Below are 53,469 nucleotides of genomic sequence, written 5' to 3' on the forward strand. Positions count from 1 at the left end.
GTTTAGTAATTGAAATACTCGTTAAACGAAAAATTTTTACAAATAAATTTGCTAGGCTTCTGGTTTTAATATAAAATTGATTACACTTACTCTTTTGGTTAAATTTCTTTGTGTTTTTTGGGTTTAAAATTTCTTGGTAAAATATTAGATTTGGAAGGATATTTTGAGAAATTGTTTAGTAAACTTGGTGAATTTAGCCAAGCCCCATCACCAATGTCAAAACTATCCTAATGATGGAGCTTTTTTTTTTGTGTCTTTTTTCATTTTTTACTTTTTTGCTACTTATTTTGTTACTTTTTAGTTTAAACTTTTATTTCAATATTAAAGTTAGTATTAAATTTAATTATTTTTATATTAGTTTTAATTAGTATAAATTGCATAAAATTATGAAAACTTTTTGTTGTTTTATGTGATTTTTTTTATTGTGATTTTTTGTGTTTGTAATTTTGTTTTGTAGTTTATGTTCATCATTACCTTCATACCCAGGCCAGATAAAACCAGGAATATTCTTCAACTTTTTCATGTTTTCCTTCATGTAGACCAACATTTCAGTGTTACCAATGCTGAGACTAGTTCTTCATTCTGATACATTTCCAGTTGTAGAAAATACTCGCTCTGAAGTGACTAATGATGCTGGGATGCGCAAGAACTTTCTTGCTACCCTGCTTAAAAGTACAAATATAAAAAAAGCCTGTTTAAAAGTACAAATACATTTTTACGCTTGGTTTTCTAATATTGAGGATATCTGAGCTCTCGGGAACAGTTTCTTCTTCACAACATAAAGCAACTTCACACTTTACCTCTGCAAAAGGACAGTTTTTTTCAATCTGTTTGGTAGGATTGAAGGAAGTTGAGGCATCCTCATTAGCAGTGTCATTAAGGGGATCCGTCGGTAATGAAAACCTAGGACTATTAGTAGAGCTTCCCAATGTGTTGCATCAGAATTATTACATTTTTTAAAATAAATCTCATCAATCATTTTTTTTTAAGAAATGAGAAATTGGAAACAAAATTTTGTAATAATTTTTAATCAACTTAAAAGGTAAAACTTCTAATGTTACAACTTTTTTAAACTTTAATCAAAATTACAAACGAAACTTCAAAATGTTTTTCATTCAACGCTAAAACATGTGGAAAAGTCTCTTTAAAAGTTGCATTTAATCAAAGTTTTTATCATCTTTAATTTTTATCAAGTTTGAGAACTCTTAATTTTTTTAACAAATATCTATTCAGTCAAATTTATAATAGTAATTCTATATAAAATTCTAACAGCCACTTAACTTACCTCTTTAGATTTTCTTAAAATTAACATTATTGATTTTTCGCGAATAAGACTTAAAATTAAAATTTTAACTCTTCTTAGTCTTCCACTTGTTCCAAAGTGAAGGCTTTTCAAACATCAAGCTAAAATGGCCTCGTGTATGTTTTGTTATTGCTTTTTACACAAATAAATAAACTTTTAGAGAGTCAGGGTTTGTGTTATGAGGTATTCTTACAAATTGAGTTAAAAAAATGAAGTATTGGGTCTCAATGAAGCAAGCTTAAAAACAGTAATTTTTTAAACAGTTCGGAGCATTTCTTGCCTAAAAGGATCTACTTTTTACATATGTTTGGATTCCATGAAATAAAAAAAAGTTGTTTGAAAGCATGAAAGAAGTTGTAAAAGTGAAGTGGTTTGGGAATTTTTTGATCAACTTTGTCAACAAAATCAATTTTTAGATGAATCTGTATTGTTCAGTAATAAGTACAAAAAGAAATTTGTGGTAGGTAAAATGGTTCTTTTCTCAGTTGTGTTACTACTATAAAAGGCCGGTTCTGGCGCATTGATACTTTCCTATACTTAAGCTACTACTAGAAAAGGAGAGTTCTGGCTCATTTTGCTTTTCGCTCTCCGTTTTGATTTTTTTGTGAATTGAGGGGTGTGAAAATGTTTTTGGTGTGTGAGTGTTTGTAAAATGTTTTTTCATGAGAAAAGGATCCATGAAAAAATTAATGGGTGTAAAGGTATTGAAATCGTTCGCGAAGTTATGCGTAATAATAGGCTTGACCGAGGAGAAGGTAAAAGCTTCCGGATTGTCCGACTTGAGCGTCGCCGGAGTTGAGAGTGACGACGAGTCTTCTGCCGGCAGCGACGCTGGGCATGGAGTCTGCCTCTCCGAAATTTCTGTAAAAGGAAATGGTGGTGGTGGATCCGATGGATGAAGTGGATTGATACAACAGCCCCGTCGATTTGTTGTTGAACGAGGTGATGTTTGATCCGTTCCACGACGACAAGTAAAAATCTTCCAATCCTGAAGAGGAGAAGATGCATGTGCTGTCACCGTCGTAACCGGGAAAGTAGGTGTAATTGTTGGTGTTGTATGGAGTCCAAGGAGTGAGAACGGTTCCGTTTCCGGGAGGGAAATTTCCGTCGTACATTCGGACTCGTGATTCCCACCAGTTTCCAGAAGCGCCGATGATGTGAAATCTCATGTATTTGAGAAAGACTCCGTTTCCTTTCCCGTTGGTGTTCATCAAAACGTATTCGCTGCCATACGTTGTGTTCAAATATCGAAACGATTTGCAGTAAAGTTTGAAAAGAGGAATGGAGGCAGGAATGGAGGCAGGAATGGAAGCAAGAGTGGAAATGAACGGTTGAATCCAATACGTGATGGCTGTGGCATTTCTGTTGACCAGTTGAATGGAGACGTCGTTTCTGAAAGGCATGTCCAACGTGAAATATCCTCCCAAGGAAGTGGTGTTAAACACGTTGCATCCCTGCAAAGAGTTGGTGTAAAAAGCTCCTCCCAATGGTGAAAAAAGCAAATCGGTGGCGAGACCAGTTGCGTCCACTCCGATTCCTTCCGTGGTTTCTGCATAATTTCCCACATTGATTTCTCCGTCAGTAAAGATTCGAATAAAAACTTGACCGGGAATATTTGTTCCAGAGGTGCTGTATAAAGCCAGCCACAGCCTTCTCAACACTCCAGATTTTCCGGAAAACGCAAACACTGGCGAAGTGGTTAATGCTGCAACGGTCTGTGACTTGAACCCCAAACTGGTGAAGCTCGAGCTTGGAACAACGCTGGTCAAACTCGATTTTTGCAACAACAAGTCGACGTAGCTTTTTGTCGCTCCGTCTTGTGCGCTTGATGGGTCGAGCACATTGATCAATTTGTGAGAATTCAAATCCAAGTCTGCCGTTCCGATCACCGTGCCACCGCCTGACGCATGCGTGTCGACGTAATTTTTGGTGGCTGAATCCGAAGCTGATGTAGGCTCAGACAAATTGGTCAGTTTATGAGCTGTCATGTTGATGTCGACGTAAGAAATATTATTGTAAGAGACTTTGGTGTCCACATACCCTTTTGTCGCTGCGTCTTTTAAATTGGTTGGATCGCTCACATTAATCAACTTGTGAGAGTTCATGTCAATGATTCCCGTGATAGTGCTCGTTCCATCTGTTTTGACGCACATGCTTGAGCTGACGTCGACGTAATTTTTTGTCGCAGCGTCATGAAGAGCTGTTGGTTCGTTCAAATTGATCGCCTTGTGAAAATTCAAATCCAAGTCTGCAGTGCCAATGACTGTTCCTCCTCCTCCACCGGCATGCGTGTCGACATAATTCTTGGTGGCGGCATCGTGTGAGTTGGTTGGTTCTGCCAAATTGATGATTTTGTTCGAATTGAAATCCAAATCTGCAGTGATGGTGCTGGATCCATCAGTTTTGATGTAAACGTTGCTGGCTGAGTCTGTTGCAAGATTGTCGAGATAAACGCTGAACTCGTTTCTGTTGAATTTGTCAATCATTTTTTAAAAGGGCGAAAAATTTTTTTAAATTGCGATCAGATCCTTTGGATCTCTGGAAAATCTTTGATTTTTTACCACAAGGTGTTGACAACGTCTTGAAAGCTGTTTCCCTCTTCGCATTTTTTCAAGACGTAAAGACACAAGTGACCGCAATAAGACGTGTTTCCAAATTGAACCCTTTCGCTGTTGTAAAAGACAGGGCTTTTCAGATATTGAACCAATTCAACGAGAGGGGGTTGAGCGTAAGAGTCAAAGCTGAACTTTTCGTCTCCGTCTTTGAACCAACACACCCAATGAAACCCTCCGGTGCTCGAATCCCCCGTGTTGATGATCCCGCATTCTTTTTCTCTCGGTTTTTTCGGCAATATGTCTCTGACAAAAACTCCCCGGAAGCTTTTTATTTTCAGTTTTTTTGCTGCTTCCATCAATTGAAAGTCGGACAAAGCCTTGTTCGGCAAAACAATTCCTTCGACATCGATCATTTTTAGTTTGTTCATTTTTTTTCCTCATTTTTGTCTTTTGGTCTCATCGATTATTCCTCTGCACTCTGAGATCAACCTTTTTGACTTACCTGAAATTTCTTTGTTTTCTTCGATTATCTTTCTGCACTCTGCGATCAACCTTTTTGCCTCTGTCTTTGGTTCTGGTTCTTCCTCTGCATCGTGTTCTTCCTCTGCCTCGTGTTCTTCCTCGGGTTCTTCCTCGGGTTCTTCCTCTGTCTCTGCCGATTTTTTCAATTTGTAGTGACCATAAGCCAACGTGTGAATTCCATCATCCAAAATGATTCTTTTGTCATCGTCGGAGCTGAGAGAGGTTTTGTTGATCTCCTCCGTGTAAACGTCATGCAAATGGGATCGGATGACATTCATTTTGTTAATCTTTTCTTTTTTGGTTTCGAGACACTTTTTGTAATCGTCGTGTGTGATGTATTTTTCGACGACATATGTTTTCACCCCTTTGCATTTTTTGCATTTTTTTTCTTGTTTTTCTTGATGTATTTTGTAAGAGTAAAGTTTTGACCGGAGGCCGACAAACTCTTCAATCTGTTTTCCTCCGGTTTCGTCTTTGAACATCCCAATAACCTTTTTGTTTAAACCGAATTTGAACCCGACGCTTTGAATGGCTGGATGGCTTTTGCTGAAATCACTCGTGTCGAATTTTTTTTTCACATCGTCGGCAATGTCCCTGTAAAAATCGTCCGTTTTTATTTCATAAACCAGCGAGTCAGTGTCTGTCATCAACAGCTTTGCGTCACCAGGATATTTTTTTTTGATGAAATCATAATGTAACTCGAACATCAAGGTTTTGTTCAAATCGAGGATGCTCATTCCCAAGTAAACAGGTTTGTTGTAAAGAATTGATGTCCTTTTCATGTGAACGGCAATCAAGTTTTCGTCGAAAATCGTGTGCCGGTCGTAATTTGGTTTGGCCGACAATTTTATTGCCTTTTCCTTTTCTGTTACCAGTCTCACGTCCACTCTTTTTTCAATGTTCTCCATGGTTTTTCCAAACACCGAATTGTTCATCAGCTTGAAAAACTCCTTCTCAAATTCGCTGGTTGCTTTTGTTCTCAATTCTGTGTTGAGGTCAATGTAAGGTTTCAACCAATCCCGTTGCTCAAATTTTATTCCTCGATGCACCTTTGAAATTTTCATTCCCAATCGTTCATACAATGTCAGGTTTTCACAGTGAAGGACATATTTTTTTTTGTCGTTTAAATTGGGAACGAGCTTATCCACTTTTCCGATTTTCATTCTCTCGGGGGCCAACGGATAATCGTTGTGTTCATCGTGAAGGCTTTCCGGATAATCCAAATCAACCTCCAAAACGCACGGAACCGTTCTCCAATCGGACAGTTCGTCTTCTGTCATCCATTCGAATCCTCCAACGCGAAGAGGTTTGCACATGGCCCATCCATACAGGTTGTTGGCGTCCAAGTATTGAATGAATTTTGATGGTTGGCTTGGATCGAACGAGTCGCCCATGTATTTGTTGTTCGATTTTCCATGTCGATTGGAGATCATGCTGATCCCTCCGCGGGTTCCTTTTTGGATCATTCGAAGCATGTCGGGGTCGCTCAACAACTCCAATTTTATTTTTGTCAGTTTCAAACAAGCGTCCCATGCCAACCCGGGAGATGTGAAATACCAAGCGGGATCGAGCCTGTAATGTTTCATGCAAACGTCCCTAAAATTTTCGAAGACGTCGGCCAGAATCAAAACGTCCGACACGTTGTACGAATCGTGATAATCTCTGAACGTTTCGCATTGAAACACGTTCCAAACCGTTTGCGCATGCGCGTAATCTTCGTCGCTTATTTCATTGTGGTTGAGTTCTGAGAAAAACGCTTCTTTTGGAGGCAATTGCGTTTCTTGAAATTTTTCGAATCCATCAACCCAACCGTAAGGGTAAACGCCTTTTTTTCGAAGCAAATCGAATTTTTCTCCTTCAAAATATTTTGAGAGGTTTTTGAACTCTTCCGGCTTTAAATTTTTCGACAAAGTGTACAAACTGGAGGCCATGAATTTAAAACTGTCGATGAACCTCAATTCAATTTTTTTTTCTTTGGGTTTTCCGTTTTTCCCAGTGTACTCTCCCACTTTGATTTTTTTCGAGAAGCTGATGTATTTTTCCTCGTTGCATGGGATGCAGGTTATTTCTCCTCCCAATTTTTTGATAAACAAATGGCTGTCGTAACCTGACAGATTGTGAAAAACGACAGGAATGAATTTTGGGACTTTGCATTTTAAATTGCATTCGTTGTGTGCCGCTCCCCGATATTTTCCAGTAAAATGACAGTGATCGCGCACCTTTTCTGCATCGAGAATTTTTTCTTCGCAAATGTGACAAACCGTCGCTGATTTGAAATCATTTTCATCCTCCTTTGTGAAGACCATATTTTTTTTCAAGTTTTTTCCGAAAATTTCTTTTATTTCTTTTTCCAAACTTTCGACAAAAAATTGAGCCACGTCTTGGTTTTCGTTTGACGATTCGGAAATGGATGGTTCACCATCATAAACGGTTTCGTCAAAACATTTGATGTGAAAGGCAAAGGAGCTCGGAATGTGACTTTGAAACTTTTTGGTGTAAGACTGGTCTGGGTTTTGTTCACACGAGTCCATCGGTTTGACAAAGCTTTCAAAATCCGCGTAAACGATGAATGGAACCCTCATCGACCTTTCCATGTGTCCAAATTTCATGAACGAATTTTCTGGAGGAAGATCCATTCGTGTCGCGCTGTGCTCTCTGCAATAGGTCGAATGTTTTGAAAGATCCTCCTCGCTTTTCATCCCCTGCAAGCAATTTCTGCAAAAATATTTTCTCCCGTTTCTGTTGGATGCTTGTGATGAAATGAGTCGACTCAGATTTTTGATCAGACAATAATGATTTGTTTTTTCGTCTGAAACAAGAAGCAAATCGATTTCATTTTTTCTGTTCAAGCATTTCGATATTCGCAAAGGGTGAATGGATTTTTTTTCATAACCGAAAACGTTGACGCTGATGTCTGGATTGTTTTTTTCGAATTTTTTGATTTGATCGAGTTTGACGGGAAATTCAATCCCTTCCCAATTTATTTTTTTTGATTTTTCGATCAAGTCTTTGTCAATCCTTTCTCCGTTTTTTTCTTTCATGTTCAACGCCCTGGTGACGCTCCACTTGAAGCATTCATTGTCTTCGTTCACCATGTTGATGATTGCTTTTTTGCTCGACAGAAAATCGTCGAGAGGGATGTACGACCGACCACCGATGGGTCTGTAGTCAATTAAATTGATGTCCATTTTCAAGATGGCGGACACTGTGCAATTCGATCCCATTTTTTTGTATTTTTCCATGTTTTCCAGGATCTCATCTTTTGCTTTTTCATAAAACTCTCCCAAATCCGTCGACTCCAAAATGATTCCCGCTTTTGACAAAAAAGGAACGATTCGATGCTCCTCCTCTCCAGTTGTAAGGCTGACGCTCTCCATATCGATTGTCAAAACGAGGCTCGCTTTTTTGTTTTTATTCTCTTGAAGAATCTTGATCGCTCCGTCTTTCGCCAAATTCAAAAAGGCAGAAGCATCCTTTTGGTTTCCTTTGACCTGATGCGAGAATTGTTTGGCAACACGACTCAGCGCGTGATCGGTCAATTGAAAATCAATTGGTGGGTGTGCGAACACGAGCGATTTGAGAGACGTGATTCTTTTTTTCAACTCTCTTTTTGTATTTTTCAATCTTTTTTTCACCATCTCTAGAACGTATGGATCAACAAACTCAAGCAAGCTGTTGAAACTGTTGACAACCGCATTTTTCACAGCTGTCGAAAAACTTGAAAAAACTCCAGGAACCATCACAGGAGACGAATCTGGAACAGGAGCGTCAAGCATATATTGTGATGACGGCTTTGGAGGAAGAGCTGGTTTTTGAGGAAGAGCTGGTTTCGGAGCGATGACAGGCTTTTGAACAGTTTGATGCGGAGCAATCGCAGGACGTGGAGCAATCGCAGGACGCGTAGCAGGAACAGGGCTTTGAGCAATCGAACGAGGAGTAGTCTTCACATCTGCCGTTCGTCTACGAGGATGACCAATGACAGGTCTTGTTGTTTTTATGGCTTCAACGAGTTGTTCCCTCGTCATTTTTGAAAATCCTTTTATCGCTCTGTCTCGAGCTTGATTTTTCAATGCTGCCATCGAAACTTTTTTTTCTTTGGCGATTTTGCTTTCCATTTTTTTATTCTCAAGAAAACTTTTTAGCTCAAATTCAATTTTTTCGGTCTTGCTGATTTTTTTGGTTTTTCCGATTTTTTCGGACTCGCCAATTTTTCGCATTTTGTTTTCCATTTTTATTACATAAAGAAATTTTTTTTTTCAAAATCAATTTTTTCAATTCTTTTTTCCGAGAATTGAAAAATTTTTTTTTCATTTTTTGGACTTGGAGTTTTTTTTTCATTTTTTCGGACTTGGATTTTTTTTTCTGTTTTCGAGTTTTTCAGAATTGAAGATCTCAATCTTGATTCCATTATCCACTTTTCCATCTCGACGCTCCAAATATCCCCAGCCATGTCCAGTCTTTTTCATCGCTTCGTAAAGTGATCCGTATTCAACCACCTCACCTGTTTCGACGTTGGTCGTTTTCACTGACACAGGTTTTTTTCGAATCGAACCAAGCCTCTCGTATTTTGGGTCGATCGGTTTTTTCACATTTTCCGTTTTCACATTTTCTTTTTTCGGTCGACCCACATGTCTGCATTCTTTTGCACCTTCCAAAAGCGAATCTTTGCTTACGAGATTGCTCTCAACCGCAATCATCATCAGCTCTTCCATAGGATTAACAGACTCATATTGCTTTGCCGCCTCGTTCAAAATCATGCTTGGGTTTGGCGTTCCTGTCTTGGCGTAAACTTTTTCAATCGCTTTTTTTCCTTTGTCGATGGCAACGTCTCTGGCGGTGGATATGGCCGAAGAGGCTAATTCTTTTCCGGCAGATCTGGCGGCTGTGATCGCTTCTCTTCCAATTTCGCTTGCTGCTGCTTTCCTCAATAAATGAAGAGACGACTTTGATGCGTTTGAAGCGATCATTCTCCTCAAAAAATTTTTAAACGTGTCAACGATCCCTCCTCCTCCGATAACGTTCTTTTTTAAATATCTTCTGTTGTTCACAATGAGCTTTTTTTTTTAAAGAAATTTTTTTTTTCGTGTTTCACGACGAAATGTATTTTTGGATCGATCGATATTCCTCTTTGTTAATTTCCCCCTGCCTCAAAAGCTCATCACAAATGGCAACAGCTTCGTTTCTCGATGCGATATTTCCAGCATGACCCTTCTCTCTCCATTGCATGCGTTTCAACCAGTATTTTTTCATAATTTTTCAAGTCCTCGTCTGTCACCTTTGTCATATCAGGTCTCGATCTTGTGATCAACTCCCAAAAACCTAAAGTCCCCTCAAACTTTTGACCATCAATAACGACGTCGTTTTCATCGATGGTGATTTCTTTGTTCCCAATAAACATTTTTCCTCGTTCTTTTGCGTGAATTCCAAAAACTCTGTCTGCAGAAAATTTTTTGGCGGCGTATTTTGACAAATATTCCAATGCTGTGTTTCCAACATTCATTTTTCCAAACGTTTTTTCAGCACTATTCGAACTTTCAAAAGACCTCTCGCTTTCTGGAAAAGTCAAAGCCAGCGGACTTTTGTCAAACTCTTTGTATGCGATGCTTTTCATCTCGTTTTTCACTTTTTCGTTGCTCTCGATCAACGGTTGAAAAAACTTGGACAGATCAGTCTGATAATTCGCATCTGAAACGTTCCGGTTGATGCTCTCATTGAAAAGCTTCTCCCTGTTGGCCATGTAATTTTTCACAATCTCATCTCTCTTTTTCGGATCTTGAATTTTGAAGAATTCCATTTTTGAAATGCGCAGAAAAAAACTTAAACACAGACGAGTTTGCGTTTGCGTTCATTTTCCCTTTTTGAAAATGTTGTTAAACGCTTGAATGGCTTCTTCTCTTCCTTTTTGGATCAACGTCTCTTTGGTCAATTCGTCAATGCTGCTTTTTGCTTTTGTTCGGATTTCTTCGGCCATGACCTTAAATTTTTGAAGCTCGCTGAGAACCAATTCGTATTCAGAATCGCTCACAAAACCGTCCATGAGCGATTTTGAAATGTGATCGCCAATCGTGTTCAATTTTGACTCGGAAAGAACCTTTAATTTTTCGTGCTTGTCAGCCTTCAACATCATTTTTTTGTTTTGTTGGTTTCCGAAAATGGACAGTGCACCCATTCCAACCGCAATCCCCTCGCACGCAATCGAAACTGGAGTGGCAACGACGGTTGACCAAAGGGCAATCCCTGTAATCCCCAAAGCAATGCACACCGTTTGCAACCCATCGTTAGCGAAACAAATAATTTTCGACACTCGATGGTACTTTTTGCTCAAAGCCATTCTCTTCACTTTTTCATCCTCCATTTCTTTTTGGATCTCGCTTATTTTTTGAAGCCGGTAAACATGACCTCCATCCGTCGGAGCTGTTGGAAGAGTCGGATAAATTTTTTCAGTGTTTTTGATTATCTCCATCTTTTTAACAAAGACGGATTTTTTTTTTAAATTCGAATCGATGTCATTTATTTTGCAAAGCATTTCGCCTTTTTTGACAATGACGTCATTGCCGCTGTTGTTGGTTATGTCCAAAATGACGTCATCCACAGACTCAGAAAAAATGACATCGTTTTTGTAAAAGTTCAATCGGATGCTGATTTTGTTCATCAGAGTGACGACAGCAATCCCTTTTTCAAATTGCAGTCCAACGGACAACGATATCGGAGTTTGAGAAAGAGCAACAAATTTAATGTCTTTCTGAGCAAAAATTTCATGGTGACCGTTTATGTTGAAACAGTTTGGGTGAACCAACTCTTTTTTTGCCACGACAATATTTTGCGATGTCTTTTTTTGCGCATTTTTCATCGTCTCGACCAAATTTTCGAGCTCTTTGATCCTTTCCACCAAATTTTCCAAATTTTTGGTCCGGTCCGACTCTTTGAATTTTTCCAACTCTTTGATCCTGACATCCATGTGCTCCAAATACATTTTCGAGATGTCCAAGTTCGAGTCAACAGGCTTCTCTGCTGAGGCGGCATTCTTGTACATCTTGTGAGGGGCATGCATTTTTAATATGAAATGAAAATGTTTTAACTCATTTTTTTTTCTTTTTTTTTTCGTGTTTTCACATCTCTTCGTCAGATTCCATTTTTTCGTGTTTTCACATCTCTTCGTCAGACTCCATTTCCCCCAAATCCAAATCATCACCCATGATGCTTTGAACAGAAGTCACGTTTTTTGCGATGACCACTTCGGGAATCCTAACCTGAATGGACTCGATCTGTGCTCCCACAAAAACACCTTCGATTCTCAAAGAGGCAACAGCAAAACACTTTTGTCGAACATATTCCAAAGGACTCACTTTAACCAGCTTTTTGTTCTCCTTTTTGAAAAACAAAGAAGAAACATCAATGCCTTTCTCGCTTTTCTTTGTGAGCAATTTTCCGAAAAAAATTGGTGCTGCGTTTGGATTATCTCCTTTGTTTTTGAAAATGGACAAGTCCTCTGTCATTATTTTCTTTGTTCTCCCTCCCTTTTTCAAAGTGGGAGTCATTTCCTTGACTTTTTCGCGAAGAAATTTTGATACCTTTTCGGTCACCTCGATAAACTTTTTTTCTTTTTCGCTCATTCCTTTTTTCTCGTCGAAACCGAGAAAGGACATCGATTATCCCTCCAGCTCTTTCGTTCCAAAATTGCAGTTCTCAAACACACCCAGAGAAAACAAAACGGGTGTTCTCAAAACAAAAGGACCTTTTCCAGATGGGTACTCATAAAAAAGCGGAATCTTTTGGTATTGAACGGGCCTGGTTGCTGAATAAATCTCTCCAACTGACAATTTGCTGTCATCAAAATTCTCAATCGTCACGAAATTCATCATCTTTTTTATATGAAAAGAAAATTTTTTTAACTCATTTCTTCAAACGGATCAATTCGTCATTTTCAACCCATGAGTTGAACGAGTCTGGATATCCTTTCCATTTGACCAGTGATTTGCTTTTTGTTCTGCGAACGATTTTTTCAATCCTGAATATTTCTTGATGCGTCTTTTGCATCTCCTGCTCATAAAAAGTGCCTTGAATGTCTTCACCGTTGGCGTCAGTGATTTTGTATGTTGGTGGATCCGTTCGCTGAACTTTGGACACTGTGAAAACCTCCTCGGTCCATCTCGGCGTGTATCCTTTTTCAAAATGAGGCTTCTTTTTTGTGATCCTCACTTGATCCTCTATTGAAAATTTCGGCTCTGGTCTTTCTTTTGACATCTTTCCATTCAGGTTCATCCAGACCATATTTTTGTTCTTTTCCTCGCTGGCTTCAATTGGTGTCATTTTGATGGACGAGTGCTTTGTGCTGTTGTAATTTTTCACCATTTCGTCCAAAACGTCAATGTATCGATTGATGCTGTTGGCTGAAAAATATTTGAACATTTTTTCTTTCATCGTTCTGTTCCATCGCTCGACGACACAGCTTTTTTCCTCGTTTTCAGTGGAATATAATTGAACACCCAGCGATCTCACGTGCTTGTTGTGAAGTTCTTTTCCTTTGTCCACCCACATTTTGACACATTTTCTCTCACCAAAAATCTTTTTCAACGCTTCAGACACTTCAAGTCCGGTTTTGCTTTTCAACGGAACGATCCATCCATACTTTGAAAACACGTCAATCACCATGAGCAAATATTTGACGCCATTGTTGAACTTTGAAAACGATTTCATGTCAACCAAATCGGAAGCCCATATTTCGTCGATGTCGTTCACAAACACTTTTCTTTTTTTAAAATGACGAATGACCGGTTTGTGAAGCTCCTCTGCAAGCTGATCCGTCCATTTCAGGGGAATTTTTTTTTTTTGCAGAGACACCCAATCCGAATTTGGCTTTGGCTTTGATGATGGGCGCGATAAGCTTTCTTTCGTTTATTTCTTTTTGAGTGGGGTTTGGAATGGAGTTCATTTCTTCAAGCATCATTTGATCCGCCAAATTTCTGCTTTGAACGTCGGTCAAATATTTATATGCCAAATCGTGATGATATGCCGCATTGTCCACTCTCTCCACCGGTTTGCTCCACTTCTGATACATGTCGGTGGATGTGAGCCTTTTGTCCAGGTTTGTGCCAGGCCCTGCAAAATTCATTCCTGGAACATGCATCTCTCCTGGAAATTTTGCCCACGGAAGCTTTATTTTTTTTGAAAAATTGTTGATCGATTCGACCAAGTCACCCCCTTTTGCCGTCGAAGAAACAAACTGGCATTTGGTCGTTCCACAAGAATCACATGTTCCTTTGATCATGTTTCTGTTGTTTTTTGAGACCTCGTTTCTCAAATGGATCGTTTCTGTTTTCCTTTTGCATTTGACACAATACATTTTTTTTTTCAAACAAAAAAAAAAATGGAAGTGACCGATTTGTCATGGAATATTGGGAAAAGCAAAAGAGACAACAACCCGCTTTTGCCGAGAAGCATTCGAGGAATCATCGTTGGAAAGTCCGGTTGCGGAAAAACAACGCTGCTTCTCAATTTACTGCTCAAACCTGGATGGTTGGATTATAACCACTTGCAGGTCTTTGGTAAATCTCTTTTCCAGCCCGAGTACAAAATACTCAAAAGCTCGTTCGAAAAAAATTTGCCAAAAAAGATCATCCTCGATTTGTTCAAGGTGCAAAACGAAATGGAAAAATTGAATTTAAACCCAGAATGCGTCATCAACGACCTTTCAAAAAATTTTTCCGAAACCGAGGATATGAATTGCCAATTTTTCGAAACGGCTGACGATGTTCCTGAACCTGAAGATCTTGATTCGTCCAAAAACAATTTGATGACCTTGACGACCTTCAATTGACCAAACAAAACAAGTGCAAAAAATATTACATCCGAGGAAGACACTCCAACGTCGACTGCTTCTACCTCGCTCAAAATTATTTCATGCTCCCACGACAAACCATCCGAGAAAACACCAATTTCATTTGTCTGTTTCCTCAAGATTCAAAAAATATGGACCACATTTTTCGAGACCACGTTTCGAGCGACATGGGAAAAGAAGAGTTTAAAAAGTTTTGCAGACATTGCTGGTCTGAACCTCACGGATTTGCGGTGATTGATTTGTCGTCAAAAAAGCACAATGGAAAATATCGAAGCGGATTCGACGATTTTTATTTTCCGAAAGAAGCCATATGAAAAATTTTTTCGCCCATTAAAAAAATGTCAGGCATCATCATCGATGTGGATGGAACATCCAACATAATTCAAACAGAATTTTTGGACAAAATCGTCTTTGAAAAAGAAAAAAAATATGAGATGGCTTTTCTCGGTCTTGAGACGTACAACAGCTTTCCAAACATCACCAGCAAAAACAATTCTTTCAGGTACAGCATGACCAACGGTGCTCATTGGGAAAACGTTGTCATTCCAGAAGGAAGCTACGACATCATCGACATCAACAATTATTTGCAAAAAACCGTCTCAAACACAATCAAAAATTATGCGTCTCAGAGCTCAAGTTACGTCACCACAAACGAAATCAGTTACTCCCCCGAAAACATCAAGATTGGATCCAATTCAAACACTTTGAAATCAACCGTCAAACTCAGAGTAAATTATTTGATGGACCTGAACGTCGAAAACAGCATCGCCTCTCTTTTGGGCTTCACAAAAAGACAATTGGACTCCAATTCCGAATACGAGTCCGACGACATTGTCAGAATCACAAACGTCAACACGATCAGAATCGTCAACAACGTCATCGGGTCAGCATACATCAATGGCTCACAACTCAATTGCATTTACTCCTTTTACCCCTCTGTTGGTCCTGGATTCAAAATCATCGAAAGACCCACCCATTTGGTCTACCTCCCTGTCAAAGTACCAGAAATTTCCACGATGATCACACGCGTTGTCGATCAAGACGGAAATCTAATCGACTTTCGCGGAGAGGACATCACGATCCGTTACCACATTCGAGAAGTGAAATAATTTTTTCCGATATTAAAAAATGAGCAATTACATTCGTGTCAAATTAAATGTGTCTCAGGGACAGATCGACAAAATAAAAAAATCAGTCATTGAAGGAAAACCCGCGAGCATCCGCATTTTACATGAAAATCTTCACGGAAACGACATTTTGCTTTTAACAGAAAGACAACACCAAAAAATTTTTGACGCTCTCAATCGAGGAGTTGGAGTCACCATAAAAATGAGCAAAACTCAATTGGAACACAACGCAAAAGTTGAAGGAGGATTTCTTGGTGCTCTTTTCCCTTTATTGGGAAGGGTTGCAGCCAAAGCCGTCCCAGTTTTTGGAAAGGCCGCTTTGGGCGGTGTCGCCTCTTCTCTCGGTTCCAATATGATCGACAAAATTTTGGGAAGTGGAATAAAATCAGAAGGAGGGTTTCTTCCTTTTCTTTTACCTTTATTGGGAGCTCTTGCGCCCACTTTGATTGAAAAAATTGTCGGAAATGGTATTGGTTACCTCAAAAGAAATGGAAGAGGAATGAAAATTGCCACATACAAAGGAGACGGACTGTTTTTAACACCCTGGGTCACAGGAAGCTCAATCAAAGATGGATTATACTTCAAAAGAGACAGAAAATATGTTCCAATCTTGTCTTAATTTCTTCTCAGACCCATTCTCAAAAATCATTCAAAAAAAATTTTTTTTTTCTTGACATAATAAAATGAACGGAAAAACGAGAATCTTGAGACATGACGACGGAAAAATCAGAAGCATAAAAACACTTGACCCCATTGAACACTTAAGAAGCAAAGGAGTTGGATGGCGCGAAATTGAAATTTGCAGATCAATTCTCGAAGAAAAACAAGAACAAGAGCATGAACAAAGAAAAAAAGAAATTTTTCGCGAACGATTTCAACACCTTTACACCCATTAATTTTTTCATGGATCCTTTTCTCATGAAAAAACATTTTACAAACACTCACACACCAAAAACATTTTCACACCCCTCAATTCACAAAAAAAATCAAAACGGAGAGCGAAAAGCAAAATGAGCCAGAACTCTCCTTTTCTAGTAGTTAAGCTGACCTTTTTTTTTTGACGTATTGATACGTTAAAATCCGCAATGAAGTAGTAAAAATGTTTCTCGTTGTAAGCTATTCCAGACCAAAGACTTTATCATAATCCATAAATTTGTTACTTACCTTTTAGTTTGTAGTTTCCATAAGCTAGCGTGTGTATTCCATCTTCCAAGATGAATCTTTTGTCGTCGTTAGCGCTGAGTGCGACTTTGTTAATTTCTTCAGTGTAGACATCGTGAAGATGAGATCGTATAACGTTCATGGTTGTAAGTTTTTTTTTATGTTTCATTAAGCAGTTTTTATAATCTTGATGAGTGATGTGATTTTTAACAACGCAATTCTGAATTCCTTTGCATTTTTTGTGTTCTTCTTCTTTTTCAAGGATCTTGTAAGAGTAGAGTTTCGGTCTCAGACCAACAAACTCTATAATTTGTTTACCACCAGCCTCGTCTTTGAACATTCCGATAGTCTTATTGTTTTCTCCAACTAGAAACCCAACGTCTTCAATGGCGGGATGATCTTTAGGAAATCCACTCGTGTCAAATTTGCTTTTTACGTCTGCGGCAATGTCTTAATAAAAATCTTTCGTTCCGATTTCGTAAAAGAGCGAGCCGGTGTCAGTCATTAACAATTTCGCGCGATCACCGTATTTAGGTTTCATGTCGTAGTGATGTTGAAACATGAGGGTTTTGCTGATGTCGAGGATGCTCATTCCCAAGAAAAGAGTTTGTCGTAAAGGACATTTGTTTTTTCCATGTGAACCGCGATTAAGTTTTCATCAAAGATGGTGTTTCGTTTATATCGAGGACTTTTGGATAATTTTAGAGCTTCTTTTCTCGTAGTAATGAGTTTAACATCAACGCGTTTTAGAATATTCTCCATTGTTTTTCCAAAGACGGAGTTGTTCATGAGTTTGAAAAATTCCTTATCAGATTCACAGGTAGCGTCTTTTCTCTTATCGGTGTTGAGGTCAATGTATTGTTTCATAAAAGGGTCTTCTTCAAAGGTGATACCACGATGAATTTTTGTAATGATCAAACCCATTCGTTCATACAGTTTTAGGTTTTCGTGGTGAATGACATATTTTTCTTTGTTGTTTAAATTAGGCACCAGTTTTTCCACTTTTCCAATGAGCATTCTTTCAGGAGCTAAAGGATAGTCATTGTGTAAATCGTGAAGACTTTCAGGATAGGTCAAATCGACTTCGAGAATGCAAGGCATGGATTTCCAATTGGAGAGTTCATTCTCAGCCATCCATCTAAATCCTCTAACTGGAAGAGGTTTGCACATAGCCCAACCATAAAGGTTATTGGCGTCTAAATACTGAATGAATTTCGAAGGTTTTGATGGATCGTACGAGTCTTCCATGTATTTGTTATTAGCAGTTCCATGTCGATAGGAGATCATGCTAATTCTGCCACGTACACCTTTTTGAACCATGTTGAGCATATCAATATCGGTCAGAAGCTCTATTTCAACTTTAGTTTTCTTTAACATAGCGTCCCAAGCCAAACCTGGTGAGGTGTAATACCAATCAGGATCAAGTCCGTAATGAGTATGACATATGTCTCTGAAATTTTCAAAGACATCTGCAAGTATCAGCAGTGATATTTAAGTTCTAAATATAATTTCAATTTCCAATTTTACTTAGTTCTTGAAGCATTGATTTAATTTCTAATTTTAATTTTACTTCTTTTGAATCAGTTCTGATGAAATTTCAGTTCAGTTTTTATGATTTCAATCATTTTAATTCTTATTTCAGTTTCTAAATCAGTTCATATTTTACTTCTATCAAATTTCACAGCAATTAGTAGTCCTAACGACACATTTTTTTGAAAAAATTAAAGTGTAGTCTTGAAGTGTATGAATTTGGGTAACTTGTACTTGTTGCATTCAAAAAAAAAAAAAAAAAAAAATCTTATGGCTCTTTTCGGGGCCTTAAAAAAAAAAAATACATACCCCACCCCGTGGTAAGTTGGCGCAAACTATAATAAAGATTACAAACGTATTAGTGAGTAAAAATTTATAAAAAATTTTTAATATTTCTATGAGCTAGAAGCAGTTAGTAGTTCGAATATGAAGCCAAAACAACACCCCACCTTTGTTCCTGGTAGCAAAATCCACTAAAAAAATTTTTTTGTAAAAAATAAATTAAAAAAATTTTTTTTTGTAAAAATAAATTTTTTTAATATTGTTACAAATAATAATTTTAAAAAAATTGATTTTATAAAGATATTTTTGTTTTCCAGCTTCTCCTGTGAAAATTTTTCCAATAAACCCCAAATACCTTTCAATAAACTGCCTAAAGATCCTGAAAAACGACAACTACTAAAAAAACCTGACTGATAATAGTAAATCAATTGTGACTGGAATATTTATAGTAGTTTTATTCATAGGACCCAAGATGAAATGGTCAATTAGGAAAGTTCCCTGAGATTTCTGATACTTTTTGATAAAAGACTCTGCAGATAAACGCAATTCGTCAACTTACCCCTGCTGACAACTAGCCCCGGTCTCCCCTATCATTATTTTAAGAAATAATGTAATACATAAGTTTCAAGAAAAAAATTTAAAAATTTTTTAATTTAATAATAAACATCTAAATAACCATACAAATAGTCATTCAATGATTCAATTGAGTTATAATAAGATTTTTTTTTTTGAAATTGAAAGAAAATATCTGGTTGAATTATAATTACAAGTTTTTGTTCAGTTTCATAAAAACTCTCATCTCTAATGATTTTTTCATTCGATTGCGGCGACCAACAGTTAAAATTCCACAAAGTGAAAAAATCCTTTCTACAAACGCCTGTGATGCTGGGGCGGACAGTAAATCTTCAGCCAAAATTGCAATCTTGCTATACTTGCTTTTGTTTTGTTTCCAAAAGAGCAGGCCGTTACTTGGCAGCGCTTCATCACCGCTTATGTCAACCAAATACCTTGACAGCTGACTTGCAACAGTGAGATTGTCTTGGTTATAAATCTTTCCTTCTTTTGTAAAGATTTTATTTGACAAGAACTTAAAGCGCTTTATGGCAGCAAATTCACATTCAGATCCATTTGACTCAGCAGCAGCTTGTAATTCTTGTTCTACTCCACAAACTTTTATTATATACATCTTTGCTGCATGGAGCAAGGTGTCCAATTCCGGTGTGAGGATAAAGACAGCAACGGTTGGATCTAACAAACATGCAGCAGACGGAAGAGGATTAAACGTATCTGAGTCCGGCTGCAGAATTGATTGAAACCGTTGACGTAGATCTCCAAGAAGATTCGCTGTCAAAGACTTGTTGGTAGGATATTCTTGTAAATGGCATTCCAAATTGAGTATAGATGGTAGAACCTGTGAAAGAGACTGGGCATCGGTCTGAAGTATATCTGTTTGTACTGCAAATGGTTCCAAAAGTGAAGAAATGTTTTGAAGACGAACCCATTCACTTGCTTTGAATGTGTCGATTCCTAAATTTAAGTAAACTATCTGTAATTAAAGTTTACTAATAACAATTGTAATAACTAATAATTGCCATTGATGTACGTCTCATTTTTCCATTCTGTTGTGATGCGATTTAAAAGGCAGGGTAAAGTCTTTCCGTGTTTTTAGTAAACCTAATTTAAAGACTATATACCCTGTCTTGTTTTTTAATGATAATGACTAATGAACTTACAATTTATTAACATTTTCGTTTTTTTAGTTTAAATAAGGTAAGACACAATTTTGTAGATTTAATAAATTTCCGAAAACAATTTATATACACTAATAACATAAATAATAAAATAATATGTACCAATTTCTGTAAGAACTTCATTCACCGATGTCTTCATTTTCAACAGCCGGTCAATCATCTGATATGTACTGTTCCATCTTGAGGTGCAGTCAGTTATCACAGACTTCCCACACTTGTCAATAAGTTTCTCAATTGCCACACTTGATTTCCTAATTCTTGATACAACTTGTCTCGTTTCTAAGATGGTTGCACTATAATGTTCATAAACTGGTTTTATGAGAAGCTGGAGTGTGTGAGCCATACAGGGCATTCGACGATATGGAATATGATCTGGTAGGAATAAATCAGTTTGTTCTGACTGAGACTGGATCCCTTCCTCATCAGTTTCATGTTCAGACTCGTCAGATTCAAACTCATAAGATTCAGATTCGTCAGATTTCTTAGCTGCATGCACTTCCTGTAAGAGCCTGATGGCTTTAACCATATTCGACCCGTTGTCTGAAACAATCAACATAACTTGATTTTCTCTAATACCCCACTGGTCAAGACATTTCTTTAAACATTCGGCAAGCATCTCACCCGTGTGGGGATGTTGCAGTTCCATCAATTTTAGGAAAGCATGTCGTGTTTTATCAATGGTGGTGTCATAGAAACAAGCAGATATTCCAAGGAACGATGCTGTGAGACCCTTCTTCGTCCAACCATCAAGACAAATTGTTACTTTGCGTGTACGATTTATCAAGTCTTTCAGTTGTGCAGATTGTCGAAGAAAACGCTCGTTTATCCGCTTGTTCAGTGTTGCAGACCCTGCAATATAAAATTTAAATCAGTTAAAATTTAATGCACATCAGTTTGTGTAGTTAGTTACTATAGTGTTACATTAATGATACTATAATTACAGGTAAACATTTAAAAAATGTTTAGCATTGAATGAATCTAAAACAATAATTTAAAAATTTAGTTGTGTTAATTATTACCTGGCAATTTAAATTTTGGGTCAAGCGTTTTTATCATCTTTCGAAACGACGGCTGATCTAGCAATACCATTGGATAGCTGGTATTAACAATCATTTCAATCACGCTATCCTGACGCACTTGATATTCACTTGAGTCCGTTGGCCACGCGGTGATTCGGTGTTCAAAGCTCTCTCTTATTTTCTGGGTTTTTGTCTTTCCACTATTTCGGGAAGATGTAGAATTGATTTCATCAATTTTACGTTTCAAAAACATTTTTTCTGCATTTCGTTTTTTCTTTTCATCCGTGTAACATTTGTGTGTCTCTTTATGTATTCTCTGAATGTGCGCTACTAAGTTACTGGAATTTTTTCCGGCAAGAAATGCGCCACACGCGCCCTCATTATTTATGTCCTGGGGCCAATGCTATAAACATAAAAAACGAAGTTTTTTCCGTAAAACACGAAGTTTTTACCGTAAAAAGCGAAGAAAAAAAAAGTCCATTGCTATAAACATTCAAAAAACTCCGTTTTTAAGATAAAAACTTCGCTATTAAATCCAATGCTATAAACGAACAAGGGAATCGCCTTTTCAGATAAAAAATGCGTTTTTTCGAAAAAAAACTTCAGATAGATTTTTGATCTCAATTTTAGATATTTTCTTCGTGATTTTTGGCGGCCATTGTTGGAACAACGTTAGCGCTTCAAAATCATTGAACATTCTTTGTTTGTGTTTTTATGCAGATATTTTATAGATAAAGCTTAAAAGGATTTTGGTAACTTCATAATAAACTAATTACTTAAAATCTGCATTTAATCGATTATTCAGTTCCTTGTTGTGCTTCGTTAACAATGCATGCATGAATTTAAAATTCCATACTTATTTATGAAGGTTTTCGATAGTAATTCTGGTTAAACAAATTTTTCATAGTGTTTGACTAAAGAAAAGTATAAAGAGTTGATAAATATGCCATATAATACACAAATACACAACAAAATAATACACAAATACACAACAAAATAAAATGCTGTTTAAAGAACTTAAAATGTTACTAGCAATAAAGATCAGAGAAAACAAAGAGGTTCTTCTTGGGAAGCTTAGTATGTTTTAATTAGCAAACTATTTAAATAAAAATATGTATTGCTACATTATATTTTATATATGTATATATATATATTTACAAATGTTATAGTATAAGTATGTAATATATAGTATATATTAACATAATATAAGTATGTAATCAATCAATCATATTTCTAAATAAAGATTTTACATTCGAGTTTATATACAAATAGTTATAAACTAATGTAAAGTAAGCTACTAACAGTGCTAATGATATATAACAAGGGTAATAATAATGGCAATTTAATCATTCTATTCAAAAACAGCAGAGATATATTACAGTATATAAAATTAACAGTGATAACATGATGTAATGTATAGTATATATCAATTTTATATATATCTAAATATATATATATATATATATATATATATATATATATATATATATATATATATATATATATATATATATATATATATGTAAATATATATATACTTCCAATAGTTTTATTAACTTAATACACTAACATTGAAAATAGCTTCCCCTACACTGTGTATAATACGATAAATTGTGTTGGTAAAGATTCCATGACAGTCTCTGAGAACATGAAAAAAAACATTTGTGCCAATAAAATGAAGAAATGCTTAGTATAATGTTGCAAATTGCTTAGTATAATGTTGCAAATCATCTTTAAGCCTAGTTTCTAAAAAATCTAATACAGCTCTTGGGACTCGATACTGCTCTCGAAAAACGTTGTCAGAAACATCTTCGTTAAAAAAGCGACCATTAAACTAAAATGATATTGAAAAACAAAACAAAAATATAATTTCTGCGCCTATTTAGTTTGATTTCTGATTTTGTTCGATAAAAAATCATTATATATATATGTATATATATATATATATATAGTAATTTTAAGTAATGTTTTAAACACCAACCTCTCGAGGCAATCGGTGGCGAAGCTAATTTTCTGCAACTTCGAAATCTAAGTCTTCGCCCGAAAAAATTAAATTCATGTTCCTACTTTAATTTTACACAGCTTTTTTAAACACCAAATACTAGAATGTAAAAATATTCATAAAAGTAGAATAGACAGCACAGCATACTTAATGACTAATAAAATTCATTAATTAGGCCTAATAAATAAAAATTACAATAAAAATTACTATTATATAACTACTATGTATTACGGATAAAAAAGTTCGTGAATTTTAGTGACGTATACGTTTTATGCTTTATAGCAATGGCCGAAAAAAATACAAACAGCGATAAATTCTTCGAGATTACGAACTTTTTTTCGTACGTGAAAAATTGCGTTTTTACGAAAGATTTTTTTTCTCGAAAAAAACTTCGAATTGTTTATAGCATTGGCCCCTGTACTAGACACATGGATTTGTCAGTTTTTTCATCGTAAACGAAGAATTTCCATACAGGACTGTCACGCTTCCTACCAGCCAACAACCTTGATAAACTCATTATTCTGTTATTGATTGATTTGAAACTCTTAAGAATCTATAGATTTTTATTTTATTTTACAACAAAAGATTGGACGCATTGAATTTATACTTAACGTAATGACAAGCACGTGACCAGTTTTGTGGTCCATTAATACATTCTATAATCATTTCAAATATCATCGTTATGGTCAAACATGTGCTCCAATTTCAAACCAAGTATGTAAAATTTGTAAACTAATTGTCAAAAAAAACTAATTATTGCATCAAAACTTTTTTAATATTCAATAATTTTCGTTCGTTAATAATTCTTAATTCTATTCCTATTTTCGTTTTTTGATGCTTATATTCAATTCTATTTCAGTTTTCGTTCTTCAGTTATATCCTAATTTTAAATTTTTATTCACATTAACGAAATCAATTATTTTTACTTCAAATTTTACTTCACGTTAATGAAAATATCACTGAGTATCAGCACGTCTGAAATGTTATATAAATTGTGATAATCTCTAAAGGTTTTACATCCAAATCCGTTCCAAACGTTTTGAGCATGCGCATAGTCTTTAACTGTTGCTGGTTCATCATATAGTTTGGAATAAAACGCTTCAATAGGAGGCAATTGCGTTTCAGAAAACTTTTCAATGGAGTCAACCCAATCGTAAGGGTAAATACCTTTTTTTCTTAATAAGTCAAACTGCTTTCCAGAATAATGTTCAGCCACGTTTTTACACTGTTCGTCAGTCAGATTTTTAGACAGTTTTTCTAAACCGAAGATTAAGAATCTGATGCTGTCAATAAACCTTAGCTCTTTCCATACTTCACGAAGTTTACCTTTCTTATCAGTAAATTCTCTCACTTTGATTTTTTTAGAGAAGCTGATATATTTTTCTTCATTGTTGGGTAAGCAATTGAGTCTTCCACCTAATTTTTTGATGAACAAATGGCTGTCATAGCCAGAAAAATTATGGAAAATGACTGGTATGAATTTTGGAATTTTATAATCCAAGTTACATTTGTTATGAGCAGCTCCACGATACTTTCCGGTCAAATGGCAATGGTCTAAGACTTTATCACCGTTAAGATTTTTTCTGCAAAAGTGGCATTGGGTAGTCTCTTTAAAATTCTTTTCATCCTCATCAGTTACCACTTTCTTTTTTATTAAATCAATCTTGTCGAAAATCTTTATAAGATCAGCTTCAAGCATGGATATAAATTTTTGAGCAACGTCATCCTCGTCGCTTTCTGCTGTGTACATAACTGGTTTTTCTTTGTAAAGGCTGTCGTCAAAGCATTTGATATAATAGCAGAAGGAGCTTGGAACATGTTTTTGATGTTGATTGGTGAACGACTTCTTAGAATTTGGTTTGCAATTGCTGATAGGTTTGAGGAAACTTTCAAAGTCTGCGTATACGACGTACGGAACCCTCATGGACTTGCTATATTTTTTAAACTGAACGGTCGCCCCTTTTTTAGGAAGTTCGATTCTCATTGGCGCGTTATTATAGCAGTCTTCTCGATGTTTTTGAAGCTTTTCTTCCTGGTCATAGCCTTGCAGGTAATTTCGGCAAAAATATCTTTTGTGTTGCTTTTTCGATGCTGAGGAACCAGCAAACCGACTGAAACTTTTAATGAGACAATAATGGTTAGTGTCTTCGTTTGTAATATACAGCAAATCAACGCAATGCTTTCGATCGACAAATTTAGACATTCGCAAAGGTTGAGGTTTTTTTTCAGTATAGCAAAAGACGTTGATGCTAATGTCTGGGTTATCCATTTCAAACTTGTCGATTTCATGATAATCCACAGGAAATGTTACTCCTTCCCAATTCAGCTCTTCTGATTTTTTAATCAAGTCTTTATCAATTCTTTCGTTGTCTCTATTTTTCAGATTCAAGGCCCTGGTGATGGACCATTTAAAGCATTGATCGTCGTCGTTTTCCATGTTGATAATCGCCTTTTTGTTTTTCAGTTCAACAGGCAGCTCAATATAGGAAGAACCGCTGAGAGGCACGTAATCGATAAAGTTTATATCCATTTTTAAAATCTTTGACATGACGCAATTAGATCCCAACGCATTGTATTTGACACTATTTTCCAAGACTTTTTCTTCCATTTCGCTTATTAACGTTCTTACATCCGTAGCTGCTAGAATAATTTCCGAGTTGGATGAAAAGCTCGTCATTCGAGACACTTCTTCACCAGTCGTGATGCTCACAGATTTCATTTCACACGTTAAAACAATTCTTACTTTGGTGTTAATTTCTCCTTCCATGACTTTAATCGCAGCCTCTCTTACCAAATTAAAAAAGGATACAATGTCGTTATATTGAGAAGAAGGCTTATAAGAAAATTGTCTAACAGTTCGCTCCGCTGAATGTTCAGTCATGTTAAACTTTATTGAAAATGGTTTATACACTGTTTTTAATACAAGTGATTTGATAGACTTTATCTTTTTATCGATTTGTTTCACTGATTCGCTTACTTGCTTCTTGAGCACTTCAGGAACGTAGGGATCTATCCATTCTTTAATATCATTATACTTATTTGCAACATACGACGACACACTTTTTGCAGCTGCCGTCAGACTTGAAAAAAATGAAGGTCTCGGTGGAATGACTGGTTTTGGTAGGATGACAGGTGATGAATCTAAACCCGGCTCATCAAGGATTTGAATTGGTCTTTGCAAATGAATTGGTTTTGGAGCAATAGGAGGTTTTACCACAGCAGGTCTTGGTGGAATGATTGCTGGTCTTGGAGCAATGACTGGTCTTACAGGCTGCAAAGCCCTTATAAGTTCAGCCTTTCTCATTTTGTAATACCCTTTTATTTTTTGCCCTTTGGCAATTTCTTTTAATTGATCAACAGTTTTGTTTTCCATTTTTTACATCGTAAGATTTTTATTTATATCATTTTCAATTTTTAAATTCAAAATTTAAAAGAATTTAAAAACCTCTTACGCTAAAAATCTCAAACTTATATCCATTATCTACTTTTCCATTTCGATTTTCAAAGTACTGCCAGCTATGTCCCGTCTTTTTTTTCGATTCATAAGTAGAATTGTATTCTACCACCTCACCAGTATCAATATTAGTTATTCTCAAACCTAAAGGATTATTTCTAATTAAACCAAGTCTTTCATATTTAGGATCAACTGGTTTCTTTTCTTTTTTCTCATATTTTCTAGGTCTTCCCACAGGTCTCACATCTTTCGAGTTTTCCAAAATCGCATCTTTACTAATAAGATTGTTTTCAACCGCAAGCATCATGAGCGTAATTACATTGTCGGACGTTTTGGAAACACCATTTTCTTTTAGCAATTTTTTCAAAACTTTTCTTGTGTACGGCATCTTTTTATTATGCAAAGATTTTATTTAAATCAAATTCGATTTTTTTCATTTCTGAGATCTGAAGAATCTTAAAGTTTTCATACACAATGTCTTTTGACCCGAGTGAATGATTTAAAATCGCGCTTTTTAGTTTTCCAGAAATCTTTTTTTTCTCCTCGAAATCACAATCCAAACCAAGCACATACTTGTCAATCATTCTTAATCTGTCTTTTTTAGCCAAATTTTTCCAAGTACTGAGATGCTCTTTGATTTTCTTTTCCATTCGTGAAAATTCTGTCTCACCACTCCATTCAAGTTGGTAAAGGTTGTCTCTCTCTTCATCACTGTACTCTTTTGGAATATTAAAATCTCCGTTTTCAGTGACGTAAACAGATTCGCGAAAAACACCTGTTTTTCCAAAAGCAAGATGCTCAAGATGTCTTTTTTTATTTGTGTCGGTCTCTTTCCTACTACATTCTAGAAAAAACGGGAAAAACTGTTTCATTTTTTTTATTCTTCTTGTAACTGCTTTAGATCCTTTTTCGGTCTACCCACAGGTCGCTCTTCCTTCACGTCTTTAATCCATTCGTTTTTATCGATCAAGTTGTTTTCAACCGCAAGCATCATTAACGACATTTTATTGTTTGACGTTTTAAAGTCGCAGTGATCAAAGACTGAAGGATTTAATTCTTGATTTCCAGATTTATTGGTTTGGAATCCAACAATGACATACCTCGGTCTTTCACTAGCAGATCATGCGCTTAACCTCCAACTAAAGTTATTTGATACAGGAACAGCGATTGTATCACATTGTCTAGATCTGAACGAAAATGGTACATCTACTTTTGATTCAATGATTTTGTAAAGATTGTTACTAGTTGCGACAGAGGGTGTGACATGAGGCATAAACAAGGATAGTTTGCTAAGATCCACTTTTCCTGCAGCTGTTGCAGCTGTTCTAAAAATAGCATCACTATCACTCTTTTTCACAAGAGCAAGTGTATGCTTAAATCCATAGAGCACTTTATCGTAATCATCGCAAAATCCAAAAATGTGCTTTAAAGGAATGCAGAACGAAAACGATCTTTTTCTTCACTTTGTGTAATGATGTAATTTTGTCTTTGCTTAAATCCAGTGTTGTTGACAAGATCTGCTAAAGCTGTTGTGTCTCTTTGCCACAGCTGGTTCATACCCTCTGAAATTTGAAACTCTACTGGATATTTGAGGTATCCAATCATGGTGGTAGCTTGCCCTGGCTCGTAAGTGGTTTCCACCTCTTGATTCGACAACTGATAAGAAATCTGACTGAACATGTGCATGATACCGTTGTTAACCAAAGTAACGACGTCTGTATCCGCGTAGGAAGTTCCATCCGCTTTTAAAAGTCTTCCTTCAACCAAAAGGTAAGCCTCAGATGGAAGCGTGAACAAATCTTGCTGCTCATTATTGATTCTTATTTCCCCATCAACGTTTAGATTCTTATTCACTGGTTCGTATTCATAAAATTTAAATCACTCAATTTCTTCATCAACAATAATCTCTTCTGTAAAATTTAAAACATCGGAATTTGCCATTTTTTATATGTCAAAGAAAAAATTTTTAGACTCATGCAATCAAAAGCCCATTTCCACTTTTTACCAGGTCTTGTATTCTGATCACCCCTCCAAGCATGGAATATTCATCTATATTCGGTTTTCTGTTAACAATGCTTGAAATAATTTCTTTGCTTTTAAGGCTGAGATCACTCTTCACAACTTCATGTGGCTTAGGAGTTCCAGTCTTGGAATACAATTTCTCAATGGTCTTTTTACCTTTGTCAATAGCCACATCTCTAGCAGTGGAAATGGCTGTAGAAGCTAGCTCTTTTCCTGCAGATTTAGTAGCCATGATTGCTTCTCTCCCCAGTTCAGTTTTTGCAATTTTATTAGCTAAAGTAGATGCTGCTCTTGAAGCGCTTGAAGCTGCTGCTCTTCTCAAGAAATTCTTTAACGAGTCAATTATCCCACTTCCACCCACAATATGTTTCTTAACATATCTATTTCTATAAACAACCATTTTTTATTTCCATAGATTTTTTTTATTTCATATTGATATATGCAATCATAGCCTTGTACTCGTCTATATTAATCCTATTTTGTCTCAACAGCTCATCACAAATGGAAACAGCCACATTTCTTGACTCTTTATTTCCAGCATGCCATGCAGCGATGCTCAAGTTGAGCTTTTCCACAAGAGCATTTGGATCGCTTGGAAGAATAATGACGCCATGACCTTTTTTACCCTTTTTACCCATTTTGAATTTATCCCAAATGGGGGCAATAATCGTGACGTATTTTTCACTTCTAAAATCTTTTGGTCTGTTTGGATTTACATCAGACTCCATTGCTCGAGTGTTAATAAGTATCTCTTCATAATTTTTAAGGTCATCATCACTGTACTTGGCTTTATCAGGTTTCGACCTTGAAATTAGCTCCCAAAGTCCTATTGTTCCATTATACTTTTCTTCACCAATAATGACATCGTTTTCATCGATGGTTAGTTCTTCTTTACCGATATGCAATTTTCCGTCTTCTGCATGAATTCCAAAAACTCTATCACATAATTCTTTTTTCGATGCATATTTCGACAAGTAGTAACTCGCAATATCTCCAAAATTCATTCTTTTAATTGACTTTGACGTCTCGCTTTCAGGATAGGTCAAAGCCAATGGACTGCTTTCAACAACTCTATCAGCGATGCTCTTTATCTCGTTTTGCATCTTTTCATTGCTTTCAATCAGAGGCTTGTAAAGCTTGCTCAAATCAGCCTGAAGATTAGCATCATAAATATTTTCATTCAAACTATCTTGATATAATCTTTTTCTTCTTTCAACAAATTCTCTCACAATTTCATCCCTCTTGTTTGGGTCTAGTATTTTAAAAAAAGACATTTTTTAAAACACAAGAAAAAAAACTTAAACGCAGACTTATCTGTGTTTTTTAAATTAAATTTAAACGCTTTTATCGCGTCTTCTCTTCATTTTTGGATCAACGACTCTTTGGTTATCTCGTCAATGTTGATTTTTGTTTTAGTTCTTATTTCTTTCATCAAGCTCTTAAACTTTTGAAGCTCGTCTAAAATCAATTCATACTCTGAATCGCTCACAACGTTGTCTACTAAAGCTTTTGAAATAAGACTGTTGATGGTGTTCAATTTCGACTCTGCCAACACTTTGATCTTTTCATGCTTCTCCGCTTTTAATGCTAGTTTTTTGTTGACTTGCCCTCCTACAATGGATAAAAACCCCATTCCAATAGCCGCACCTTCACACGCAATCGCAACAGGGGCATCAGCGATGGTGCTCAAAGTTCCAATTCCAACAACTCTAAGCGCAACACCACCTGCTTGCAACGTAGTGTCTACAAAAGAAATGATTTTGAAAGCGCGATGGTACTTTTTGCTCAGATGTACTCTCTTTTTCCTCTCGTTGTCCATCTCTTTTTGGATTTCACTTATTTTTTGAAGTCGGTAACTATGTCCTTCATCCGATGGAGCTGTTTGAAGAACTGGATAAATTTTAGATTTAGCATCGTAATTGTATTCCATTTTTTTATTTAAAAAAATAATTTTTTTCACTCATTAATGAAATTGACAAAGCATAAACTTTCTCCTTTTTTAACATTCACATCTGACTTGCTGTTATTGTAAATTTCCATGATCACATTATCCACCGGCTCTGATATCATTATGCTGTGGTTGAAATAATCCAGTTTTGATTTTATGCTTTCCCTCAAATTCACTAAAGCTAATCCGCTTTTAAGTTTGATTCCAAACATAAAAGTTATTTTCTGATGACTCAGCCGATTTAGTGTGATGTCTTTTTGAGCAAATATTTCATATCTAGTTCCTACTTTTGAGGGAGGATGCTTCAAATACTTGTCGAAAAAAGGAAGGATTTATTACACATCTTTCGATCATAATGAAAAAAATTTTTATATACATTAGTTTCCATTTTTTTATTACAAAAAATTATTTTTTATACATCATTTTATTCCGTACATGTAGAGAATAAAATGACTAAATAATAAAATGACTTTTGGCAATTCATCCCTCACAAAAACACCTCTAAAGTTTTTAATTTTGAGCTTTTTCGCAGCATCTATTAATTGAAAGTTGGTTAGAGGTTTGTTTGGCAATACAATTCCTTCTACATCAATCATTTTTTAAAATTCAAAAGGTTTTAAAAAATTCACATTTCATCATCCGATTCTTTTTCCCCTAAATCCAAGTCTTCACACATCATGATGCTATGAGAAAAAGATGCATTTTTAACGAAGACGGCTTCTACCAGTTTGACTTGAATAGACATAATAGAAGGACCGATATACACCCCCTCAATTCTAAGTCCTCCAATGGCATAATATCTTTGATTGAGAAAATGATGTCCAGAAGAGTTGACTAAATTTTTATTATTACGTTCTCCTTTGATTTCATTTTTTATATCAAGATCCGTTTTCTTTCTATAAAATACAGAAGTAATGAGTACTTCGTCTTTCTCATTTTTATTTATAAACATTTTAGCATAAAACACAGGAGCTGCATCAGCATGGTCGGGTTTATATTTTAAAATACTCAATTCTTCTGAATTAATTTGCTTTTTTCTTCCTCCCTTTTTAAGTTTGGTTGATAATTTATCCACATGACTTCTAATAAACAAAGTAATCTTTTCCATTGTGCTAATAAACTTTTCTTCTTCTTTTGTCTTTCCGTTTTTTACATCAAAGCAAACAAAAGACATGGAATATCCAGTCAATTTTTGTGTTACCGGATCTTTATTTTCACACACACCATACGAAAATAACGTTGGTGTTCGTAATAAAAGAGGACCATCTCCATTTGAATAAGAATATTTTACTGGTATTTTTTGATATACGACTGGTTTTGTTGCTGCGTAAATTTCTCCAACTGATAATTTGCTCTCATCAAAATTTTCAATCGTAATAAAATTCATTTCTTCTATATAGAAAAGAAAATTATTTAACTCATTTTTTCATAGAAATCACTTCTCTATTGTCTATCCAAGAGTTGAACGTATCAGGATATCCTAGCCATTTGACTAAGGATCTGTTCTTTTGCTTGCAAATGACTTTTTCAATTCTAAATATGTCTTGATTGGTCTTTTGCATTTCTTGTTCATAAAATGTACCTTGTATTTCTTCGCCATGATGGTCTGATATTTTATACGTAGGCGGGTCTGTGTACTGAATTTTTGATATAGTAAAAACCTCCTCTATCCATCTCGGTGTATACCCCTTTTCAAAATGTGATTTCTTTTTAGTGATCCTCACTTTATCTCCAATGGAAAATTTAGGTTCTTGTCTTTCTGTTCTCACCTTTCCATTTAGATTCATCCATACCCTGCTTTTATTCTTTTCATCGCTAGCTTCAACTGGTGTCATTTTAATGGAAGAGTGTTTGATGTGGTTGTAGTTATCAACCATTTTGTCTAAAACGTCAATGTATTTATTGGTGTTGTTAGCTGAAAAGTATTTAAACATTTTCTCTTTCATTGTTCTATTCCATCGTTCAACAACGGAACTTTTTTCTTCATTTTCAGTGGAGTATAATTGCACACCTAGAGCTTGTACATGCTTGTTATAAGACTCTTTACTTTTATCAACCCACATTTTGACACACTTTCTCTCCTCAAATATTTTGCTTAGAGCGCTAGCTACATCAACTCCAGTTTTACTCTTTAATGGAACAATCCATCCATACTTTGAAAAAACATCAATAACCATGAGCAAGTATTTAATTCCGTTGTTGAATTTTGAAAACGATTGCATGTCAACCAAATCAGCAGCCCATATTTCATCAATGTCATTCACAAACACTTTTCTTCTTCTGAAATGATGTATTACTGGCTTATGAAGCTCGTTTGCAAGTTGGTCAGTCCATTTCAGGTTCTCCGGTGGTTTTTTTTTTTAAGACCTAATCCGAATTTGGCTTTGGCTTTGATGATGGGTTCGATGATTTTTCGTTCGTTTACTTCTCTCTGTGTAGGGTTTTGTATAGAGTTCATTTCTTCAAGCATCATTCGATCTGCTAAATTTCTGTTTTGCTTGTCGTTAAAATACTTGTAAGCTAAATCATGGTGATATGCAGCATTGTCCACTCTATCCACCGGTTTGCTCCAATCTTGATACATGTCTGTGGAAGTGAGTCTTTTGTCTAAATTGGTTCCAGGTCCTGCAAAGTTCATACCTGGAACGTGCATTTCTCCTGGAAACTTTGCCCATGGAAGCTTTATTTTGTTAGAGAGTTTGTTGATCGATTCCACCAAGTCTCCTCCATTGACCGTATAGAAGAAATAAATTTGTTCTTTGTGGTTCTGCAGATGGTGCAAGTTCCTTTGAGCATATTTCTATTGTTTTTCCTTATAGCAGGGTGTAAGTTGTCCGTTTCTGTTTTCCTTTTGCATTTGACGCAGTACATTTTTTTTATGTTCAACATAATAAAAAAATGGAAGTGATTGATTTGTCATGGAATGTAAATAAAAGCAAAAGGAAAAACAACAAATTTTTACCTAGAAGTATACGTGGAATCATTATTGGAAAATCAGGTTGTGGTAAAACGACGCTGCTGCTCAATTTACTTTTAAGACCTGGCTGGTTAGACTATAATCAATTACAAGTGTTTGGAAAATCTCTTTTTCAGCCGGAATATAAAATATTAAAAAACTCATTTGAGAAGAAATTACCGAAAGAGATCATTCTTGATTTGTTCAACATTCAAAGCAAAATTGAACAATTAAACGTAAGTCCTGAATGTGTTATTGAGGAAATTTCAAAAAAATGGGTAAACACAGAGGATACGGAATGTCAATTTTTCGAAACAGCGGACGATGTGCCAGAACCAGAAGATCTTAATTCATCCAAAAACAATTTAATGATCTTTGACGATTTGCAATTGACCAAACAAAACAAGTGCGAAAAATATTATATCCGAGGAAGACATTCTAACGTCGACTGCTTTTACCTTGCTCAAAACTATTTTATGCTACCAAGACAAACCATACGAGAAAACACTAATTTCATTTGCTTGTTTCCACAGGATTCGAAGAATGTAGATCATATTTACCGAGATCATGTTTCAAGCGATATGAAAAAAGAAGAGTTTAAAAAGTTTTGTAAATATTGTTGGTCTCAACCCCAAGGATTTGCAGTCATTGATTTATCCTCAAAAAAGGATTGCGGAAAATATCGAAGCGGATTTGACAATTTTTATTTTCCTAACCCTATATAAAAAGATGAGCGGATTTTATCTCCTTGCAAAAGCAAAAAAAGAAACTCCAACCGTAAGAAACAGCGTCATCCAAACTGAGTTTGACAACCCCATCGAATTCGAACCTAATAAAAAGTATGAAATGGCTCTTGTTGGTTTTGACGCTGTTCACAGTTACACCAACATCAATTCGACAAATAATGTTTTCAGATACAGCCCCAACGCCGTTTCAAATAGCTACACCATTTACATCGAAGAAGGAGCGTATGAAATTAGCGAGATTAATGATTATCTTCAGAATGAAATGAAAAAACAAGTTGGAAACTTGTATAGAGCGGATGGTGTTGTTATCGGCGCAAACCTAACCACTTTAAGATCTACCGTGAAATTTGGAAAACCCGGATCTACAACAAAATATTGGGTGGATTTTAACGTGAATAATAGTATACCTCCTGTTCTTGGATTTAATAAAGGAGAATATACATACATAGAGAAAAGAGAAGATCCAGTAGATCGAACTAAAGTAACAAGTTATATCGACTATTACGAGTCTGAAGCACTTTCGAGAATAGACGATGTGACCATCATCAGAATCACAAACGATGTTATCTGTGCATCTTATGATAACGGAAAAAGAACATCTGACATTTACTCTTTTCATCCTGACTCTCCTCTAGGCTACAAAATTAGCGAAAAACCTTTCCACTTGATATACTTACCCATAATGGTGGGTAGAATTTCAAGAATGGAAACAAGAATTGTAGATCAAACCGGTAATTTAATCGACTTTAGAGGTGAAGACATTATCCTCAGATTTCACGTTAGAGAAAGAATAACCTCCGTTTTTCAAGACCTTTTTACGAGCAGTGCTGTTCAACGATAATTTTTTTTCTTTTATTTAAAAAATGAGCAACTACCAAAAAGTAAAAATAAACATTTCGCAAAGTCAATCTGATAAAATAAAAAAAGCGATTCAAGAAAAGAGTGATGTCAATATAAGACTATCTCATTCAGATCTAGAAAGTGAACATATTCTAGCAGTAACAAAATCTCAACTCAATAAAATTACAAAAGCATACAATAACGGAACCGGAGTCACACTCAAACTGAGTAAAAAACAATTATCACACAACTCAACCATTGAAGGTGGATTTATCGGAGCTCTTTTACCGTTATTAGGCATGATAGGCAGCACTCTTGCCACAAAGGTAGTTCCAGCTCTCGCCACCGGATTGTTAGCAGGTGTAGGTTCTTCTGCTGGTTCTGTAATGGTTGATAAAACTGCTGGAAGAGGTGTCGTTTATTTGAAAAAGAATGGAAATGGAATGAAAATGACTGCCGAGGATCAGGAATCTTTTTAAGGCCTTGGGTAAAACCTACTATTGGAGAAGGACTCTTTGTTAAAAATGGAAAAAAGTATCAATCTGTTGGATCTGGATTATTGCTCGGTCCAAACTCACCCTTCTCAAGCATTCCTTTTTTAAATTTAATTTTGTAAAAATTTTTTTTTCTTACTATATAAAAAATGAGAATTATAAAAAACTTGAAACTTTTTTTATAATTAAAATGTTGGCTTAAAATTCCATCCCAGTTTAGCAAACAAATGAGAGCAAATGTCATCATAAAATCTTTTCTTGTCAATTGTTTTTAACACGGAAAAATCTTCCACACGACAAGGATGACTTCTATTTTGAAGTAATTGAAACAAAATGTATTGAGCGTTCATAAAACTTTTTCTTTTTAATTCTTTTGGTTTGTCTTTTCCATACACCAGATCGTATAAAAAAGACAAATCTTTAAAATCTTTTATCAATTGTTCTTCGAGATATTCGATATCGTCTCGTTTACCAACAAGTACATAATAAATATAATTTGCATTTTCATAATGGTTTGTATAATTGAGCTGTTTTAAAAAGATTAAAATGTGCTCTTTGGTATTGCGAGAATATTTAATATGCGTATTTTCAGAATCAACTAATAAATTTAACGCTTTAAATTTTTGTTCCAGTTTTTCAAACACTTCTTCTGGAATTTTACAATTTTGTTTACCTTGATATTGTTTAATGCATTCTTGAAAATGCATGATGCGAGAGTAGGTATATTTGTTTATCGAATTGGCTCGGTCGTAATCTTTATACGGTATACCCGTTTCTAACATTTCTTGTTGTCCTGAGCATAAGAGACAAAATTTTTTATTGCTATCGTCCATTTCAAACTGACTTGGATCGTCATTGACGCAAAATTTACATTTGGTATGCACGATTGGTTTTTGTGTTATTTTAATATCGACCCATTGCCGTTGAGCAAGTATTTCTTCGGCAATGGTAAAATAATAACGCTGAAGTTGGGTTTTTTCTTCGTCAAATTTAGCACGTTCTTCAAAAGACAATTGTGTTTGTAAAATGTCTTGATATCGCTGTATTAGATGGTTTGTTTTGGCAATAAATATCTTTTCGGTTCGTTGCTCCAACTCTTCTTTTGTTTCCAACACGTGTTTTAAAGCTTCATCAGACAATTCATGTTTGTTTTCCAAAAGAAGGGCGATGGATTTTAAATGTGCAATATCGTCATTGTTATCCTTGTTAAACTTTTCCATAATTTTTGTATTTAATAAAATAATACTCATTTTTTATTGTTGAAAAGAAACAAATTTTTTAAATTTAAAAAAAAAGAAACAAATTTTTTTTCTTTGTATAATTTACAATTTAAAATTTTTTAAATTGTAAATTATACAAAGGAAAAAAAAATTTTATAAGTGACTTAAATAAATTTTTTCTTGCTATAAAAAAATGGCATACACCTTTGAAGCGTTTGACACAGAATTAAACAAAAACGTTACACAAGTCTACAAAAATTATAATCATTTTAGAAAAAACTGTATTGAAGAAAATTATCATTCTAAAATTAAAGAATTAAATAACAGCCTCTTTGATTGCAAAACTAAACAACTCATAAAAAGTACTCTAGAAGAAGAACGAAAACAACTACATGCACAAAGAATAAGAGATGCGCGAAGAGAAAAATATAAACACCTTTTTTCATGATCTGATAAATCACATCACTCATCAAGATTATAAAAACTGCTTAATGAAACATAAAGAAAAACTTGCAACCATGAACGTTATACGATCTCATCTTCACGATGTCTACACTGAAGAAATTAACAAAGTCGCACTCAGCGCTAACGACGACAAAAGATTCAACTAATGAAGCTATTTTTATCGAAATAGCTTATAAAGCTAAAAAAAAATGGTGTTTTTGGAATGCGTATATTCAATTTCTTGCTCTCTTAGTTGGTATTTTATATTAACTAAGAGGTCAAGAACTTGAATATACGCATACTTCAATCTCCTTCATTTTGTCTATATCTCTTTTTGATAACTTTACAACTGCAACTATCACAGATCCGACTTACACAACATAACAAAACCATGCAAAAAAAAAATTTTTCGAATTTGAATTTCGAATGCTTTTCTTAAATTTTTCTAATCTTTAATTTTGTTTTTCAGCTTTTTTTTAAAAACAAACAAAAAAGAAGAGTTAAGTTTTATGTTTTTTTTTTTTTTTTTTGTTTATAATAAAAATAATCTTAAAATTGAAATCATGGTATATGAAAACTCGAAAGCTTAGGAAATCTAAAAATTTAAATCCAGCAATTGAGGTAGTCATTCCATACTCTTGAGAGTTTGCAAATATTCTCTGGACAGCAAGTACTAATGCTAATAAATGTAATGTACTAATTACAAATGTACTAATTGCTAATTTAAATAATACTAATGCAAATTGTCACAATTTTTTAAATGTATATAAAATACTAATTTGTATAATGAATAAAGAGTTGAATAAAATTTAAATAAAAGGGGTAATAATAATAGATTATTATAAAATCTTTATAATATTTTTTGTTACATATTTTAAAAGGTATTTAGATACCTGGATACATTTGTCAAGAGACCTGTCGCAGATATTGAAAATAAAGTTTTAGTATAGATTTTAAGTGTTTTTTTTCATTTTTTAATAAAAATACTAATCAGATTGATCATTTGAGTTTGAGACAAAAAACTTTATGAAGTGTTTTTTCAAAGCCAGTTCTGGTATGTTAACTAGGGATCGCCGGTTACAGTATACGGTATAGTAACTTTACGGTATACTTTACGGTATACTTGGTATACTAAAATTTAGTATACAGATTAGTATACCTGTTTACTTTTATTTGTGAAATATTTTTGGACTGGCTTTAAAATTATATTTTCTTAATGAATTAAATTACTGCATCATGTCTATTATTTGACTAAACATGATTAAAGTGTTTTTTTTTATTCAATTTTTGTTTCTTAGATTTATTTAATAAAAACTTTAATTTGTTTAGTTGTTATATTTTTATACCAGGCTGTTTGTGCTGCTCTTCACCCTTTTAAGATTTAAGATTGTTTATTCTACAGATTTCTCTAATCTGAAATAAATAGTAATAATAGTAATCGAAAAAAAAAAAAGTAAAAAGTTTTGTTTACGTTAAACTTTACAGTATACTTTACGGTATACTGTACGGTATACTTTACGGTAGACTGTACACTAAATCTTTAGTATACCGTATACTGGCGATCCCTAATGTTAACACACGAATTAATATTACTTGAATTTTGTTTAAATGTTTCTAAAAATTTAATCACATAAGACTGACAAAATTCTTGTTTAAAAGTTTTATTAACTTGGATTTTAAGTGATAAAAAAATTCATAAAGCCAAACTGTTGTTTGGTGAAAGTTCTGTTTGGTTTTAATCAGAAGAGCTATTAATTCAAATTTATCATTTCATCCCTATGAAATGGCAAGCCAAAAAACATTGTAGGCGATTGTTAATTCACTCTTTCAAAGACTTCTGGTTATACAAAGAAAATCCACAGAGACGGGTAATCAGTTGTTTAACAAACATGTCCAACAAGGCACTTCTGTAGAGCATTGAAAACTGGTTAAAAGAAATGTGAGTGCTGCTTTGCCCATGTGCTTGTTCCATCTATTTAAGGTTTTCTCAATGTTTTTTTCTGGGCAGCCTTGAAGGAGTCATCTTCGCCGCCTGCTATCTATCCATGGCTCCGTCAATCTCTTCAAAAGGTTTTGCCTTTATCATCACTTCAGTGATGATGCTTTTCTTTTTATTAGTCTTCATGATTATGTTCATGTATTGAACAACTCCAAGCTCGAAAAGGAATGGAGATTTGTGGATATGAGAAGGGGATGAAGAATTGTGGCTATGAGATGATTCTAGTCACTAAAGGTATACTCAAACCTTCCCTTAAATCCCACTCTATGGTTCTAGGATTCTCCAGTAGTTAGTTGATAAGTTCCTGGCCCTCTAGGATATTCTTAATGTTCTTCATCTTGCTAACTAACTTGGCCAAGCACCTTAAGGCCATATATGTAATCATTGGGGTGAAGGAATCTGACGTACCCACAGATTCGGGATGGTGGCATAGTGGACAGACTAACTACGTTGTCTGCTGTAAGATAGCTCTCTCCCTGGAAATTCCAGTTCTTACAATGCTATTATGAGAAGGCCGACTGTCTCTTTGGTTGTTAGTGCTGAGCATTATCGCCTCTCTTACACCACTACCCTTGCTCATTGGACCAGAAGCGCGACTTAACATATTACTTGCAGGGGCGTGTCTAGGGGATGTCTTCTACGTCGCTGGACATACCCAAAATATGTAGATATATATATATTTTTTCACAACTTCATAATTTTGCTGAATAAATATGATGCGTCGGTAGATAAAAGCAAACAAGGTGAATGATTATAGCAAACTAAAGCAATAATTAAGCAAAGTATACAAGGTTAATTGTTCGAACGGATGGTAAGAAGTTATTAATCCGGGCTAACAATTAGATTTACGATTTGGTATTTTATTATAGTGCTTGTTAAATCAAGAACGATCTAAAGTTTATTTAAAAAAAACGATTTATATATTTAAACGGAGGTTGTTTTAATTTTTGACTTAAATAAATTAATAAGAAACTTGAATAGACATACCTTTTTTTTATCAAGTTATATAGTACTTCATTTTTTAAACATTTTCTTTTATTAATTTAAAAAAAATAAAAGTAATTACTTCTAAGAGAACAAAATCCGGGCTTTCCTTTTTGATTACACCCTGAGTAAAGTTTTAGTCAAATTCTATTGATATTTATAATCAGGAGGAGAAGACTATAATTAACAACAAGCATACATTAAAATATATCAAAAGACATCCCCAATTATTTTATACAAAGCTGTGTATCTTTTTAATTACTTGCATTTTGAACAATATAAAAAGAAAGGGTTTTAAACATTAAAAATTAAATTCGGACTTCCCTTAGTACATACACCCTGTTTGGTATGTATTCATTAAACATTTCTTAAACATAAATTTTAGACAGTTTAATTATTCGCTTAAAATGTCGACTAATTCTGTAGTTCAAATAGCTCTCCAAACAAAATGCCAATTGGAGTCAGTCCATTGGAAAGAAAGATTGGAAAAAAATATTATTTGTTTTAAAGACAAACATCCAAGTATAATATTTGGATGTTTGTCTTTAAAGCAAGTAATATTTTTTTGATATAAGAATAGGTCGTGTGTAATTGTGGTTATGTTTATCATCATTTTCTTCTAAAATAGATAGCGTGCGAAGCGATGATGCTTGATAATGGTTAGCATCATGTGCGATAAAATATCGGGCGATTGCTAAGCCGTCTTACCTCAAATATGCGTTTGTCAATGAGAAAGAGGGGATGCTAAAACTTAACATTTTTGGGGAGGGGTTAAAATTGCGACTTACCCAAAAAAATTCCTGTACACGCCCCTGACTTGTGGTTCATGACTCTAAAAAGCCTGCTTGACGTAGATATCAGATATTTGTTCATTTCGACTTAGTATGACAGTATCTATGATGAAACTAATTAACTAATGAAACATTTAAATATCAATGTTTTTCTTATCAAATAAAAAACATAATTTACACAGTAAATATTACATTATTAAGTAGGTTATAAAAAACAAAAAAAATAACTTTTACCACGTCTGGAACAGACAACAGTTATTATGATTACATTTCTGATAATCAGCAAACTGCTATACCTCGCTATACTATTAGTCCAGACATCTATTATAATAAACAGTTAATTACTAAGAGAAAACACATTAAAAAATGAAAACTAAAAAATGATGGCACAGAAAATATGTTACCCCAGCAAATAGACAAGCAAGTCTTTGATTGACACATTGGAATAATGCACTCGCCTCTTGATGAGCTGCGGAACAAATGAATAGCCTCAAATTTTAAATCCGGACTTTTTTCACAAAAATTAACTTCTCAAATATATAAAAAATAGGAAGACGGTATCACCAAATTTGGACGTCAGGCTAAATGAAGTCAGAAAGCTATCAAATAACGGGAGTCTAATTTTGCCAATCCAATAATTTAAGTCCGTTAATTGTATTTGTCTGTTAACCCGCCATTTTTGTATCAGCCCGTTTATATTAAATGTCCGAGTTTCTAGCGGAAGTGCTTACCTCTGGGTGTGAGAAACTCTTAAGAAGTCTTCCTCCAAAGTTACAACAGGTAAACTGTTCTGCGTAATGTAAGAAGTTCTTTCTTTAATTTTCAACTTCTTGCCTTTCTTACATCATTTACAGAATTGAGGAAATCTCAACTGTGTAATTTGGTGATTGGAAACAGTTCTCACCAAAAAAATTTTAATATATCAATATCATTATCAATACATTTCGTGTTAATAAGATTGTTACTAAAAAACAGGTCGTTGCACATATTATTTCACTGAGAAAACGCAATCCCCTAAATAAGATAAAGAAAAGGCACAAGAAAAATATTAGAAATAAGTTGATCACATGATGAAAGTTGAATTTTACAAAAATTTATAAGTAACACCCATTAAATAGACTTTTAAAAGAGAAAAAATAAAAGTATAATAACTAATATAATGTAGTCACATATACATGCACATATACGAATATACATAAGTAAAAAATTATAAAATATACATATACACACAGAAATAAGTTATAAAGGTATAGGCTGAAACTAAGCATAACTTGTTAGGCAGAAATGCTTATAAACCCTTGGAATAGCCTAATTTGACAGTAAGGTCATTTATGTGTATTTTGAATGAAAGATTCTGATCTATCAGTTTTCTCAGAAAAATTAGTATGTTTCACCTTAAATATTTCTGTATTAAATTGAATTTTATTAGCTTAAAGCCATTGAACAAGACAGGCCATATCCTGATTAATATATTTATTTAATTTTTGGAGGTTTTTATTAATTGAAGATTAGTATCATCAGGCAAATGATATTTTATTGAATGTTTGATAAAAAGATTAAGATAATTAATATAGATAATAAAGAGAAGAGGACCTAATATAGATCCCTGAGCGCTACCAATATAATTCCTTTAATGTCTGAGAACGTGCTATTTATAGTAGTAAATTAGTTTAAAAAGTTGTATGGTTTATTATGCATAGCTTTTTCAAAGATTTTGCTTACATTAAAAATAAGAGACTAAGTTCAAGCTTCATAATTAAGTTAAACCTTCATAAGGTTTTAGTTATATTGGTTAAGTTTTTAGTTATTAGCTAGACTTTTCTTACACTCAGTAGATCCTCATTCACAAAGTTTGAAAAATTGACTTATACAACAAGTGGATTGTAAAAACTGCAAGTTTTTTTTTTGTGAAAATATTCCATCATAGTAATATTTTTGTATAGAGTTTAAAATTTGTTGACATTGCATTTTTGTTGTTCAATTTGCTTTGACTGTCGGTTTGTTTACTAAAATGTTTTATACATTTTTTAAGAATCAAATCAATTGTAAAAAGCATTTAAGCATTTAGTTATTTACTGTTGAGCATTTGTTTTAAATGTTTTAGCCAGTCAATGCTTGAATCTTGCATTTGATAAAGTCTTATTTTAGTTGAACTGCCATGATATTATACATTTTAATTGCAAAATAAACTAATAAATACACATTGTTTTGATATTTTAAGTAATTCCATATCAAATAAAAACAGGCATATCAACCATAAATTTAAATTTTAAAGTCAATTTCTCTTTTTATTTTGTGCTAATTTTTCAGTTATTTATTTTTTGCAAATATTATTTTAATATCCAATATTTTATTTATGTTTTTTTATGGTCTCTTTGAAAGAATGTCAGATGAACTGCACTAGAGATTTTATGAAGCTTGTTTTAATGTAATGTGTTTTTATAAGATTATTACAAAACACAGGTGATTGCAAATAGTTATTCACTAATGTAATTGAAGTTTGATGAAGAAATATAATATTATTTAATATAAATTTACTGTTAAATTATTAAAATGGTTTTTGTAAATCATAAATGTTTCATTATCAGTCATTATAAATTTACATGCATACCCTTTAACTGAAAAATTATGGTCTTAAAAAGTGAGTTGATCATAGAATTAGATAAAAAACTGTCTTGGTAAATGTTTTCAGTTGTATATTTTTCAATATCAAAGTATATTAGAATGTATTCTTTTAGAAATTTATGATATACAAATACAATTTAACATATGACTTACAGAAAAATGGATCAACTTGAGCACAATATAAGTTCCAGTAATTTTGAATTTTTAAACAAGTTTGTAGAACTGACAGCAGTCGATTCCAGTGATGCACAGAAAAGTTGAGCAATAGTTGTTTCTTTAAAGACAAATGACAAATAAACCAATTGAATTTTCAAAAGAACTACCTTTATTTTTGATTTCTGGTATTGCTCGAAATGGAATAACTTGGTTGCTCAGGAAATGTTTGCTCAAATAAAAAATCTTAAGCATGAGATTGTTGAAGCAAATTTTAAAATAACTTGTTATGTTGAGGAAAGTAAGAAAGTGCTTAAAATAACATCTAATGAGCATGAAAAGGAAGTTCAGCAATTAGTTTACAATTAGTTACCAAGTACAAAACTTATATACAAGATAAAGAAAACTAAATTTCTTAATTTCATAAGAAAGCTGCTTAAAGTTTTCTACAAAAATATTTTTAAAGAGTGCAATGTTATTGAACATTTTTCTATTTTATTTATGATAGATGACTTGGATGAGTTAACTTTGATGAGTTATCAAAATCTCTTTGATGAGTATCAAAACCCCCTTAGTTCAAAAAAGAATTTTAATGAAATTTTTTTCAAATCTTAAGAGTTCAAAAAAAAAAAAAAAGGAAATGATTGCTCAATGCTGTGCTTAGTAAGTTCATTAAAAACTAGTAATTTTAATGCATTTTGATTTTTGAAAACGAGTTTGAAGTGAGAACTGGGAGTTTTTAGCTTTTCACTCTTTATAAAAGTAAAAACCATTCCATGATTTTTGCTTTAATAAAGAGTTGAGCATGTTTAAAGATTTATTTTTTAGAACATAATAATTATTTAAAACATAATATATATTAGTATATAAAGGTATGATAGATATATATAGGCGCCGAGTCCACGGGGGTAATAGGGGCAGTGCCCCCCCCCCCGGAAATTAATACTAATAATATATTATCACGGATTATCATGAGGGCGAGAGTATCTGTTCGCCCCCGTAATAATCCGTGACAATATATTATTAGTATAAATTTCCGGGGGGCCACTGTCCCTGTTGCCCCCGTGGACTCGGCACCCAGGGATATATACATATATATATATATATATATATATATATATATATATATATATATATATATATATATATATATATATATATATATATATATATATATATATATGTATATATTTTTATACTCGTGTTAGCTAATATTTGTATTTACGGGTACTCGTGTTTTAAATATTTTGATGCTGCGTTACTTCGTGCTAAAAGAACTTTAAATTTTATGACTTCTTTCCAGATTTAATGCCAATTAAAGATAAGTCTTTCTAAAGAGGTTAATCGAGGATGTGTATAAGGAGATGCGAGCGTCAAAGATTTGACTAATATTCGACAAATTTTCTACGCTCGGTTTAATAAATCTCATTTCCTTTATCGGGATGACAACTTAGTTGTGAAGATTTACTAAATTTTCTATATTTCTATATAACCAATTCAGGCTGATTATTATTATTTTATTTTTATTTTTGTTAATGACGAAATTATTTGTCTAATGGTTTTTGTTTTCTTCAAATAAAAGCTAAAAGGGAAAGCCTATGAATTTCTACTAACTGGTTAAGAGCAAAATTATAAATTCAATGAAGTTTTCCAAATTTTCTTTAAATTTTTTGTAACTTTTTTATTCGTTAATATCGTTAGTTTCGAGAAGTAAACGAGAAAATTAGCGGAACAATAAATTGATTGTTTCGTTTGTACGAACAAAAATTTGTATTCAGCGAAATTAAATTAAAACAATTGTTTTGTATAGAAAATTTACAAAATTTGTGCATATGTTTACAAAATTTATATATATGTTTACAAAATTTGTATATATAATGTTTACCAAAATTTTAGGAAGTGTCGTCTTTACTGTCAATTTACTTGAAAATGTAACCGTCATAAAACTAAGTTGAAAAAATAAATTGTGTTGATAATATGTTGCTAATATTCTTCTTCAGATCATCGAAAGTTGCTCAAAGAATGCTTTTTTGAAGCGCAGGCGTCGATAACAGGACAGTGAAAGTCAATTGATAAACGAGAATGGACGATGGTGATAAGCATTCGAAAAACTGCTTACGAAGTTTCACATGAGAAATATTTCACGTAGAAATTTTTTGACGCAGGATTCAAGTTGGATGAATTAAACAACATTTAACAGAAAATATTTAAAAGAATATTTAACGGAGGGTGAAAAAAATTTCTCATTTCATGTTCGACCAACGTTCGTAATGTCACCTTTCATCCATTGAAGATCGATGGATGTAGTCCGAAACATAGGATTGAATGGGTGGAGATAACCATCAGTCATACTTTCGTATCAAATAACTAATTTTGCTTATTTGTTTAATAAATATTTAAGTAAAAAAAGCTTTTGAATTGAGTTGTGATCAATCAAGTTGATTGTCATAAGTAAATGTTGTTATAAATAAAAAAAATATTTATAATAATATTAATGTTATTATTATTGTTCAGCGGAAGAAGAGGAAAAAATATTCAAGAAATGCTTCTCTGAAGTGCAGGCGTCGATAACAGAGAACTTGAAAAGATCAATCGATAAACGAAAGTAGATGATTATTATACGCGATGGAAAAACTGCTCATGAAGTTTCACATGAGAAATATTTCACGGAAAAACTTATTGACGCAGGATTCGAGTTGGATTTAATTCAAGCTGGACTAAATGTTTGTAAAATGTTTTTATCTGAGGATGAGATAAAACTTCTCATTTTATGTTCGACCAATGTTAGTTGTATCTTCTTATCTCATCCAGTGAAAATCGATGGATGGACACCAAAACATAAAATTGAATGGGTGGAGATAAACATCACTCATACTTTCGTATCAAAGAACGATTTCGAAGATTTAAAATTTTTTCTAAATGAATAACTACTGTTCTCCAAAATATACCTTTGAGTATATTTATATTCACGAACATTTTCTGCTGGTCTTTTTGGTATTTAGGTGATGAAAATTATATCACATTTAAAAAGTTAATCGAATCGCCTCCTCTCTTCTCATAAATAAGGTGGTTAAATTAAGTCTTTTTTATTCATAACATAATCTTTATTCATAGGATAACTTTGAATTTCCTAGAATTCTTGTTACTCTATATCCTTCTCTTTTAAAAAGATCGATATTTTTTTCAAAAAAGGACTCCAAGTTAAAGACTCATTCTTGATCCATATTCTTTATCAGGATTCAACAATTGAATTTGTGTATCTGATTAGACCTAAAACTCTATTTACGTTTGAATAAATTCCATTAATACAATATTCATATTTCTGATCGTTTTTTAACTCTACATCAAGATCTTTCTCAAACTCTGTAGTACTGAATTGATAATCAGCAATGTGGTAATTTCTAATATCAATCTCTTCCTTATATTTTTGTTTGCTGTTTAAAATCTTTATTTGACTTTTTATATCATTTTAAATCATTTTCAAATTTTTTTAAAGTCATCTCAATAGTATTTTTAGTCTTAAGTTACTGTACATACATAGGTTATAATGTAAAGTTTTGCCAAGAGCTCGTAATTATTTCTTCTGATGCTATAAACTTTGACCATTTTCTCTTTTTTTCATTAATAATTTTCTTAATTTCAAATGAAATCTACACTTGTTTTCGAATATTTCCTTCCAATTGTTTTAATCAAAGTAGCAAAACATTTTGACATTTTGTCGTCTTTTCTATATAGAAAACTTGAGCTAATTTTTTTAGTGATGTTATCAATGTTCAATAGATATTTCAACAATAATATGACGTGCGTTTGGTTGATGTTGAATTAAGGCAGGCTGGATGCAAGTTCAGAAATACGATTTGAAGATTCTGTAAATATAAAATCTAGTGTGCTAGTCGGTTCATAGTCGGATTACTGAAAAGTGGGAAAGAATATATTATGTGATAAAAAGCGCTCATTTGTAATTTTTGTAAAATTATACTCATTCTTTTGATCTCAATATGCTATAATATTGCTGTCAATCTATTTTATATTTTGAAATAAACATCACCGTCCAACAAAAAACCTGTAAATGTCTATGTTTCATAAATACGTTTTGCAGATCGATTTGATTTACTTAGATCTACTTTATTTTCAATGTTTGGAGGTCTGTAGACACATCCAATTAAAATTTTTTTAAATCCATAGTTATGTTCGCAATATTTTTTTAATCTCTCTATTACAATATTTGATTAATGTAATTTCAAAAGTTTTTAGATCTTTTAGTGCATAAATTTCGTGTATATTTACTCGGCCACCTCGTCTATTCTCTCCTTACGAAATATATTAAAACTACCAAATGTTTGACACTGAGTTTAGAATGAATGCAATATCTATTAGATTTGGATGTGCTATAACTAAAAGTCCATTCAGTTTTTTCTTTAGTGAAGTTCCATTTTTATTCAACATTTTTAGTTCTCTTTTATTATTGCTCATAGATTTTGACATTCTTTTGCTTTCGATTTCCATAAACAAAAATGTCTAAGTTTTGCTTCTTTTTTTTCTTCGAGTGTTATTCTCAAGGCGTTTACTGACTGACACTTCTTTTTTTACCTTCTCACAAACGTCGACGAAAATGTCTTCTTGACTTTAACAAATAATCAAAGATCTTGTTTTTTTTTGTTTTTTTTTTAATAAATCGTTGCATCCGACTCTTGTATGCCATGTATAATTATATTGGCTTCTTTACTTTTTTCGTTCATTTTCTTTATAATTGTTGCATTTAAGTTGATTATTAGTTGTGATTTACTTTTTTTTCCCACAATTGACAATATCCGGTCTTGAAGCCGTAAATTCATTTTTTTCTTCCGTGTCTCGATTCTCTTTAATGGTTTTTCGATTATGTCATTATGAGCACGCACAATTACAGTTAAATCAATGGTAAATTCGTAACTTAAAATCTTCTCTCCTTTTTTTTTTTTTTTTTTTTTTTTAAATATCCATTTTTTTTTTTTTTTTTTTTTTAATTTACTTCTTTTTTTTTTTGATGAGCATTTTTCTCTGGTCTCGAAATTGTTTATTTTATTAAAAACCATAAAATAGATAGTCGCGAACCTTACCTATTGATCTTTTATCATTTTATCGGCGCAACTTCCATTGAGTTTCTGGTCGTTATAGCGAAAACACATGGTGCGAAGGTTTTATTTTGCAATAAACATGTTGACTCAGCCTGAGCATAAGCACAGTTTTTTACTTATTTACGCTGGATGCTTTTTTCATTACACCAAGTTTTTAACAAATATTACATCAAAAATCAAAATATTGGCAGTTTTAATATTTTAAGGCGCAAAGTCCAACTTGCCTAAAATTTAGGTTTTGCCTAAAACAAGTTTTACAACTATTGATTTGGAGCAGCAGAGTGGAATTCCTTGCAATCGTCTCTGGAAGAAAAAACAATTTCTACACCTTCGAATGACACAGCGACATCTTTTAGGCGATTCTCCCTGATGTTTTGCTGAGTCCGAAAATATTGATATAAGTCTTTCGCTCATCTTTTTAAACATTTGAATATAAGGAATGTTGAGAAATTCCTTTTTTTAAGTCTTGTATCTGTGCATTTTAGTACACTAAAACACAATATATCTATATGAAATTTGATTGGCAAAGGTCCGATATTTAAAAATAAAATGTTCAAACAAAAAATTTGAAAAACTTTAACCAGATTTTTTTTTACTTACTTAAATCGGTCATTAGCGAAAATTCAGTGAATAATACTCAATATACGTCGCTTGTACCTAAAGTTTGGCAAAGAGGGCACACAGTGTTATTTTGAGGAGCGCAACTATGCTCAAACCGATGTAAAGAAAATCTAATCCTAAAAGAAAGTGTGCTGGAATATCTAGGTAGGTCATTTTAACTTCGATATGTTGATGATACAAACATGAAAAAGGCGTTAAAAAAAAAAAGTTGTTTTATGTACATTTTTTTAATACTATTTTTTATAAACTTTTTATTGAAAACAGATAATTGATTTAATTTTTTAAGTCTAATATCTGTACTTTTTAACATACTTAAACATGCAGTAAATCAAAATGAATTTAGATCGGCAAAGGTGCTAAATGACACCGTGAATACAGTGCTGACTTTGTTTTCTATGTGCTTGAAGAATGGCCGATCATTTGTTGTGAAAATACAGTGCTGATCTTTATTTTCTATGTACTCTAAGAACGGCCAATTTTTTGTTGTGAAAGCTTTCTTTACAGTTTTTGTTATACGTGTGGCGAGTTTTTTTTTTTTTAAAAAAGCATGGTTTTTTAAGTTAAATAAAATCTGCTGTTGAAAAAAAGTACAGTGTTTATAGACTTTTTTTCAAAGAAAACTATTTGCCTCATTTTAAATACAATTAAGCTCATATTGTGAAAGTACTGCAGGTGATGTAAAGCCTAAAAATGCATTAGATTTCGAAATTTGTTTAAATTGCTTGCACAGCATTTTTTTTTTGTTGGGCTGTGTGACATGTGTAACAACTACTTAATAATTCATTTCATAATTATTTTTGTATGATTCCACATTCTTTTAACACGTTTAGAATTTTTAAACAAAAGAATTCAAAACGTGTTAACGTATTACGCTGCTTTATTTCACTTTTTAGCTTTTTTTAACTTTTTCAACTCTTTGATGTTGTTATTAGATTTTCCACGATACCTGATTTTCAACTTCTTGAAGTTTGAACCACGAAACCATTCACAAATGTCGTCAATGAAGTTCGTGTCTTTGTAAAGGTCAAGTAATGTTTTTCAGCGAGCCGAATTCTCGGAAGCACGAAATCTTCAAAATAGTACTTTGGTACAAAAGCACAATTAATGCCTCCACCTCTTCAATTTTATGTTTCAGAATCCATTCATCGAAACCATTAATGGATAATCCATTAATGGTTAATCCATTTATGGATAATCCAGTGAACGTTGGTTGAACATTTAACAAGAACATTTTTCTCATCCTCAATTGAAATGTTTTTGCAAACAAATAAATAATTTAACTTGAATCCTGCGTTAATAAACCTCTTCATGAAATATTTCTCATGTGAAACTTCATGAGCAATTTTTCCATCAATCGATCAATCTTTTTCAAGTCTTCTGTTATCGACGCCTGCGCTTCAAAGAAGCATTCCATCAACATCTTTAGATCATCATCGTCTGAAGAAAAATAGAATACTGGTAAAAATTTATTTGTAATGATAATAAACGTACTGTAAGCAATCTATATGCAAACAGTATTTTTAAACGAATAAGAAGCCGTGTATTTATTGCATATTGAAAAATAAAAATGATGGAAACCTATCAATTGATAGCATTCTTTTTATTTAAAAGTTGTATTAAAATGCTCAAAGTGGAAAAAAAAAAGTTAGATGAGTCGTAATGACAACTACAACAAAAAAAAAATAAAGAAAGAAAAGAGGTTTCGGTTACCAAAGCAATAAAGAAGAACTTACTTGATAGAATACCTAAAGATTTGTTAAAAAGTAAGAATGATTTGACTTTTGAAGTTTTTGTGGTATAAAGTACAGCACAATAAAAATTATCAAAAAATAAAGTTACCAAACGATGCTCATACTCACAACTTGATGAAGCTTGGTAAAATACTATAGATAACGCCGCCAATGGTAAAATACTATAGATAACGCCGCGTCGGCCACACTGTCTGTCATGTTGCAACCGAATGACAAGTCAGGTGTGTCGTGTCGGCCACCGGTGGCCGCACGGCCCAATAAGAAGTGTCGGCCCACCGGTGGCTGACATGACAGTCACATGTTAAATATAGTTTGGATTGATTAAGCAATTTATATAGCCTGTTATATAATTCATTAAAATTTTTATGCGCTGTTTGTTGATAGAAAAATGAAGTTTTTAATTAGTGAAATTTTAACTTATACTAAAACTATAAGAAAACTGAAAGGTTGCAAAAAAAAAAAATGGTCAGAAAATTCTTCACTAAAGTTATAGTAAATATCAGTGTAGGTGACGTCAGGAAGTAGTGCAACATCGCTCAAATATCTATTGATAGAACACGGACCAGGCAATATTAATCGTTTCTCTTTTTCTCCTTAAAGTGAATCGTTTCTCTTTTTCTCCATAAAGTTTTTTGTGTAAAGATTTCGTCAGATTGAAACCTTTTATTGCTTACATACCTTGATTTGAATTTTACTAAACACAAAAATTTACACACGAGGGGTTTTTCTCATAAACGTGGTACTTTATATGATACTTTATTGGTACTTTATGGAACTTTCTGTTGGTACTATATGATACTTTATGGTACTTTATGGTACTTTCTGTTGGTACTATATGATACTTTATGGTACTTTCATAGAAACTGTTTTGAAGTTTCTTTTTTACAAATTGGAAGTAAAAGTTAATTATATATTTGCATTAAACTAAAAATAAAAATGATAAAAATTGATAAAACATGCTACATGTACCACGCAAATACTTTTAGGACAATTTTATAAATTGGGATTTTAACTATCAATGTTAAGATAAATATGCCAAGAAGATATAATCGAGATTTTGGAGCTCAGAGATATCATAACTGTAGTAAAGGAATTGTCATTGCAGCTATACAGGATTATTTTACTCGTCTTCATTCCCAAGTTTATCATTTTAGTATTTTGCAACAAGAGAATAATTTTTTACTGAATATTGCAGTTACTCAATTATATTCTTTTTTTCTCTCCTTATTATGGACAAAACTTATAACATTCATAAAACGATGTGCAAAAAAATTAAAAGCAGGATTCTTATTTTACTTTATGTGATTCACATTGAATTCCAGTTTTTTGTTTTTCTGTAAAATACTTATTCAAAATTACAGAATATTGATGTCACCTTTGGTGTATGCTTCAAGTGACATTCATTTAAAGAAGATTTACTTGATTCTTATTTAAAGAAGATTTACTTGATTCTTATTTAAAGAAGATTTACTTGATTCTTATTTAAAGAAGATTTACTTGATTCTTATTTAAAGAAGATTTACTTGATTCTTATTTAAAGAAGATTTACTTGATTCTTATTTAAAGAAGATTTACTTGATTCTTATTTAAAGAAGATTTACTTGATTCTTATTTAAAGAAGATTTACTTGATTCTTATTTAAAGAAGATTTACTTGATTCTTATTTAAAGAAGATTTACTTGATTCTTATTTAAAGAAGATTTACTTGATTCTTATTTAAAGAAGATTTACTTGATTCTTATTTAAAGAAGATTTACTTGATTCTTATTTAAAGAAGATTTACTTGATTCTTATTTAAAGAAGATTTACTTGATTCTTATTTAAAGAAGATTTACTTGATTCTTATTTAAAGAAGATTTACTTGATTCTTATTTAAAGAAGATTTACTTGATTCTTATTTAAAGAAGATTTACTTGATTCTTATTTAAAGAAGATTTACTTGATTCTTATTTAAAGAAGATTTACTTGATTCTTATTTAAAGAAGATTTACTTGATTCTTATTTAAAGAAGATTTACTTGATTCTTATTTAAAGAAGATTTACTTGATTCTTATTTAAAGAAGATTTACTTGATTCTTATTTAAAGAAGATTTACTTGATTCTTATTTAAAGAAGATTTACTTGATTCTTATTTAAAGAAGATTTACTTGATTCTTATTTAAAGAAGATTTACTTGATTCTTATTTAAAGAAGATTTACTTGATTCTTATTTAAAGA

The 53,469-nt window shown here is 33.3% G+C and overlaps 1 protein-coding gene and 1 long non-coding RNA gene across 3 annotated transcripts; one reads left to right on the forward strand and one right to left on the reverse strand.

Annotated features, from left to right (window-relative positions):
* Positions 1-19,031: 19,031 nt before the first annotated feature.
* Positions 19,032-21,435, reverse strand: LOC145180917 (uncharacterized). The gene is made up of 3 exons (XM_080055879.2): positions 21,089-21,435; positions 20,172-20,918; positions 19,032-19,845 (listed from the first exon to the last, which is right to left on the reverse strand). Exons 1-3 carry the CDS (start codon positions 21,339-21,341, stop codon positions 19,082-19,084), a joined length of 1,764 nt encoding a protein of 587 aa, XP_079912005.2. The 5' UTR covers positions 21,342-21,435; the 3' UTR covers positions 19,032-19,081.
* Positions 21,436-41,565: 20,130 nt separating this feature from the next.
* Positions 41,566-52,189, forward strand: LOC149894256 (uncharacterized). Of its 2 annotated transcripts, none has more exons than XR_016449041.1 (3): positions 41,566-41,768; positions 45,767-49,645; positions 49,845-52,189. It is a non-coding gene; the product is annotated as an uncharacterized LOC149894256 (long non-coding RNA). The 2 variants fall into 2 exon arrangements; XR_016449042.1 differs by having other exon boundaries at positions 50,434-52,189.
* Positions 52,190-53,469: the final 1,280 nt, after the last annotated feature.

This window comes from Hydra viridissima, unplaced genomic scaffold (assembly GCF_058129835.1).
Source record: "Hydra viridissima isolate aposymbiotic clone 2 unplaced genomic scaffold, HvirCarnegie_v1 scaffold_1, whole genome shotgun sequence".
Classification (NCBI taxonomy): domain Eukaryota; kingdom Metazoa; phylum Cnidaria; class Hydrozoa; order Anthoathecata; family Hydridae; genus Hydra; species Hydra viridissima.

Bases quoted from the DNA above. Each gene is read 5' to 3' on its own strand.
- LOC145180917 (XM_080055879.2), bottom strand. From the start codon at position 21,341: ATGTTTTTGAAACGTAAAATTGATGAAATCAATTCTACATCTTCCCGA. The intron at 20,919-21,088 runs GTAATAATTAAC...TTTATATTGCAG, and splicing joins CCCAAAATTTAAATTGCCAG to GGTCTGCAACACTGAACAAG. The intron at 19,846-20,171 runs GTACATATTATT...ACTTAAATTTAG, and splicing joins TGAAGTTCTTACAGAAATTG to GAATCGACACATTCAAAGCA.